The 71723-nt window shown below is 47.6% G+C and overlaps 2 protein-coding genes across 9 annotated transcripts in view; one reads left to right on the top strand and one right to left on the bottom strand.

The window, feature by feature from the left end:
- The window catches only part of gsn (gelsolin), a 40056-nt gene extending 1105 nt beyond the window's left edge, over positions 1-38951 (top strand). The window contains exons 2-19 of one of the 7 annotated variants that reach the window (XM_031890466.1): positions 4294-4447; positions 16621-16825; positions 17864-18018; positions 19157-19318; positions 20984-21133; positions 24335-24424; positions 26564-26696; positions 26789-26877; positions 27351-27566; positions 27686-27819; positions 30694-30784; positions 33923-33937; positions 36496-36666; positions 36846-37020; positions 37177-37298; positions 37400-37477; positions 37687-37747; positions 38607-38951. In XM_031890466.1, the coding sequence (XP_031746326.1) occupies positions 4406-4447; positions 16621-16825; positions 17864-18018; positions 19157-19318; positions 20984-21133; positions 24335-24424; positions 26564-26696; positions 26789-26877; positions 27351-27566; positions 27686-27819; positions 30694-30784; positions 33923-33937; positions 36496-36666; positions 36846-37020; positions 37177-37298; positions 37400-37477; positions 37687-37747; positions 38607-38770 (2253 nt within the window). In that variant the 5' untranslated portion in view covers positions 4294-4405 and the 3' untranslated portion in view covers positions 38771-38951. Of the gene's footprint in view, positions 1-4293; positions 4448-4584; positions 4735-16620; positions 16826-17863; positions 18019-19156; positions 19319-20983; positions 21134-24334; positions 24425-26563; positions 26697-26788; positions 26878-27350; positions 27567-27685; positions 27820-30693; positions 30785-33922; positions 33938-36495; positions 36667-36845; positions 37021-37176; positions 37299-37399; positions 37478-37686; positions 37748-38606 lie in introns of those variants that run through there. The other 6 variants (XM_031890469.1, XM_031890468.1, XM_031890467.1 and 3 more) reach the window with 6 other exon arrangements.
- A 2949-nt stretch (positions 38952-41900) lies between these two features.
- stom (stomatin) lies at positions 41901-65569 on the bottom strand. Of its 2 annotated transcripts, none has more exons than XM_031891483.1 (7): positions 65415-65569; positions 47237-47337; positions 46017-46089; positions 45813-45895; positions 45476-45679; positions 44288-44422; positions 41901-42792 (listed from the first exon to the last, which is right to left on the bottom strand). In XM_031891483.1, exons 1-7 carry the CDS (start codon positions 65536-65538, stop codon positions 42604-42606), a joined length of 909 nt encoding a protein of 302 aa, XP_031747343.1. In that variant the 5' UTR covers positions 65539-65569; the 3' UTR covers positions 41901-42603. The 2 variants fall into 2 exon arrangements, with proteins under 2 accessions (XP_031747343.1, XP_004916682.2); XM_004916625.3 differs by having other exon boundaries at positions 47237-47340; positions 65415-65568.
- Positions 65570-71723: the final 6154 nt, after the last annotated feature.

The following is a 71723-nucleotide window of genomic DNA, read 5'->3' as shown; positions in this document are numbered from 1 at the left end:
AGTTATTCGGAAATGCAATGACTAGCCAATACAGTATCTGCCTGGCTGTTTATATTCCCTACGTTGCTGGTTCCGACTCCAGACACTGTGTAGTTATTCGGAAATGCAATGACTAGTCAATACAGTATCTGCCTGGCTGTTTATATTCCCTACGTTGCAGGTTCCGACTCCAGACACTGTGTAGTTATTCGGAAATGCAATGACTAGTCAATACAGTATCTGCCTGGCTGTTTATATTCTCTACGTTGCAGGTTCCGACTCCAGACACTGTGTAGTTATTCAGAAATGCAATGACTAGCCAATACAGTATCTGCCTGGCTGTTTATATTCCCTACGTTGCTGGTTCCGACTCCAGACACTGTGTAGTTATTCGGAAATGCAATGACTAGTCAATACAGTATCTGCCTGGCTGTTTATATTCTCTACGTTGCTGGTTCCGACTCCAGACACTGTGTAGCAGAAGCCGTAACTTGGTTTTAAAGCTATTCGGAAATGCAATGACTAGTCAATACAGTATCTGCCTGGCTGTTTATATTCTCTACGTTGCTGGTTCCGACTCCAGACACCGTGTAGCAGAAGCCGTAACTTCTGCTACATTATCTGGACGGGGCTTCTGTTCCATTTCAAGCCAAAATAGAACAATTCCATCTGGTCAATGACTCCCCAGAAACAGATTGTGGAGCTGGATCAGCTGCTTGGCATAGATACCGATGCCCGGCAGTGCATTTCCTATATATCTCTATGGTGATTTCCATTGCAAACTACTGATTATTCTGCGTTTCAAACTTCCTGCTTTATTTCCCAGTGTAGAAAGCCAGTTCTTTGTACTGCAGCTGCTAACATAAAGGGAGTTATTTATATAGACTTGGGCAGATTTGCCCCTGGGCAGTAACCCATGGTGACCAATCAGGTAATTGCTCAACCTGCAGCGGGATGAAAAAGGCAAATCCCTGATTGGTTGCTATAGGTTGCTGCCCAGGTGCAAATTTGCCCAGTCTTAATGATAATAATAATTTTATTATATAAAGTGTTTTCTGTTGGGTTATACAGTAGCCCTACAATATGTACTCAGCAGCAACCCTTCCCCATTGGTAAAGCCGGTGAGCCTTAGTTGTTTTGCTTGAGGCCCAGGCGGCTGACATGACTTGCCCAGGGATATTAAATGGGATTTGCTGAAAGCTCAGTGAGTCACGCCTGTGTGCCAGCTGGCTTGCAGCTGCCGCCTATGGTGGTTCGTACTGACGCAGGCGAATAAACAGGGCGACAGTCAGAGAATAATGGGGGCTGCCTGTCACTGTTGACTGGAGTTTGTTGGGTGACATTCGGGAAAGATGATCGTTAGCTCCTCCCATTTAAGTTCGTTTGTGGTGGGTACCCCAAGTGTGGTTGCCCTAAAGTGTCAACCTTATATTCACCCCCTGTTATTGTCCATCTTCCATGGCCCCCAACCCCCCTAAATCCAGCATGAAGCGCTACTGATCCCCGTGCATGCCCCCCCCCTTATTAACCCTTTATACTAACACATCAACACTATTCAGCTGGAAAGGCCAGTTTTTTCGTGCAACAAAACCACACAAAAAAACGGTTTATTTTTGGAAGTCGGAGTGGCTGCATTTCAGCAGAAAAACTAAAAATAAGCAGCCGGAATACACTGCTACGTGGTCTTTTGTTTCAGCCCATTGGCCTGACATATAGGAACCTGACGAAAGGGAAACTAACCCCGTACGCTTTGTGGATATAGGAGTCTGAATTCCTATTCAAGTTGCTGCAGGCTCCCATAGAGAAAAACACACAGCAACACCATAGTCACTAGAACCTAGCGATTTGGGGCATTTGTAAAGGGTTAGTTCCCCTTTAAATTAACTAAGACATTGGTATTGCCCCGATCCTTTGCCCGACTTGCTGCAGAATGAAAGGAAACCTATTCCTTAGTCGGCAGGAAACGTTCGGTTTCCGACGCTCGCCCTAAGCGCCCATCAAACATCACTTTACATAACAAAAAAGCGCAATTTCTGCATTCAGTCTGGCTCAGCGTGGGAACGGAATCAACCAAATAGGAGTTAAAGGTTTAGTTTGCCTTTAGCAGGATATAGGACAGGAATAATCTGAAATACTCAATTTTTGGTAAATTAGGTATGAGTTAGTTTTTTGTTTGGCAGCTCTCCAGTTTGGAATGTCAGCAGCTATCTGGTTGCTAGGGTGCAGTTTACCCTAGCAACCAGGCCGTTGTTAAACTGAGAACCTGGAAGATGAATAATAGGAGAGGACTGAAAATGAAGGCATAACAATTCAATAATAACAATAATAAGTTTTTTTGCCGGGGTCAGTGACCCCCATTTGAAAGCTGATAGGGCTCATTTCTAGCTAGGGTTGCACTCCACTGATCTAGTCGGTAATACACCACCCAAGGCCAGTGCAGGTATTACAAGTTATTATTGCTGGTAAATACGTAGTTAACTGGCCACCCCAATTTCTGCTTCGGACTTTCGGTCCGACTTAACCCCCTACCCCTTTTACATCATTACCACTCCCTGCCGCATAGTCATCCTGCCCCTTTAAGATGTTGGTCCGCCACCATGGTCCAACACCCCACTCCCCCCTTCCAACTGGCCTGAACTCCAGAGTCGGGCCGAGTGGCAATGGCACCCAAGGGCCCCCCGTTTGTTTGCCAGTGAGCTCAAAAGACATAGGTGACAAGTCGGGAGGGGCCGGATAAGAAAACTGGGAGCCACTATCTCAGCCGGCTGCTGCTGGGAGTTCCAAAAGGTCCCCGGGGGTGTCAACAGAAGAGGTACATGCCCAGCCCCCCCCCCCCCATTGCACCCTAGGTACATGCCTCCTTTGAGTGCTGCCCCTGGGCAACCCTATACATGGTACAGAAACAGGGTCATACTGGGGGGTTCAGGGGCCCCTGCACCCCCCAATGGGCCCTCGCCACAGCCTTCACCCCCTCCTCCGCAGGGCCCCCCCACTACCTGTCCAACCCCGACCCCCGAGCATGCGTAAATTAAACCTACCTTCAGTGAGTCGGGTAGCGCGCTGCAGGGATGGGGTCTGGGCCCAGTCCGACCCTGTACAGAAATTCTTTGCCAACTTCAGTACTGTGCAGGGGATGGGGGGGCACCAGAAGAGTGGCACAGAGGTACAATGTACCCCGGGGTCTGAAGTAAACTGGGGGTGCCTAGAAATTCCACAGCACAAGATTCATTCATGGTGGCAATTCAGTGCTCATCACAGTTAGGTACAGTGTCGCCGCATAATAAAATGGGCTGCAGGCTGAAACCCTTGTCGGTACATGCCTTATAAGAATCAATTATCTCCTAATTAAATTCCATCCCGCGATGTAACGTATCACCGTTTGGTAGAAACAGTTATTAATTCATTAAAACAGCTGTAACCCATTGCGACCAATCAGCAGTCAGCTCTAAGCAGTCAGGCACAGGAATGCCAGTGAATGCCTGATTCTAATTGGCTGCTACGGCTGCAGGGACGCCAACGCGGCAGAAGTGAAAGACCATTACGTAACAGTGTTTTGGGGTGGGGGAGGGGCTAACTACATTGTTGAGTCACATGCCTTTAAAGCTAATTAGCATTCTCTCACCATTAATACAATTACATTCATTAACTTTAAAGGGGATGTTCACCTTAACCTTTAGTATAATGTGGAGAGTGACATGCTGAAACAATTTGCACTTGGTCTTCCTTTATTATTATATCTGGTTGCTAGGGTCCAAATGACCTTAGCAACAAAGCAGTGATGTGAGGAAAGGACCCGAATAGCAAGAAAAGTAATCAAATATAACCAGGGTCAGACTGGGGGGGAACAGGGCCCACCGGGGCTCCCGCCGGCCGCGTCTCCTAACCCCTCCCCCGGCAGGGGCCCCGCTAACCCCCCACGACATCCTCCCCTTAGCGCGTAAGTTTAACGCGTCAGGGGAGGAGCGGTCGGGCAGGGGGAGCGCCTGCATGGGTCATGTCTGGACCGCCGGGGGGTCAGTGACCCCCATTTGAAATAGTTGGAAGCAAAAGGTATATCATTCAGAAACTATATCAAATAAAAAAATGAAGACCAATTGCAAAGTTGCTACGAACTGGCCACTCGATAACATACTAATTTGAAGGTGAACCTCCCCTTTAACCTTTCGGTTGACTGCTCTACAGTTTCTCAGAGTTCCCTACAGCTGACGCTCGCCATGGAATTCTGGGATTTGTAGTCCTCCCCCCTCCCAGCAGTTTGACACCCCTGCTTTTGTTTTTCCCCACCCACTTGCTTTTGTTTTGCTGCATGCTCAGGTAGGTTGGCTCCCCAGAGGCTAGTGGGCACGTGGATGGTGGCCGGCTAGCAGCAAGAGCGAGCCACAGATGCAAAGGTCCCCTGGCCACCTGGCATGAGTAGCTGCTAGCCATGGGCAACAGGAACGCTGCCGGAGTTTGCTGTGTACCACCGGTGTGTGTGCTTTTCTATTCTCCTTCTACCCTTACCGGGGCATTTGCATGGAAGCTTCACCCTGGGGTATCTGCACTTTTTGCTACTGGCCACTAGGTGGCTAATTAAAGGGATGACACGCTGATGTCTCTGACCAGGTGAGCTCATTAGTTACCTGCTAAATTGCTCACTCACCTGTGAGACATCTAGGGAGCCGGGGAGGCCTGTGTGTCGGGGCCGAGGGATACAAGAACCATTGCTGCAAGCTCACTATCTATAGCCCAGAGTCCAACTGGCCCTCTGCAAAGGTACAAATCCACTCACTGGAGCACTTGTAGGGCAATGAAAGTTTGTTTTTGCCACTTTTTGTTATTGTGAGTTTGTAGAAATCACAATATATATAATTTCTGGGAGTTATAGTTCAGCGATGCAGTTTATGTTTCAGATGTTACAGCTCATATGGATCAGAGAAAGTATATTATATAATATATATAATATTGAGTATATTAAAGGGGTTGTTCACTTTTGAGGTTAACTGTTAGTATGATGTAGAGATTAATATTCTGGGACAATTTGCAATTGGTCTTCATTTTATTATGATTTGTAGTTTTTAAGTTATTTCATTTTTTGTTTAGGAGCTTGCCAGTTTGGAGTTTCAGCAGCTATTTGGTTGCTAGGGTCCAAGTTACCTTAGCAACCAGGAAGTGGTTGGGATGAGAGACTGGTTAATAATAATAATAATAATATTATACATTTATTTATAAAGTGCCAACATATCCCGCAGCGCTGTACAATAAGTGGGTTACATACATTGGACATACAGAGTAACATATAAAGCAACCAATAACCGATACAGGAGGGGAAGAGAGCCCTGCCCAAAAGAGCTTACACTCTACAAGGAGTAACATATAAAGCAATCAGTAACCGATACAGGAGGGGAAGGGAGCCCTGCCCAAAAGAGCTTACACTCTACAAGGAGTAACATATAAAGCAATCAGTAACCGATACAGGAGGTGAAGGGAGCCCTGCCCAAAAGAGCTTACACTCTACAAGGAGTAACATATAAAGCAATCAGTAACCGATACAGGAGGTGAAGGGAGCCCTGCCCAAAAGAGCTTACACTCTACAAGGAGTAACATATAAAGCAATCAGTAACCGATACAGGAGGGGAAGGGAGCCCTGCCCAAAAGAGCTTACACTCTACAAGGAGAAACATATAAAGCAATCAGTAACCGATACAAGAGGGGAAGAGAGCCCTGCCCAAAAGAGCTTACACTCTACAAGGAGTAACATATAAAGCAATCAGTAACCGATACAAGAGGGGAAGAGAGCCCTGCCCAAAAGAGCTTACACTCTACAAGGAGTAACATATAAAGCAATCAGTAACCGATACAGGAGGGGAAGAGAGCCCTGCCCAAAAGAGCTTACACTCTACAAGGAGTAACATATACAGCAATCAATAACTGATACAGGAGGGGAAGGGAGCCCTGCCCAAAAGAGCTTACACTCTACAAGGAGTAACATATAAAGCAATCAGTAACTGATACAGGAGGGGAAGGGAGCCCTGCCCAAAAGAGCTTACACTCTACAAGGAGTAACATATAAAGCAATCAATAACCGATACAGGAGGGGAAGGGAGCCCTGCCCAAAAGAGCTTACACTCTACAAGGAGTAACATATAAAGCAATCAGTAACCGATACAGGAGGGGAAGGGAGCCCTGCCCAAAAGAGCTTACACTCTACAAGGAGTAACATATAAAGCAATCAATAACCGATACAGGAGGGGAAGGGAGCCCTGCCCAAAAGAGCTTACACTCTACATATATGAATAGGAGAGGGGGTTAATAGAAAAGAAAGTTACCAAAAGTAACCATAAAAGTGCAGCCTCGCAGAGCAATAGTATTTTGGCTGCCGGGGTCAGTGACCCCTGTTTAAAAACTGCAAAGAGTTGGGAAAGGAAGGGAAATAATGAATAATAAAAAATAATGAAGACCAGCTGAAAAGATGTTTAGAATTAGCCATTCTATAACATACTTAAAGGTTAACCTCCCCTTTAACTGTGCCAGCATATAGGTGTATTTATAGGTCTATGGGGACTGCCATATTGTTCCCCTTGGGCTCCCGTTGTCCTTACAAGGCAAGACAAGCAGTATGGCAGCTTCTAATATTAGATATAAATACACGTGGAAGTGACTGCTCCATATAAAGGCGGCCATACGCAGGTCGCCAAACAAGCGGATCTTCTGATATGCTCACCTAAGGCAGGCGTTACTGGGCAAATGAGCCGTTGGGCGGAGGACCGCATCGGCTTGTTGATCCGAAGGGAAAATCAAACCTACCTGATTGAGATCTGCCCAATTTTAGACCAGTTATTAGTTGAGTACGCCTATCGGGCCTAAGGATGCTAATCTGCAGCTGAAATCTGCCCGTGTAAGGCCGCGGTAGGTATCTGGCAGTGTATATGTTACTGTGTTGGATGGATTAGGGGCAAGCTGTTTTGCAGCAGGGAAACTTGCCTTGTTCTCTCATTGTATGGCTGTTGTCAGGGTTGGCCTTAGGCCAATTAGACCTATCGGGCGCTATAGGACCCTGCATCAGGGGGAAAAAACATAAAACTGTTTAGCCCGCCCCCAACCATGATTGGCCGATAATGTTGATATGTGTTCTTGGACATTAAACACAAAGTGGGCACATACTGCTACCCCAGGGTACCCACTGTCTGTCACTGTGTATAGTGTGCCGGGGGGGGGGGGCAATAATCCCTGTCTCATTATGCTTGGTGTGTCAGTACCCTAGGGGGCCACATTGTGCCATGAAATGTTGGGGGCCAATGGAGCAAGAGAGGTGAAAGGGGGGTACTCAGTCAGTCAGAGAGCGAGAGGCAGGGACTATTTGCCCCCCCAGCCCTGGACCCTGTGCCAGCCCTGTGCCATTGGATTGTCGTATAGGTAACCAAGTATTTTAATTGCCTGTGATAAGTCCTGTGTTGTTTTTCTCAGGCCGGGGGAACCACTTCTGCTCTTTGTGCCGGGTTTGTCGGCTGTGGTTTTAGAACTGTACCGCGGAACTGCCACATTTTACACCATGTTGTCAAAACTTCCCTACTGCGACTTGTAATCACTGACACCCTGCCTGCAGGGGAAGTGTGTATGTATCTGTGTGTATTGTGTTACTGGTGCACACAGTGCTGTACATTATAATAATAATACATTCATAGTACAGAATGTTGCTGGCATCCCCCCACACCCCAAATACAGGCAGTTTAACTGGCTTCACTGGGGCAGGGACTGATGGGAATGTGATGGGGACCTTAGATTGTAAGCTCACTGGGGCAGGGGCTGATGGGAATGTGATAGGGACCTTAGATTGTAAGCTCACTGGGGCAGGGGCTGATGGGAATGTGATAGGGACCTTAGATTGTAAGCTCACTGGGGCAGGGGCTGATGGGAATGGGATAGGGACCTTAGATTGTAAGCTCCACTGGGGCAGGGGCTGATGGGAATGTGATAGGGACCTTAGATTGTAAGCTCACTGGGGCAGGGGCTGATGGGAATGGGATAGGGACCTTAGATTGTAAGCTCCACTGGGGCAGGGGCTGATGGGAATGTGATAGGGACCTTAGATTGTAAGCTCACTGGGGCAGGGACTGATGGGAATGTGATGGGGACCTTAGATTGTAAGCTCACTGGGGCAGGGGCTGATGGGAATGTGATAGGGACCTTAGATTGTAAGCTCACTGGGGCAGGGGCTGATGGGAATGTGATAGGGACCTTAGATTGTAAGCTCACTGGGGCAGGGGCTGATGGGAATGGGATAGGGACCTTAGATTGTAAGCTCCACTGGGGCAGGGGCTGATGGGAATGTGATAGGGACCTTAGATTGTAAGCTCACTGGGGCAGGGGCTGATGGGAATGTGATAGGGACCTTAGATTGTAAGCTCCACTGGGGCAGGGGCTGATGGGAATGTGATAGGGACCTTAGATTGTAAGCTCACTGGGGCAGGGGCTGATGGGAATGTGATAGGGACCTTAGATTGTAAGCTCACTGGGGCAGGGACTGATGGGAATGGGATAGGGACCTTAGATTGTAAGCTCACTGGGGCAGGGACTGATGGGAATGTTCAGTACTATCTGCTGGTTTCTCAGGCTGAGGCATAAAGAGACTTCCCCTTGGCAACAGTAACCGGAATAAATGGAATCCCTAACATATGGTCCCTATAAACTGTTATGGGCCCCTCCAGCGAGCGCTCGCGGCTTCCCCTGGGCAGTCGGAGAGAATGAGTCAGAGATTTGGGGGGAGAATTGAGCAAGACCCGTCCTTCCTCTCCTTCTCTAGAAATTCTTCTGTCACGACTCAGCCTCCTTAGTTTCCCTTATTATAGAAACACCGAAAACAAGTGTAAATATAGTTGCACTTCAGTCCTTGGGAAGATGTCCCACCAGGGACCTTGGTCTTCTCAATCTTCTTGGAACGTCCACCAAGTTATTTGCGGCAGTCATGTGACTAATGGCAGATTGGGTCAGTGTAGGACAACTACCGTGCAAAGTGTTATTTTATAATGTTATTACTTGGGCATCTCTTTGGTCAGTTGATGTCTCAAGTCCATTTGATGGACCTCCCAAGCTTCAGGTTTGTTGTGGAACCAGTGGATGTGCCTAAAGGCGGCCATACATGTTCTTCTGCTGAACATTTGGATATCGATCGATCTAAAACTCACATTCAACCGGAAACTGTAGGATCAAGCTCTAAAAATAACCAATGGGAGGAGGTTCTGAACATGAAATAGTTACAGGCACCAATCGTACGAAAGTGACTCCCATTGTAGGTCCCTCAGGGGTATCGTCAGATACACAATACTGCGCCCTAACCTGTCTGAACGACTAAACCATGATCAACATGATACAGGTATGGGACCTGTTATCCAGAATGCTCGGGACCTGGGGTTTTCCGGATAAGGGATCTTTCTGTAATTTGGATCTCCATAACTTAAGTCTGCTAAAAATCATTTATATATTGAATAAACCCAATAGGGCTGTTCTGCCCCCAATAAGGGGTAATTATATCTTAGTTGGGATCAAGTACAGGTACTGTTTTATTATTACAGAGAAAAGGGAATCATTTAACCATTAAATAAACCCAATAGGGCTGTTCTGCCCCAATAAGGGGTAATTATATCTTAGTTGGGATCAAGTACAGGTACTGTTTTATTATTACAGAGAAAATGGAATCATTTAACCATGAAATAAACCCAATAGGGCTGTTCTGCCCCAATAAGGGGTAATTATATCTTAGTTGGGATCAAGTACAGGTACTGTTTTATTATTACAGAGAAAAGGGAATCATTTAACCATGAAATAAACCCAATAGGGCTGTTCTGCCCCCAATAAGGGGTAATTATATCTTAGTTGGGATCAAGTACAGGTACTGTTTTATTATTACAGAGAAAAGGGAATCATTTAACCATTAAATAAACCCAATAGGGCTGTTCTGCCCCAATAAGGGGTAATTATATCTTAGTTGGGATCAAGTACAGGTACTGTTTTATTATTACAGAGAAAATGGAATCATTTAACCATTAAATAAACCCAATAGGGCTGTTCTGCCCCAATAAGGGGTAATTATATCTTAGTTGGGATCAAGTACAGGTACTGTTTTATTATTACAGAGAAAAGGGAATCATTTAACCATGAAATAAACCCAATAGGGCTGTTCTGCCCCCAATAAGGGGTAATTATATCTTAGTTGGGATCAAGTACAGGTACTTTCTGGATAACGGGTTTCCGGATAAGGGATTCCAAACCTGTACAAAAATTATTGGGATAATTTGAAGCCCACACACGGTCTGTGCAATTATATCGGTGTGTGTGGCCAGCTTACTAACAAGTCAATGGTGGTAGAAATTGCCGAGTGATGCCCTCTGCCCCTGTTCATTTTCTCCATGGGGTTGGGACTCTTACTATGGAACGTTTCTATGCCCCGTACTGTCGTTCCTCCCCAATCTCATGCAAGCTCCCACTTAAGGTTGGACAGCTGGATATCTTCCATAGAACAATTGTCATTCCTGAGATAAAGGCCCCCATATCTACCCGGCAGCCCATTAAAGCCCTGGGTTGGCCTATTGCCTGCAGTTCTCACAACCTCCGCAATCTCTAATGGTCAGGGGAGAGACTTGGTGCCCATTTATTCAGTTTACTCCGTAATCTCTGGCTGCTAAGCAGCACCACCCCTACCCTATGAGCCTTGTATGCCCCTCATATGTAGTACGAGGTCAGCTGATGACCCAATGCTTTCCGTAAAATGGGTCATCGTTCGAATCAGGTTTCCATCTTGGCCACTTGTCTGATATCTAAATTCACCCAGTTTTGGGGGTAAGTCTTCTATACAGACATTGGCTATGTCCCCTTCTCTTGGCCTCTTGCTAGGGGACTATATCACAACATATGAATCAAGGGATGAGAGCGAAGGAATTTGGCATGTATGCACACTGGCATGATCATAAAAGCACAAAATAGCCTATAATTTCAGCCTTTGTTGTGAAGCCAAATCCTGCTGTCCCTTCTTGAACTAGAAGATGACTCAGAGAGAGAATATGAAAGCCTTATCAATCCCCACTCGGGGGTGTGCCCCCCCCCCCCCCCCAATTACTGCTGAAATACAGGAGAAATGGCACTGGCACGGAACTATATGGATTATTGGCTTTAATGCCAGTGCCAAGTTACCTGTGGGCAGGAGCAGGCGAGGGAATTAACACTTACCCAGAGGGGGAACGCTGGGTGGGATATCTGAATCTAAACTGCAGTGTAGTTGGTCCCATCTACTATGAAATAGTCACCCAATCCTGGCCCCAGGCTTTTATAATACAGGTATGGGATCCCATATCCGGAAAGCCTGTCTCCCATAGACTCCATTTTAATCAAATAATTCAGAATTTTAAAACGGATTTCCTTTTTCTCTGTAATAATAAAACCAATACCTGTACTTGATCCCAACTAAGATATAATTACCCCTTATTGGGGGCAGAACAGCCCTATTGGGTTTATTTCATGGTTAAATGATTCCCTTTTCTCTGTAATAATAAAACAGTACCTGTACTTGATCCCAACTAAGATATAATTACCCCTTATTGGGGCAGAACAGCCCTATTGGGTTTATTTCATGGTTAAATGATTCCCTTTTCTCTGTAATAATAAAACAGTACCTGTACTTGATCCCAACTAAGATATAATTACCCCTTATTGGGGCAGAACAGCCCTATTGGGTTTATTTCATGGTTAAATGATTCCCTTTTCTCTGTAATAATAAAACAGTACCTGTACTTGATCCCAACTAAGATATAATTACCCCTTATTGGGGGCAGAACAGCCCTATTGGGTTTATTTCATGGTTAAATGATTCCCTTTTCTCTGTAATAATAAAACCAATACCTGTACTTGATCCCAACTAAGATATAATTACCCCTTATTGGGTCAGAACAACCCTATTGGGTTTATTTAATGGTTAAATGATTCCCTTTTCTCTGTAATAATAAAACAGTACCTGTACTTGATCCCAACTAAGATATAATTACCCCTTATTGGGGGCAGAACAGCCCTATTGGGTTTATTTAATGGTTAAATGATTCCCTTTTCTCTGTAATAATAAAACAGTACCTGTACTTGATCCCAACTAAGATATAATTACCCCTTATTGGGGGCAGAACAGCCCTATTGGGTTTATTTCATGGTTAAATGATTCCCTTTTCTCTGTAATAATAAAACAGTACCTGTACTTGATCCCAACTAAGATATAATTACCCCTTATTACCCCTTTTTTGGGCTAAAGTTAGCCACTAGTGAGGCACATACAGAGCACTGTGTGGAAGAAATTGCCACGTGTGCCATTGCCCTTATGTTCTGGCCCATAGGCCACTGTGCAGCTAATACGGCCCATAGGCCACTGTGCAGCTAATACGGCCCATAGGCCACTGTGCAGCTAATACGGCCCATAGGCCACTGTGCAGCTAATACGGCCCATAGGCCACTGTGCAGCTAATACGGCCCATAGGCCACTGTGCAGGGTTCCCATGTAGGGGGGTTATACTGACAGGAGGGCTTTGGGAGGGGATAATGAGGATAAAGTAGCAGGGTGGGAACTCCTACAGCAATGACATAAGGACACAACACAGGGGAAATGAAATAAAGGTGTTATTGTGCCTTTAAGCAAAGCAGATTTGCCAGAACCTGTGTCCCTGCGAGCACAAACAAGGCAAAGTGTTTTTCTGCCCCTCTGGGGCATCTGCATAATTATCTCTGATCCCATATGGGTTTCTGTCTGTGCTCCTCGCTGTGCCGCCTAAATGAACAACAACCCTGCAAAGGATCAGACTCGCTGGGATTCTCACCCCAAACTTCCCAAAAGCTCTTTACTGGACCCCCCCCATATTCTGGGTTTCAGGTCTGATCTCCCCCACATATACACTGTAAGGGGGGCACTTTAGAAGTTCATTGACATTGTCAACATCTTCCTCCCAACCATAGGGGAGCAGGTAGTAACAAGCCGGCTTCTATTCGTACGCTCCCCGCAGGCTTCGCTCTGCGATCCCCAGATATTTGGGTGATTATAACGTTCCTGCCTGGCACAATTGGTGCAGGAGAGTTGTAGTTTAAAGATGGCCGTCGCAACCAGGGACAAATCTGGGCCTTTGTGCGTTTGGAAAGAAGCAGATCTGCCCTTTTTTCCCGTAGCGCCACTTACAGACAGGGCCACAACTAGGGGTAGGCAGAAGAGGCAAGGGTGGGGGCAGTGGGCATTTACCCCCTGATGTCTGCCTACCCCTAGTCCCCCAACTGCCCCCTCCTCTATTAAATCTTGCCCTGTGTTGGGCACCAATGTGGGAAGTGTGAAGCTGTATACCCAAACACAAGCCCCGCCCCCTGTTCCCCCCCCCTAGTCTGGACCTTGGGCCCCCAACTGCCCGCTCATCTATTAAATCTTGCCCTATGATGGGCATCAATGTGGGAAGTGTGAAGCTGTATATCGGATATGCAGCCCTTTATTTCTAGCCATTCCTGCAGCCTTCTGGTGGCCTAAAGGGGAACTCCACCCAAACACAACCTAAGCCACACCCCCACCCCCTTCCCCTAGTCCGGACCTTAGTCCCCCAATTGCCCGCTTATCTATTAAATCTTGCCCTCCGTTGGGCATCAGTGTGGGAAGTGTGAAGATGTATACCGGATATGCAGCCCTTTATTTCTAGCCATTCCTGCAGCCTTCTAGTGGCCTAAAGGGAAACTCCACCCAAACACAAGCTCCGCCCCCTGTTCCCCCCTAGTCTGGACCTTAGAGCCCCCAACTGCCCACTCATCTATTAAATCTTTCCCTCCGTTGGGCATCCGTGTGGGAAGTGGGAAGCTGTATACCGGATATGCAGCCCTTTATTTCTAGCCATACCTGCAGCCTTCTAGTGGCCTAAAGGGGAACTCCACCCAAACACAAGCCCCGCCCCCTGTTCCCACCTAGTCCGGACCTTAGTCCCCCAACTGCCCGCTCCTCTATTAAATCTTGCCCTCCGTTGGACATCAATGTGGGAAGTGTGAAGCTGTATACCGGATATGCAGCCCTTTATTTCAAGCCATACCTGCAGCCTCCTAGTGGCCTAAAGGGGAACTCCACCCAAACACAAGCCCCGCCCCCTGTTCCCCCCCCTAGTCCAGACCTTAGGCCCCCAACTGCCCGCTCCTCTATTAAATCTAAAAACACAACTAAGCCCCGCCCCCTGTTCCCCTGCTGATCTGGCTGACTACTTTGAGACTCAAATAAAATGATTATTATTAACATTTATTTATAAAGCGCCAACATATCCCGCAGCGCTGTACAATAAGTGGGTTACATACATTGGACATACAGAGTAACATATACAGCAAAAAAATGTAACCGTAGTCGCCTCCCCTCAGCCTGCCTCCTCCCTATCCCACAATCCCCTGCTGCACATGTGATGTCAATAAGGAAAGGAACATCCCAGTGCAATGCATTGTGGGTTATGCAGTTCCTGCAGGCTGTCTGCAAGCTGTGGAGAAGTTTTGTAACATCAGTGTTTTAGTCCCTCCTCCCCTGCCAGGATTTCAAATGATGCTGAAAGAGAAGAACTGTTTTGCAGCTGGATTTCGGCATATAAACATGGGATTGATTCCTACTTTCTGGAGATTACAGGGATAGGGGTATTAGGGGTTTCTGTGCTGTGTATGTATATTGGCAAGTTGCTTAGAATGACATAAAGGAAAGCACTTCCCCTTTAAAAGTGGGTGGAGCCCAGGGAGAGTGTGTAACCTTATTTTACTCTTACACATAATGAGATTAGTGTTGAATAAGGTCTGTTAAAGGGCAAGGAGGGTAGAGTTAAATGTATGGAGTAAAGTCAACAAGTGTATTTTCCTTTGTATTCAGGTTGAATAACATTAGCGCAGAGATTAAGCCCCATTACCAAGTGTTGTCTGGTCGAAATGGATCCGGTTCAATGCTGCTCATCAGACTGTTTTATATTGTATTATTCCCTGACAAATGCCCAGGACAATGCCCAGATAATCGCTGCTATTGTTGGGCGCCCAACAGATTTGCTGTACAAGCGCCCGGCCCGCGGTGTAACGTTACTGGTTGTTTTGGCCGCGCTGTTTAACAGCTGGAATGTGAGCAGCGCCTGCTATTGCCATTACTTCTGGACGGCTTTCAGCTATAGTCACGGCATTTAAAGGGAAACTACACCCAAACACTGCTTTTTGGATAAGGGGGGGTAAAAATGTAATTCTAAGCAACTTTTCAATATAAACTCATTAAAAACATCCGATGGGTTTAAAGTTATTTATAAAAGTAATTGCTATTGAAGCCAGTGTCTGTGCAGCCATTTTGCTATTCCTGGCTTTGACTTTTGATACAATGTTGCAAAGTCGGCAGTTGTTACATTGTTTCAATTAGCAAAGGGGCCCTGGCAGGGAATAAAAATGGCCGAACAGACGCTGCCTTCAGTAGCAATTGCATTTACACATAACTCTAAAACAATTGGACGTTTATAATGAATGGATATCGGGGAGATGATTAAAATTATATTCACTTATATTGGGCAAAAAACTCATTTTGGGTGGAGATTCCCTTTAACCTCAGCAGCTTTTGGGGACCCAATTTATCTTAAAGGGACAGTGTTCTGACTAATGATGAGGGTTTTAGAGCAGTAAGGCTAATGGCACACAGGCAGTTTAGGTCACTATGGGGGTTTTTCCCCCTCCCGTGTCTTCTGTTGTGGGAATTGCTTGGTAACTAGGGATGTACCAATTCCCAGATTCAGTTCGGGATTCGGGCCGAGTCCAGCCTTTTTTTGAAGGATTCGGTTTTGGCCGAATCCACCAAACCCAAATAAGCATATTCAGCAGAATCCATCAGGGTGGGTTCAGCCAAACCCAAAAAAGTGGGTTCGGTGCATCCCTCTTGGTAACTCAACTTATATGCCATTGACCTTAATAATAAGATCTGTTTGGTAAAGCCAAAGGCAAGTTGGTCCCTGTTCCCCCAGTAGGGTCTTAAGCTTATCCAGTATGGCAGCTCCCGTTCACATTTGCAATGCATAGCTAAGGTAAAACAACATATACCAATGTCAATGTGAACTTATGTTACAGAGTATACTGTCCCTTTAATGCAGGGGTCCTCAAACTTTTTAAACAGAGGGCTAGTTCACGGTCCCTCAGACTATTGGGGGGCTGGACTATAGTTAGTCCTCAAACTATGGCCCCCGCTGTGTCCTTATCCCGGCTACTACCCGTCTGCCTCAACGTGGTCCTTGGCCCCAGCGCAGCAGGGGAGGGGGCTGGTAAATGACCTTGGGAGGCCCGTAGTTTGGGGACCCCTTCTTTAATGTGTTGCAGCAACCTGTTCCCTCTAGTGGCCTGGTTGGTCCACCATTGAACCCAACTGTTGGCCCTACAAGTTTCCGTATCTTCAAAATAGTGAAGGACCTTTTTAAATTGTAAGCTCAGGGGCTCTGGGACTGTCGTTCCTATGGGGTTTCATGCCTTTCTCGTGTTGCAGGACTACACCTCCCACCATTCTTCATTTCTAATCAAGTTCAAGCATGATGGGAGTTGTAGGCCAACAACATTCCCCAAGGTTAGGAAGTAGGGCGTTAGTAGGACCCCATTTTTAGCGCACGTTCTTTCTTCCTTCCCACCCAGCCTTCAGAAATGGTGGTTGACCATCCCGAGTTCGAGAAAGCCGGAAAGGCCCCGGGGCTCCAAGTATGGAGAGTGGAGAAATTCGATTTGGTGGCCGTTCCTCAGAATCAATATGGATCCTTCTTCACCGGGGATGCCTACCTTGTACTCAGCACCATCAAGACTCGCTCTGGGAACCTACAGTACGATCTTCACTACTGGCTAGGTAAGCACGTTTAACTTCCCCTTTAATTTTCATTTCCCTTTTTTTTTTTTTTTTTTTTTTTATGACAACTGGAGACAGGACAATATTAATAAAATAATTAGATCTTTATTGTAATCAAAAGAGGAAACTTGCCTGGGAAACAAAGAGAAGTGTGATTCCCTGTATATAGGGCATATGGGTATCTACACCCCCTCCTGTGTTACTGGAACTCCAGTAAAGAGCAATTGTATTCATTTGCTTGAATCTCATTGGTAGAGGCTTATCGGCCAATCAGAAACAGGATGGGACCTAAGCCCCCATACACGGGCCGATTCTAGCTGCCGATATGGGTCCCTTAGACTGATTCGGCAGCTAATCGGCCCGTGTATGGGCACTACCGACGGGCCTGCCCGACCGATATCTGGCCTGAAATTGGGCAAATATCGATCGGGCAGGTTAGAAAATTCAGTCGGTATCAGCTAGTTGATGCGGTCCCCAAACCGACTGCCCCATTGCCGCCAATATAAATCATCGTTTGGCCCCAGGTTATCCCCCACCCGTAGGTGGGGATATCGGGTGAAAATCTGCTCGCTTGGCGATCTCACCAAGCGAGTGAATCTCAACGTGTATGGGGACCTTTTAAGGTCCCTTAGACCGATTCAGCAGCTAATTGGCCCGTGTATGGGCACTACCGATGGGCCTGCCCGACCGATATCTGGCCTGAAATCGACCAGATATCGATTGGGCAGGTTAAAAAATCTAATTGGATTGGGGACCGCATTGGCTCGTTGATGTGGTCCCCGGACCAACTTTGTCTGTACCCACCGTTATAATTCGATCGTTTGGCCCCAGGGCCATCTAATTAGCCTGGATTCTCCCGATAGAGCCCACACGTAGTTGGGGATATCGGGAGAAGATCCGCTCGCTTGGCGACATTGCCAAGCGAGCAGATCTGAAGGTGTATGGCCACCTTTAGAAGGCCATCATTGTCTACGTGGCCACCCCATGTTTTGGGTGTCTTTATTTTTACGTTGGTTTGTTCTGTCCCTTTTATCTCAGGGGATGAGTGCACTCAGGATGAAAGTGGATCGGCTGCCATTTTCACAGTGCAAATGGACGACCATCTAGGAGGACAGCCCATCCAGAACCGGGAAGTTCAAGGATATGAGTCCTCCACATTCTTGGGATACTTCAAGCCTGGCATCAAATACAAGGTGGAGAGGAATGCAGAGCTTTAAGAATGGTTGTGCAACCGTATTGCTTCCCTTAGGCAGTACAGAATGTATACTTTTCAACTTGTCCACAGTATGGGGGTACAGCTTATTGTGTGCCCAGAACATTCCCTCTCTGTATATTTGTATTTATACATATGGGTAGGGGGTGCCATAGTGTTTCCCTTAGACAGTACAGTATGGGGGTACAGCTTATTGTGTGCCCAGAACATTCCTTCTCTGTATATTTGTATTTATACATATGGGAGGGAGGTGCCATAGTGTTTCCCTTAGACAGTACAGTATGGGGGTACAGCTTATTGTGTGCCCAGAACATTCCCTCTCTGTATATTTGTATTTATACATATGGGTAGGGGGTGCCATAGTGTTTCCCTTAGACAGTACAGTATGGGGGTACAGCTTATTGTGTGCCCAGAACATTCCTTCTCTGTATATTTGTATTTATACATATGGGAGGGAGGTGCCATAGTGTTTCCCTTAGACAGTACAGTATGGGGGTACAGCTTATTGTGTGCCCAGAACATTCCTTCTCTGTATATTTGTATTTATACATATGGGAGGGAGGTGCCATAGTGTTTCCCTTAGACGGTACAGTATGGGGGTACAGCTTATTGTGTGCCCAGAACATTCCTTCTCTGTATATTTGTATTTATACATATGGGTAGGGGGTGCCATAGTGTTTCCCTTAGACAGTACAGTATGGGGGTACAGCTTATTGTGTGCCCAGAACATTCCTTCTCTGTATATTTGTATTTATACATATGGGAGGGAGGTGCCATAGTGTTTCCCTTAGACAGTACAGTATGAGGGTACAGCTTATTGTGTGCCCAGACCATTCCTTCTCTGTATATTTGTATTTATACATATGGGTAGGGGGTGCCATAGTGTTTCCCTTAGACAGTACAGTATGGGGGTACAGCTTATTGTGTGCCCAGAACATTCCTTCTCTGTATATTTGTATTTATACATATGGGTAGGGGGTGTCATAGTGTTTCCCTTAGACAGTACAGTATGGGGGTACAGCTTATTGTGTGCCCAGAACATTCCTTCTCCGAGTTCTTCTTTCAAGGGAAGTTAGAACCCACCGATAAAACCTTACGCTTCAATCCTTTGATTTAAGGCTGGAGGCGTGGCTTCAGGTTTCACGCACGTGGTACCAAATGAGGTAGACATTAAGCGACTCCTCCAGGTGAAAGGCCGCCGTGTTGTTAGAGCCACCGAGGTTCCCGTGAACTGGGACAGCTTCAATCAAGGAGACTGCTTTATTCTCGACCTTGGGAATGTAAGTGTTTTCTGCAATGAGAAGTGGGCTGTAGGGCTTCTGTGGCTTGAGTCACATGAGTACAGGTACATACCTTAAGTTTACTAAAAAAATCAATAAAACATGAAATAAACCCAATAGGGCTGTTCTGCCCCCAATAAGGGGTAATTATATCTTAGTTGGGATCAAGTACAGGTACTGTTTTATTATTACAGAGAAAAGGGAATCCTTTAACCATTAAATAAACCCAATAGGGCTGTTCTGCCCCAATAAGGGGTAATTATATCTTAGTTGGGATCAAGTACAGGTACTGTTTTATTATTACAGAGAAAAGGGAATCATTTAACCATGAAATAAACCCAATAGGGCTGTTCTGCCCCCAATAAGGGGTAATTATATCTTAGTTGGGATCAAGTACAGGTACTGTTTTATTATTACAGAGAAAAGGAAATCATTTAACCATTAAATAAACCCAATAGGGCTGTTCTGCCCCCAATAAGGGGTAATTATATCTTAGTTGGGATCAAGTACAGGTACTGTTTTATTATTACAGAGAAAAGGAAATCATTTAACCATTAAATAAACCCAATAGGGCTGTTCTGCCCCCAATAAGGGGTAATTATATCTTAGTTGGGATCAAGTACAGGTACTGTTTTATTATTACAGAGAAAAGGAAATCATTTAACCATTAAATAAACCCAATAGGGCTGTTCTGCCCCCAATAAGGGGTAATTATATCTTAGTTGGGATCAAGTACAGGTACTGTTTTATTATTACAGAGAAAAGGGAATCATTTAACCATTAAATAAACCCAATAGGGCTGTTCTGCCCCAATAAGGGGTAATTATATCTTAGTTGGGATCAAGTACAGGTACTGTTTTATTATTACAGAGAAAAGGAAATCATTTAACCATTAAATAAACCCAATAGGGCTGTTCTGCCCCAATAAGGGGTAATTATATCTTAGTTGGGATCAAGTACAGGTACTGTTTTATTATTACAGAGAAAAGGGAATCATTTAACCATGAAATAAACCCAATAGGGCTGTTCTGCCCCCAATAAGGGGTAATTATATCTTAGTTGGGATCAAGTACAGGTACTGTTTTATTATTACAGAGAAAAGGGAATCATTTAACCATTAAATAAACCCAATAGGGCTGTTCTGCCCCAATAAGGGGTAATTATATCTTAGTTGGGATCAAGTACAGGTACTGTTTTATTATTACAGAGAAAAGGGAATCATTTAACCATTAAATAAACCCAATAGGGCTGTTCTGCCCCCAATAAGGGGTAATTATATCTTAGTTGGGATCAAGTACAGGTACTGTTTTATTATTACAGAGAAAAGGAAATCAGTTTTAAAATTCTGTATTATTTGATTAAAATGGAGTCTATGGGAGACAGGCTTTGCGTAATTTGGAGCTTTCTGGATAATGGGTTTCCGGATAAGGAATCGGATACCTGTAACAAGAAGTGGATATTTCTGTGCAAACTTAAAAGGAGTCATGTTTTCAGACTAATATTCCCCCCGCCCCGGCCAAAAGTTACATCTTGATCTGAGGGTCCTATCCCAATATTCCATAATGCCTTTCTGTAGAGTTGGGACAAGGCTGTAGTTTCTGGTGGTCCCTGTTGACGTGTACAATTGGGACGTCCCGGTTTAACTCACATGTGGTTTAATTACAGGAAATCTACCAATGGTTTGGGTCGAAATCCAACCAGTTTGAGAAACTGAGAGCCACGGCAGTTGCCAAGGGCATCCGGGACACGGAAAGGAACGGAAGATCCAAGTTGTATGTGGTGGAAGAAGGGATGGAGAGAGAGAAAATGATTGAGGTGATTGCTTATACCACGGCCTGTCCTATATGGGCCATTAGCCACTGCCACATAAGCGGTTTTAAATGTGATGTTAATCCAAACCCATTGTTCATTGCAGTACCCCCTCCTCCCTGTCCCACCTCCAAAAAGAGCTTAGTTACTTCCAGGGCCGTCATCAGTAATAATGGTGCCCCCATACTACCAAGCTAGCCATGCTCTTCCCAATTATTGCCCTCTGGTCACCTGGGCCCCCTGGTGGGTGGACATCCCACCTACTCTTGCACAAGCCTCACCCCTTTCCAAAACCCACTAATCTCATTTTTCCATCTTGGAGTCTCCTCTGCCAAGGACCCCCCTGACTGCAGGGACCACCTTACCCCCTGATGGCAGCCCTGGTAACTTCCTATAGGGTTGCCAGCACTGACCCAGCATTGCCACCATTGGCCCAGCATTGCCAGCTCCATCTTGCACGGCACCAGTTACTTTTTACCATCTTTGGAGCTCTTTATAAACTGCTTTACAAGCCAGTTTTAGTGCCCAGAGCTGTTAATTAGCCACCGTCAGTAATAATGGTGCCCCCATACTACCAAGTTAGCAGTTCTCCCCCCAATTATTGGCCCTCTGCTCACCTGGGCCCCCTGGTGGGTGAACTCTGCCAACAAGTAAAATTGGACCTGAATGAAAAAAATGCCACCCAGCCACTCCCCATGCTAAACCTCTGCCCACAACCTACCTACTCTTGCACAAGCCTCACAACCCACTAATCTCATTTTTCCATCTTGGGGTCTACTCTGCCCCCTGATGGCAGCCCTGGTAACTTCCTATAGGGTTGCCAGCACTGACCCAGCATTGCCGCCCTTGGCCCAGGATTGCCAGCTCCATCTTGCACGGCACCAATTACTTTTTACCATCTTTGGAGCTCTTTATAAACTGCTTTACAAGCCAGTTTTAGTGCCCAGTTTAATTAAAACTATTATAATCTTATTTATTGCTCTGCCATGGCCCCAGGTCCTGAGTTTGAGCACCACCGTCCCCATCTGTAATCTCCAAATACTGATAAACCTGGAGGTTCTAAAATTCAAGTCCATTGTGCATCTTTTTTTTTTTTGTTTTTTTTACCCAGGCTTCAACATCTTGAACTCATTTTGAGTGTATTTATTTATTTTACTGCTCCGATTATAGAAATAAGAAAAAAAAAGAGACCCCTTCTGGGCCTCGGTGCTGTAAATAGAGACGTGCAGTTGAGGTTTGCATAGTTGGAGAGTTTGGGGTTTCTTTTGGCTCTCTGAGAGCACGTGCCCCACTTTGATTGGCATTTGTGGGGGAAAGAGGAGCTTATGGTGCCCAGCTCTGTTACTGAGAAACCACTGGGGGACGTGGCTCCCCGGAGGGGGGTGGCAACACTATAAATTAAGTGTAGCCAGTAGTCTCGGGAAGGGTGGGGGGGCCTGAGTGCTTGTACCGGCCCAAAGCAATGGCTTCGGGGGGAGACACAGGGTGCCAGTGTAGGGGCCGGTGTTTATCCCCCGGCCCTTGTGCCATTAGCCAAATCCATGTCTTGCACAGATCTGCTTCACCTTGATAGGTAAAGCTGCGACGTCACAATGGGTGCAGCCCTGGCCTGTTCCATTCTGTGCACCCTGTATTCTCTGTCCTCCATGTGGCCCCCTGCCCTTAATTCCAGCTTTCTGTGCCCTACACGGCAGGCAGTAGCTAGAAACCATGCTGAGTGATGCAATTATTTAATAAATCCCTCGCTCACAATGAAGGTGTCAAGCCTCATAACTTTTAATAGCAGATTATCCTTCTGCCATGCAGGGCCCTTGGCCTCGGGGCTGGGAGGAAACTTGGGTATGTCACTTGCAAATATCTGTATATTCAAGGCACTTCCCTCAGCTGGTTGGTGTGCCCCCTGCTGGTGAGTCTTTAGGAATACATCCTAGAATGATATCTACGCAGTTATTGGCTCGTCCATTTACCTGTGCCACTTTCTCTGACTCCAGGCCTGGACTGGCAATCTGTGGGTTCTGGCAAATGCCAGGGGGGCTGCTGTAAGATGCCATAGACACTCACTATTTATTGGGCTGGGGGGGCTGTTTGTGCCTCTGGGTACTGGGAATGCCGGGGGGGCTGTAAGGTGCCACAGACAGTCACTATTTATTGGGCTGGGGGGGCTGTTTGTGCCTCTGGGTACTGGGAATGCCAGGGGGCTGTAAGGTGCCACAGACAGTCACTATTTATTGGGCTGGGGGGGGGCTGTTTGTGCCTCTGGGTACTGGGAATGCCAGGGGGGCTGTAAGGTGCCACAGACAGTCACTATTTATTGGGCTGGGGGGGCTGTTTGTGCCTCTGGGTACTGGGAATGCCAGGGGGGCTGTAAGGTGCCACAGACAGTCACTATTTATTGGGCTGGGGGGCTGTTTGTGCCTCTGGGTACTGGGAATGCCAGGGGGGCTGTAAGGTGCCACAGACAGTCACTATTTATTGGGCTGGGGGGGCTGTTTGTGCCTCTGGGTACTGGGAATGCCAGGGGGGCTGTAAGGTGCCACAGACAGTCACTATTTATTGGGCTGGGGGGCTGTTTGTGCCTCTGGGTACTGGGAATGCCAGGGGGGCTGTAAGGTGCCACAGACAGTCACTATTTATTGGGCTGGGGGGGCTGTTTGTGCCTCTGGGTACTGGGAATGCCAGGGGGGCTGTAAGGTGCCACAGACACTCACTATTTATTGGGGCTGTTTGTGCCTCTGGGTACTGGGAATGCCAGGGGGGCTGTAAGGTGCCACAGACAGTCACTATTTATTGGGCTGGGGGGGCTGTTTGTGCGTCTGGGTACTGGGAATGCCAGGGGGGCTGTAAGGTGCCATAGACACTCACTATTTATTGGGCTGGGGGGCTGTTTGTGCTCTGGGTACTGGGAATGCCAGGGGGGCTGTAAGGTGCCACAGACAGTCACTATTTATTGGGCTGGGGGGTCTGTTTGTGCCTCTGGGTACTGGGAATGCCAGGGGGGCTGTAAGGTGCCACAGACAGTCACTATTTATTGGGGCTGTTTGGGCCTCTGGGTACTTGCAATGCCAGGGCCTATTTGGAATCCCAGTCCAGACCATCATGATGTTTGTATCCCCCCTCTTTTCTCTTTTGGGGTTCTGAGCAATAGAGAGTTTATAAAGCAGCGACACGCTGGCACTGATTCAACTCTCCTGCTGTGATTTCTCCTAGGTTCTGGGACAGAAGCCAGATTTGCCAGAGGGACCAGCGGATGATATTAAAGCCGATGCTTCCAACAGGAAACTTGCAAAGCTTTATAAGGTAAGAGCCCAAGCCAGCGTGTCCCTCAAGCGATCTCACAGGTTACAGAGCGATGGCAATATAAACTGGTATTGTTATTTCTTCCTTTATGAGGAAAGACACTTAAACCATTTAAATGAATAAGTAGATTATGTTCTAACCCAATAGGTCACCTCTGGCTGTAGAGCTGCTTGTACTGGGGCGAAGCCTTCCCCCAACCCACAGGGACACATTTCCTTACAGATGGGCTCATTGTTCTCTAATTGCTTTGTTATTTTTTCATGATATTGGGTCAGCTTTGTTCATTAAAAAACGTGCTGTGGGTTCTGGGGTATTATACATGGAATTGGCACTGTAATACCCCAGAACCCACAGCAGGATAAATACAGAGCCAATTCCATGTATAATACACCAGAACCCACAGCGGGATAAATACAGGGCCAATTCCATGTATAATACCCCAGAACACACAGCAGGATAAATACAGTGCCAATTCCATGTATAATACCCAGAACCCACAGCAGGATAAATACAGCGCCAATTCCATGTATAATACCCCAGAACCCACAGCAGGATAAATACAGCGCCAATTCCATGTATAATACCCCAGAACCCACAGCAGGATAAATACAGTGCCAATTCCATGTATAATACCCCAGAACCCACAGCAGGATAAATACAGTGCCAATTCCATGTATAATACACCAGAACCCACAGCAGGATAAATACAGTGCCAATTCCATGTATAATACACCAGAACCCACAGCGGGATAAATACAGTGCCAATTCCATGTATAATACCCCAGAACTCAAAGCAGGATAAATACAGTGCCAATTCCATGTATAATACCCCAGAACCCACAGCAGGATAAATACAGCGCCAATTCCATGTATAATACCCCAGAACCCACAGCAGGATAAATACAGTGCCAATTCCATGTATAATACCCCAGAACCCACAGCAGGATAAATACAGTGCCAATTCCATGTATAATACCCCAGAACCCACAGCAGGATAAATACAGTGCCAATTCCATGTATAATACACCAGAACCCACAGCAGGATAAATACAGTGCCAATTCCATGTATAATACCCCAGAACCCACAGCAGGATAAATACAGTGCCAATTCCATGTATAATACCCCAGAACCCACAGCAGGATAAATACAGTGCCAATTCCATGTATAATACCCCAGAACCCACAGCAGGATAAATACAGTGCCAATTCCATGTATAATACCCCAGAACCCACAGCAGGATAAATACAGTGCCAATTCCATGTATAATACCCCAGAACCCACAGCAGGATAAATACAGTGCCAATTCCATGTATAATACCCCAGAACCCACAGCAGGATAAATACAGTGCCAATTCCATGTATAATACCCCAGAACCCACAGCAGGATAAATACAGAGCCAATTCCATGTATAATACACCAGAACCCACAGCGGGATAAAAACAGTGCCAATTCCATGTATAATACCCCAGAACTCAAAGCAGGATAAATACAGTGCCAATTCCATGTATAATACCCCAGAACCCACAGCGGGATAAATACAGGGCCAATTCCATGTATAATACCCCAGAACACACAGCAGGATAAATACAGTGCCAATTCCATGTATAATACCCCAGAACCCACAGCAGGATAAATACAGTGCCAATTCCATGTATAATACCCCAGAACCCACAGCAGGATAAATACAGTGCCAATTCCATGTATAATACCCCAGAACCCACAGCGGGATAAATACAGTGCCAATTCCATGTATAATACCCCAGAACCCACAGCAGGATAAATACAGTGCCAATTCCATGTATAATACCCCAGAACCCACAGCAGGATAAATACAGTGCCAATTCTGGGGTATTATGCATATTCTGGAATATTGGTCCTGTATTTATTCTACCGTGTGTTCTGGGGTATTATACATGGAATGGAATGTTCACTATATTTGTTCATCCATGTGGTCTGAAACTTTAAATATACATGTGCCAAAGCTGAAAGAATACATGAGATATATATATAGATTATATATTAGTATTTATTTGTGTTTAGTTGCAAATTGAGGTTAACTGTGTGTGTAGTAGCCTAAAGGGTCTTTGAATGTGAAGCTTTCTCTATGGATTTAACCTCTCCTTTTCCACCTTACAAGGTCTCTGATGGAAAGGGTGCCATGACGGTGTCTCTAGTGGCAGATCAAAACCCCTTCACCCAGGCGGCCCTCAACTCAGATGACTGCTTTGTACTTGATCACGGCTCAGATGGAAAGATCTTTGTATGGAAAGGTTTGTATTCGTGAAGGCATATTGTGGGTGTCTGGGGATTCGGAGTATCTAGACCCACATCAGTGTCCTAACATTTTAACCTATGTCTCTAGGAAGGAATGCCAACATGGAAGAGAAGAAAGCTGCACTAAAGACTGCCACTGAATTCATTTCCAAGATGGGCTACCCAAAGCAAACTCAGGTGGGTCCTGGCATCTCCTGGCTTTGTAATGCCAGGCTCCCAAACCAGCATTGATTTGCATTACTTATATCCATAGCTTTGTTACCAATACCACATGTTGATCCTTTAGGGGACCTCAAACCAAAAAAGGTCCAAGAACTATTGCTGTAGACCAGGTGTCCCCAACCTTTCTTACCCATGAACCACATTCAAGAGTTGGGGAGCAACAAAGGCATGAAAAATGTACCTGGGGGTACCAAATCAGGGCTGTGATTGGTTAACTGGCAGCCCCTATACGGACTGGCAGCCTACAGGAGGCTCTGTTTGTCTTTATACTTGCCTCCTCCATTCAAAAATAAGCGCCTGTCTAGAGGCCACCAGGAGCAACGTTGAAATGATTGAGCCACTGGTTGGTCCAAGCTGCTGTAGACCCTTCTGTTTGGGTTTTCATTGGTTCTTGTGTCAGGGTTACAATATTCTCTATTTTCCCGCAGGTCCAAGTGTTGCCAGAGAATGGCGAGACTCCCCTGTTCAAACAGTTCTTCAAGAATTGGAAAGACAAGGAGGCCACCGAGGGCATGGGTGTTGCCTACGTCCCCCACCACATCGCCAAAATTGAAAATGTGCCTTTCGACGTCAGTGGTCTACACGAATCCCCGGCCATGGCTGCCCAGCACGGCATGGTGGATGATGGATCTGGCCAAAAACAGGTGAGTTTTAATGCCATGATCAGAATCCATTGATTGGTCTTCTTACCTTCAGTCACTAGGGGGCAGTTGGGAATCGTGCACTTCATGACCCACAAGATGATCATTTGTTATTTTACCAGATTTGGCGTATTGAAGACTGCAAGAAAGTTCCTGTTTCTAAATCCCTTTACGGCCAGTTTTATGGTGGAGACAGCTACATCATTCTGTATAATTATAAGCACGGCGGAAAACAAGGCCAGATCATCTACACATGGTAGGGTATTGCATTGTGGGAATCTCTTGACCCTCCATGGTTAATTTGACCATCTCTTTGGGTTCAACATGGGTCTCCAGTATTTCCCACCATCCATTTTTCATTCTGCTTAAGAAGATCATGGCCTCTTCTGTTGAAAAGCAGCCTCACAGCTTGGTGCTACCACCACTATCCTTTACCACAGGTATTAGTGGGAGGTGGGCAGTTGTAGATTTGAACCACACATTGCTTTGAATGTTGGCCAAAAAGCACTTGGTCTCGTCTGACCACCAAACCTTTCCCAGCCCTTGTCCCAGCTGAGGCAATGTCATGCTTTTTTTTGCTATATATACTATAGGGAGCTATATATACTATAGTGGGGTAGCTATAGGGAGCTATATATACTATAGGGGGGCTAAGTATAGGGGGGTATATATACTATAGGGACCTCTATATGCTATAGGGAGTTATATATGATATGGGGGCTAACTATAGGGAGCTATATATATACTATAAGGGGCTTACTATAGGGAGCTATATATATACTATAAGGGGCTTACTATAGGGAGCTATATATATACTATAAGGGGCTTACTATAGGGAGCTATATATATACTATAGGGGGCTAACTATAGGGACCTATATATGCTATAGGGAGCTATATATGCTATGGGGGGGGGGTAAATATAGGGAGCTATATATACTATAGGGGGCTAACTATAGGGACCTCTATATGCTATATAGACCTATATATGCTATAGGGAGCTATATATGCTATGGGGGCTAACTATAGGGAGCTATATATACTATAGGGAGCTATATATACTATAGGGGGCTAACTATAGGGACCTAAATATGCTATAGGGAGCTATATATGCTATGGGGGGGGGGTAACTATAGGGAGCTATATATACTATAGGGGGCTAATTATAGGGACCTCTATATGCTATATGAACCTCTATATGCTATTGGGGCTAACTATAGGGAGCTATATATACTATAGGGAGCTATACTGTGTATACTATAGGAGCCTAACTATAGGGAGCTATACTTATATACTATAGGAGGCTAACTATAGGGAGCTCTATATACTATAGGGAGCTATATATGCTATGGGGGCTAACTATACGGAGCTCTATATACTATACGGAGCTTTATATACTATACGGAGCTATATATACTATAGGGAGCCCAGCCAAGTTAAGCGTGCTGCTGCTGCTGGATCAGATCACAAGACTTTGCTTTTCTCAGGAAATGTATATTCAGCCGCCAGTAGGCATGTGGCCAAAATAACCAGCAGGTGTCATTGTTTAAGCATCATTATATTAGCAGTTGATGGCTGCTATCTTGCATACCAGGGGAAAACTAATCAATGTAAACGTCCCATCCTGGTTGCCAATTGGCTGCCATAGCGGGAAGCAATGCTACTTGACCCCGCTCTAGGTAGCCAATCAGATGTGCCAAGTCTGTGCATTCCAGTTACCCTGGTTAGAGCGGTGTCTGTGCGTAACTGTCACTAGATGGCACCCTCGCATCACTTTTACTTTCTCTTTCCGCCAGCGTGACCAGCAGTTTTTCACTGACTGTGCCCCATAAAGGGGCGGGGGTGTTTCCTGGTAAATAAAGCCAGCTGTTAAAGGGACATGGTTTTGTTTTTAATTCTTTATGCAATTTAGAGTTACTCTCTGTGCATTTATATCTTTTTATCCCAAACTTGCTTTAGCCATCACTATGGGACACCTGGGGTCTGCAGAGCAAGGGCCACTTTTCCCATGAGCCTCTGTTATTGCTCTTTCGTGACTTCTATTCATAGAGGGTGCCCTCCATACCATCTAAATATCTATTGGGCAGTGTGGTCTTATTAGTAACCTTTATAACTCCCTTAAGGGGGTCAGACACTCTTTGGTTTCTAACTGATTGGCCCGCGGCCTCTTCCTATTGATTTCTATTGGCCAGGGGAGTGTATAGAATATTTGCCCTTTAATGACCTGATTATTTAAAGAAGTGGTTAACTTTTAGTATGTTATAGAATGGCCTACTCTTAGCAACTTTTCAATTGGTCTTCATTTTTTATTTTGTATAGTTTTTTAATTATTTGCCGCCTTCTTCTCCTTCTCCTTCTTCTCCTCCTTCTTCTCCTTCTTCTCCTTCTTCTCCTTCTTCTCCTCCTTTTTCTTCTCCTCCTTCTTCTCCTTCTTCTCCTTCTTCTCCTTCTTCTCCTTCTTCTCCTTCTTCTCCTTCTTCTCCTCCTTCTCCTTCTTCTCCTTCTTCTCCTTCTTCTCCTTCTCCTTCTTCTCCTTCTTCTCCTTCTTCTCCTTCTTCTCCTTCTTCTCCTTCTTCTCCTCCTTCTCCTCCTTCTCCTCTGACCCCGGCGACCAATAAACTGTTCCTCTGTGAAGCTACAGTTTTATTTTTTTATTACTTATCCTTCTATTTTGTCCGTCTTCTATCAATATACCTGTCTCTCTTTCAAACCACTGCTTGGTTTCTAGGTTAAACTGGAGCCTAGCAACCAGATAGCTGCTCAAAATCTACACTGGAGAGCTGCTAATTCAAATACCGCAAATAATAAATAATGAAGACCAATTGCAACTTGCCTCAGAATAGAACTGTCTACATCATAATAATAGTTAATTTAAAGTTGAATAACCCCCTTTAAGAACTTCAGTAGTCACACACTAGCGGCATTCCATTCCATTACACCGGTTTAGCCGGGAATCCAAGCTCATGAGTCACACTGAGGCCGGTTATGAAAGCAGTTTGTAGTCACATGGTAATGGCCGACCTTTGCTTCAAGGAGTGCACTGTCTGTATCCGACTGTTGCATCACTGTTTCCTTTGTGATGGGAAATTATGACTCCATAATGGCGGTGATTAATGGCTGTTCCATTGCAGGCAAGGGGACGAGTCGTCAAAGGATGAAGTTACCGCCTCGGCCATCCTGAGCGCCCAGCTGGACGAGGAGCTTGGCGGGACCCCAGTACAGGTGACTTATAAATGGCACTAAATTCATATTTCCATAGAATACATGGCATGTATTATTATTAACATTTATTTATAAAGCGCCAACATATCCCACAGCGCTGTACAATAAGTGGGTTACATACATTGGACATACAGAGTAACATATAAAGCAATCAGTAACCAATACAGGAGGGGAAGGGAGCCCTGCCCAAAAGAGCTTACACTCTACAAGGAGTAACATATAAAGCAATCAGTAACCGATACAGGAGGGGAAGGGAGCCCTGCCCAAAAGAGCTTACACTCTACAAGGAGTAACATATAAAGCAATCAGTAACCGATACAGGAGGGGAAGGGAGCCCTGCCCAAAAGAGCTTACACTCTACAAGGAGTAACATATAAAGCAATCAGTAACCAATACAGGAGGGGAAGGGAGCCCTGCCCAAAAGAGCTTACACTCTACAAGGAGTAACATATAAAGCAATCAGTAACCGATACAGGAGGGGAAGGGAGCCCTGCCCAAAAGAGCTTACACTCTACAAGGAGTAACATATAAAGCAATCAGTAACCGATACAGGAGGGGAAGGGAGCCCTGCCCAAAAGAGCTTACACTCTACAAGGAGTAACATATAAAGCAATCAATAACCGATACAGGAGGGGAAGGGAGCCCTGCCCAAAAGAGCTTACAATCTACAAGGAGTAACATATAAAGCAATCAGTAACCGATACAGGAGGGGAAGAGGGCCCTGCCCAAAAGAGCTTACACTCTACAAGGAGTAACATATAAAGCAATCAGTAACCGATACAGGAGGGGAAGAGAGCCCTGCCCAAAAGAGCTTACACTCTACAAGGAGTAACATATAAAGCAATCAGTAACCGATACAGGAGGGGAAGGGAGCCCTGCCCAAAAGAGCTTACAATCTACAAGGAGTAACATATAAAGCAATCAATAACCGATACAGGAGGGGAAGGGAGCCCTGCCCAAAAGAGCTTACACTCTACAAGGAGTAACATATAAAGCAATCAGTAACCGATACAGGAGGGGAAGGGAGCCCTGCCCAAAAGAGCTTACAATCTACAAGGAGTAACATATAAAGCAATCAGTAACCGATACAGGAGGGGAAGAGAGCCCTGCCCAAAAGAGCTTACACTCTACAAGGAGTAACATATAAAGCAATCAGTAACCGATACAGGAGGGGAAGAGAGCCCTGCCCAAAAGAGCTTACACTCTACAAGGAGTAACATATAAAGCAATCAGTAACCGATACAGGAGGGGAAGGGAGCCCTGCCCAAAAGAGCTTACAATCTACAAGGAGTAACATATAAAGCAATCAGTAACCGATACAGGAGGGGAAGGGAGCCCTGCCCAAAAGAGCTTACAATCTACAAGGAGTAACATATAAAGCAATCAGTAACCGATACAGGAGGGGAAGGGAGCCCTGCCCAAAAGAGCTTACAATCTACAAGGAGTAACATATAAAGCAATCAATAACCGTTACAGGAGGGGAAGGGAGCCCTGCCCAAAAGTGCTTTATATGTTACTCCTTGTAGAGTGTAAGCTCTTTTGGGCAGGGCTCTCTTCCCCTCCTGTATCGGTTATTGATTGCTTTATATGTTACTCCTTGTAGAGTGTAAGCTATCAATAACCGATACAGGAGGGGAAGGGAGCCCTGCCCAAAAGAGCTTACACTCTACAAGGAGTAACATATAAAGCTATCAATAACCGATACAGGAGGGGAAGGGAGCCCTGCCCAAAAGAGCTTACACTCTACAAGGAGAAAGGTTTGAGACACAAGGTGTGAACGTACCTACAGTATATCTAGAAGCCTTGCAGGGCTGTGACATGGTAGCCACTGTCCCATTTTATGGTTGGTTGCTGACTCCATAGGCAACGCAATATGGGTGTCTTTGGTCAGATTGGGCCCCTGTATTGGGGAAAAATTCCATAATAAAGCATAAATAATGATATACAACATCCATTGCTGAATGTTGAGAGAGAGAGAGAGAGAGGTCATTGGTCATTGGTCGGGCAGGCACCATGTTGGCCAGTACATAAAGTGAAAAGGAGCTGCAGTTCATTGGGGCCTTCTGGTGGAACAATAGAAAGGTGGCCATATGGTATCCGTCCATACGGTCTGCAAGCTGATTGGTTGGGCTACTGTTACCCCCTCTCTTACAGAATAAGTACTGGAGCCCCGTTAGTAAGAATAAAATAAGGATAAGACCCTTTATATTTATAATAGAAATATTCTAGAGCACATATTATGACCGGCAATCGGATCACGAGGCTCGGAGTCTTATGACAAGAACCCATGACTCTATATTGCCTGGGAAGGGATGGAAAGCTTTTAGTGGCTGTCGGTTATTGGCGAGATAACCTATCATATGGCTTTATTACACGTGATTAGTGGATTCATGAAGATGCTGACGCCCAGGTTGAAGTGAACATTGGACTCCTGATAAAGGTATAGCCATCTGTATGAGACAAGAGGTGTCCTACTTCTACTCTACGGCTGTCCTACGGCACATTGGCACTGCTATGGCTCAATATCTCTCCCTATACATTTGGCTGCCAGCTCCGGCACCTCTGCCCCGGGTAGCACCCAACAGAAAAGCCCACCCCAGTCCGTGTCTCCATTGGCCAAACTGTAGAACCCTGAAGACTGTGTTGGGCTGTCTGGGAACTGCCCAAAGGCCCAATGTGGCCCTGAGTTAATAGAGTTGGGTTTTACAATCTGAGCAAGGTGAGTGATCACTCAAGGGCTTGAGATTGTTAGCTCAAGTGCCAAATGATAGCTCAGCCCTGATTTGGCCAATCCATTCAAGGGTTCTTCTCGTTTGGCAAGCTTGCCAAAGCAATAGGGGTGTATGTGGCCACCTTGGCCCATCTGCTGCATGCAGCACCACTTTCTTAAGGGTCCAAGGGTGTCATTGCCCCCATTCTTACTACAAACACTATTACTTCTGGGCTCAGGGGCCTTGTCGGCATCATGGCAGATCTCCCAGCAGGCCCTGGGGTTGTCCTACTAGTTACGCCAATGGCATGCAATGAGCCTCAGCCCCCCGTGCTATGTAATAACACATATATTGTGGTAAGTCTGAGTGCAATAAATGTGCTTTGAGTGGGTGTCCTTACCCCTGTGCCCCTCTCTTTCCCCTGCAGGGCGCAAGGTCGCAGGTATAGTGCATGTGTGTGTGCGGCACGGATCTGCTTGTGTGGCACTAACACCACTAGCCGTGTGGGTTTTGCTGTGGATTCTCACTTTGTGCAGCACTTTGTACTGATAAATGGAAATCTCCCTCGTTAAGTGTCCTCGCTATCTCCCTATAGCCGGGACTCTGACCCGGAGCTGCCTGTAATGTCTTCCAATGCAAACCCTTTCCCTTCCTAATCAGTAGCTTTATTTATAGGGTCCATGGAAAGTGTGTGTGTGTGTGTCTGTGTATCTGTGTGTGTGGGGCTATATTTCCATTATTTTCTGGTTACTAGCATTAATAACACATTAATTAGAATTGGTTGTTTGGTACATGCAGAACCTCAACTGTGTGCCCCTCCCCTTCCCCTCTGTCTGGGCAGGGTCCCTCTGTGTCTCCCCATTCTGTATGTGCCCCTCGCCTTCCCCTCTGTCTGGGCAGGGTCCCTCTGTGTCTCCCCATTCTGTATGTGCCCCTCGCCTTCCCCTCTGTCTGGGCAGGGTCCCTCTGTGTCTCTCCATTCTGTATGTGCCCCTCACCTTCCCCTCTGTCTGGGCAGGGTCCCTCTGTGTCTCCCCATTCTGTATGTGCCCCTCACCTTCCCCTCTGTCTGGGCAGGGTCCCTCTGTGTCTCCCCATTCTGTATGTGCCCCTCACCTTCCCCTCTGCCTGGGCAGGGTCCCTCTGTGTCTCCCCATTCTGTATGTGCCCCTCGCCTTCCCCTCTGTCTGGGCAGGGTCCCTCTGTGTCTCCCCATTCTGTATGTGCCCCCCCCTCTGTCTGGGCAGGGTCCCTCTGTGTCTCCCCATTCTGTATGTGCCCCTCACCTTCCCCTCTGTCTGGGCAGGGTCCCTCTGTGTCTCCCCATTCTGTATGTGCCCCTCACCTTCCCCTCTGTCTGGGCAGGGTCCCTCTGTGTCTCCCCATTCTGTATGTGCCCCTCGCCTTCCCCTCTGTCTGGGCAGGGTCCCTCTGTGTCTCCCCATTCTGTATGTACCCCTCACCTTGCCCTCTGTCTGGGCAGGGTCCCTCTGTGTCTCCCCATTCTGTATGTGCCCCTCCCTCTGTCTGGGCAGGGTCCCTCTGTGTCTCCCCATTCTGTATGTGCCCCCCCCTCTGTCTGGGCAGGGTACCTCTGTGTCTCCCCATTCTGTATGTGCCCCCCCCCCTCTGTCTGGGCAGGGTCCCTCTGTGTCTCCCCATTCTGTATGTGCCCCTCACCTTCCCCTCTGTCTGGGCAGGGTCCCTCTGTGTCTCCCCATTCTGTATGTGCCCCCCCCCCCTCTGTCTGGGCAGGGTCCCTCTGTGTCTCCCCAGTCTATATGTGCCCCTCACCTTCCCCTCTGTCTGGGCAGGGTCCCTCTGTGTCTCCCCATTCTGTATGTGCCCCTCACCTTCCCCTCTGTCTGGGCAGGGTCCCTCTGTGTCTCCCCATTCTGTATGTGCCCCTCACCTTCCCCTCTGTCTGGGCAGGGTCCCTCTGTGTCTCCCCATTCTGTATGTGCCCCTCACCTTCCCCTCTGTCTGGGCAGGGTCCCTCTGTGTCTCCCCATTCTGTATGTGCCCCCCCTCTGTCTGGGCAGGGTCCATCTGTGTCTCCCCATTCTGTATGTGCCCCTCACCTTCCCCTCTGTCTGGGCAGGGTCCCTCTGTGTCTCCCCATTCTGTATGTGCCCCTCGCCTTCCCCTCTGTCTGGGCAGGGTCCCTCTGTGTCTCCCCATTCTGTATGTGCCCCTCACCTTCCCCTCTGTCTGGGCAGGGTCCCTCTGTGTCTCCCCATTCTGTATGTGCCCCTCGCCTTCCCCTCTGTCTGGGCAGGGTCCCTCTGTGTCTCCCCATTCTGTATGTGCCCCTCACCTTCCCCTCTGTCTGGGCAGGGTCCCTCTGTGTCTCCCCATTCTGTATGTGCCCCTCACCTTCCCCTCTGTCTGATCCAATTCAGTGAAAAAACATCTCTCACTTTTTATCACATGAAAACTATCGAATTCTATGGGTAAAAACAAAACTAAAGAGTTCTCGCCTTAACTTGAATTTCACCCATTGGTTTTCACGTGAAAAACCATAAAATAACGTTTTCCTTATAGTTCTGACCCCGGCTCCTTCCTCATCTGTAAAAACGAAACTATAGTATCTCCCAAGCAGGAAGCCAAGGGTTGCGGTTGGCTGTGCTACAGTTCTCTGAGGTGTTTTGTGCATATAATATCCAACGTGTAGCTGCTTCCCCGGCTTCTCTGCACTATGGCAGCTCCTACCTGCCCCCCCTATTAATTCTAAGCACTGTATTTCCCCAGTTACCCCTACTGGGAGGCCACTCTGTGCACCTCCCTTCATTTATTTTCTATCTGTTTATGTGCCTAGTGTGCTGAATTCCCAATGTAATAACTTACTGCTAATAAAAATCAGATTAGCTGCAGTACCGCATCTCTCCATTTGGCGGAGCTGGTATTTTTCTCTCCCATTGAGACTACAGTTGGGGTTTTGTGCCCCAACAGAAGACCTGGTCTCCTCCGAATGTAACTCCCCTGTTTCTGTACCTTCAGGTGCGGGTCGTGCAGGGCAAGGAACCGGCCCATCTAATGAGCCTGTTTGGTGGGAAGCCCATGATTGTCAACAAAGGTGGAACTTCAAGAGAAGGCGGTCAGACCAAGGACGCGGACGTCCGCCTGTTCCAAGTCCGTGCTTCCTCCTCTGGGTTCAGCAGAGCAGTAGAGGTGAGGAATGGTCTCTATGAGCTTGGCCATAGGCCACTCGGCCATAGTTGCCCAGCTATTTCATTCTGAAGGCCCTATGAAGGTCATGGAGCTCTCAAGTGTCCCAACATGACTATTCTTGGTTACCTGAGTATGTTCAGTATATAAGGGGTAGTAACACCACTATATGTCTGTCCCAGGTGGATTCTACAGCCAGCAATCTGAACTCCAACGATGCCTTTGTGCTGAAGACCCCCTCTGCCGCCTACCAGTGGGTTGGCCAAGGTTCCACCGATGCTGAAAAGAAGGGAGCCCAAGAGCTATTGGCGGTGTTGGGAGTCTCTGCGTCTGAGATACTGGAAGGCCAGGAAACTGGTACGTGAGCGTTGGGTTCCTCCTTGTCCGATACGTATAAATAGAGGGGTTTGTTTATACAGAGCTCATCTGTGCTTCAATACAATATATTAATGTCCTTCCACTTGCTACGACCTTTATTTTTTTGGTGATCTGTTGCTGCTTATTTGCTTACAGATGACTTCTGGGCGGCGCTAGGCGGTAAAGCAGATTACCGTACCTCGGCAAGACTAAAGGACAAGTTGAACACCCACCCCCCTCGTCTGTTTGCCTGTTCCAACAAGACCGGCCGCTTCATTGTACGTTGAATTAGAGAAATGATGATGGGAGGGAATTGTGAAGCTTAAGGTTCTGTAGAACCATCGGAACACTGGTTCATCCCATAACTCTTATTTTCTAGATTGAGGAGGTTCCAGGAGAAATATCTCAGGATGATCTCGCTACCGACGACGTCATGCTGTTGGACACTTGGGATCAGGTGATTGCTTGGGAGCGGGAACTGCCAGCCTTCCTATGGATCCTTAGCCTAATCTATCAAGGGGTCTTAATATAATATTATATTTAGCCCCACCAATTGCATGTAGTGGCCTTGGGGCACATAGTTTATACCCACTAGCAGGGTAATAACTACCAGTTTGTATCACTGTTAGTATCGCTTTATATAAACCATACCTTCATTTTGCTCAGGTCTTTGTCTGGGTGGGAAAAGAAGCCCAGGAAGACGAGAAGAAAGAGGCTATAGCATCGGGTGAGTAACAATGGATATCTGTTATATTAGAACCATAGTGTTTCCCTTAGACAGTACAGTATGGGGGTACAGCTTATTGTGTGCCCAGAGCATTCCTTCTCTGTATATTTGTATTTATACATATGGGAGGGAGGTGCCATAGTGTTTCCCTTAGACAGTACAGTATGGGGGTACAGCTTATTGTGTGCCCAGAACATTCCTTCTCTGTATATTTGTATTTATACATATGGGAGGGAGGTGCCATAGTGTTTCCCTTAGACAGTACAGTATGAGGGTACAGCTTATTGTGTGCCCAGAACATTCCTTCTCTGTATATTTGTATTTATACATATGGGTAGGAGGTGCCATAGTGTTTCCCTTAGACAGTACAGTATGGGGGTACAGCTTATTGTGTGCCCAGAACATTCCTTCTCTGTATATTTGTATTTATACATATGGGTAGGGGGTGCCATAGTGTTTCCCTTAGACAGTACAGTATGGGGGTACAGCTTATTGTGTGCCCAGAACATTCCTTCTCTGTATATTTGTATTTATACATATGGGTAGGGGGTGCCATAGTGTTTCCCTTAGACAGTACAGTATGGGGGTACAGCTTATTGTGTGCCCAGAACACTCCTTCTCTGTATATTTGTATTTATACATATGGGAGGGAGGTGCCATAGTGTTTCCCTTAGACAGTACAGTATGGGGGTACAGCTTATTGTGTGCCCAGAACATTCCTTCTCTGTATATTTGTATTTATACATATGGGTAGGAGGTGCCATAGTGTTTCCCTTAGACAGTACAGTATGGGGGTACAGCTTATTGTGTGCCCAGATCATTCCTTCCGTTCCATTGATTCTATTTGTTTCCCTTGCAGCCTACAAGTATATTGAGAGTGACCCAGCTAATAGGGACAAGAGGACCCCAGTTGCCATCATCAAGCAAGGATTTGAGCCCCCCACATTCACAGGCTGGTTCCTGGGTTGGGAGACAGATTACTGGGATATCAGCCCCCTGGAGAGAGCGCTGGCAGACCTTTAATGAGACGGGCCCTTCCCGTGGGTCTCTCTGTGCCTTTACCGACTAGGAGACGCGCTCAGCCAGAGACTGTTCCTAGCCCCACGTAGCTGTGCAATAACCAAAGTACCCCCCCAGTTTGTACCTCGCCCCCTCTTGTACTATTGGAATATTTAAAAGCAATAAAGCAAACACATGTTCTACACCCGGGGGCCGGGGGCTTTTTCTTTCCCAGGGGTAAAATGATAGTGATAATAAAGGCAAAGTGTGTGGCATTGCCCAATAGCCAGAGGGCTTCTCTCCGTGCCCGGCCAGCACTTTAGTTTATATCCCCTAGGCATTACAGCAGGGATCCCCAACCAGTGGCTCAGGGGCAATATGTTGCTCACCAACCCCTTGGATGTTGCTCTCAGTGCCCCCAAACCAGGGAGTTATTTTTGAATTCCTGACTTGGGGGCAAGTTTTGGTTGAATAAAAACCAGGTGTACTGCCAAACGGAGCCTCCCATAGGCTGTCGGGCTACATAGGGGCTGCCAATCACAGCCCTTATTTGGTACCCCAGGTACATTTTTCATTTGAATCTGGTTTATGGGTACAGAAGGCTCGGGGAAGGCTGCGTTACAGTGTTGCTGTTGTGTCTTTCATACAAATCACAAGTCATGACAAAGGCAAGATTCCCAGAAGGTATTGGCTCCACCCGTGTTGTCACTATCCTGTTGTATGTGATGCAACCCCTGCAGTGTGTGCCCTCTACTCCTACTCCTTGTACCTACTGTGTGCCCTCTACTCCTACTCCTTGTACCTACTGTGTGCCCTCTACTCCTTGTACCTACTGTGTGCCCTCTACTCCTACTCCTTGTACCTACTGTGTGCCCTCTACTCCTACTCCTTGTACCTACTGTGTGCCCTCTACCCCTCCTCCTTGTACCTAGTGTGTGCCCTCTACCCCTCCTCCTTGTACCTACAGTGTGCCCCTACCCCTCCTCCTTGTACCTAGTGTGTGCCCTCTACCCCTCCTCCTTGTACCTACAGTGTGCCCCCTACCCCTCCTCCTTGTACCTACTGTGTGCCCTCTACCCCTCCTCCTTGTACCTACAGTGTGCCCCCTACCCCTCCTCCTTGTACCTACTGTGTGCCCTCTACCCCTCCTCCTTGTACCTACTGTGTGCCCCCTACCCCTCCTCCTTGTACCTACAGTGTGCCCTCTGCCCTCTCCTCCTTGTACCTACAGTGTGCCCTCTGCCCTCTCCTCCTTGTACCTACTGTGTGCCCTCTCCTCCTTGTACCTACTGTGTGCCCTCTCCTCCTTGTACCTACTGTGTGCCCTCTCCTCCTTGTACCTACTGTGTGCCCTCTCCATCTCCTTAATGTGCCTACTCCACTCAATGTACCATTTCTATCTACCCCAGTCTGTCTCCTTTCCTGCTTCTCCCTGCGCCTGCCCCAGTCCCTCTGCCCTTTCAACCTCCTCATTCCACCTACGAGTCTGTGCCCTCTCCACTGCCTCCCTGTGCCTACCCCATTCTCTGTGCCCTCTCCACCTAACCCAGTCTGTGCCCTCTCCACTGCCTCCCTGTGCCTACCCCATTCTCTGTGCCCTCTCCACCTACTCATTGTGCCCTTTTCTAGTCTCTGTGCCCTCTCCACTGCCTCCCTGTGCCTACCCCATTCTCTGTGCCCTCTCCACCTAACCCAGTCTGTGCCCTCTGCACTGCCTCCCTGTGCCTACCCCATTCTCTGTGCCCTCTCCACCTAACCCAGTCTGTGCCCTCTGCACTGCCTCCCTGTGCCTACCCCATTCTCTGTACCCTCTCCACTGCCTCCCTGTGCCTACCCCATTCTCTGTGCCCTCTCCACCTAACCCAGTCTGTGCCCTCTGCACTGCCTCCCTGTGCCTACCCCATTCTCTGTGCCCTCTCCACCTAACCCAGTCTGTGCCCTCTGCACTGCCTCCCTGTGCCTACCCCATTCTCTGTACCCTCTCCACTGCCTCCCTGTGCCTACCCCATTCTCTGTGCCCTCTCCACCTACCCATTGTGCCCTTTTATAGTCTCTGTGCCCTCTCCACCTACTCATTGTGCCCTTTTCTAGTCTCTGTGCCCTCTCCACCTCCTCCCTGTGCCTACCCCATTCTCTGTGCCCTCTCCACCTAAGCCAGTATCTGCACCCTTTCCAGCTTCTCCCTGTGCCCTCCCAACCTCCTCATTCCAGTTACCCCAGTCTCTGTGCCCTCTCCACCTCCTCCATTCTCTGTGCCCTGTCCACCTTAGCCAGTCTGTGCCATTTCCACTTCCTCCCTGTGCTGACCCCAGTCTCTGTGCCCTTTCTACCTTTTCCCTATGCCCATACCCAGTTGCTATGCCACCTATTAGTCTCTGTGCCCTTTCCACTGCCTCCCTGTGCCTACTCCATTCTGTGCCCTCTCCACCTAGCCCAGTCTGTGCCCTCTCCACTGCCTCCCTGTGCCTACCCCAGTCTCTGTGCCCTCTCCACTGCCTCCCTGTGCCTACCCCATTCTCTGTGCCCTCTCCACCTACCCATTGTGCCCTTTTCTAGTCTGTGCCCTCTCCACCTACTCATTGTGCCCTTTTCTAGTCTCTGTGCCCTCTCCACCTCCTCCCTGTGCCTACCCCATTCTCTGTGCCCTCTCCACCTAAGCCAGTATCTGCACCCTTTCCAGCTTCTCCCTGTGCCCTCCCAACCTCCTCATTGCAGCTACCCCAGTCTCTGTGCCCTCTCCACCTCCTCCATTCTCTGTGCCCTCTCCACCTAAGCCAGTCTCTGTGCCATTTCCACCTCCTCCCTGCGCTGACCCCAGTCTCTGTGCCCTTTCTACCTTTTCCCTATGCCCATACCCAGTTGCTATGCCACCTATTAGTCTCTGTGCCCTTTCCACTGCCTCCCTGTGCCTACTCCATTCTGTGCCCTCTCCACCTAACCCAGTCTGTGCCCTCTCCATCTCCTCCCTGTGCCTACTCCATTCTGTGCCTCTCCATCTCCTCCCTGTGCCTACTCCATTCTGTGCCCTCTCACCCCTTTCTACTGTACAGAGTGGAAGGGAAGCCATGCTGGTAGCCTATCAGTATTGGTCTGAGGTGCAGATCCCTCCCTTTACCCGGCGGGGCGCGCGTAGAACAGACTGGCTGGCTCGGGGCACAGTTAAAGCGAGTATTTATTTGGTACAATGGTACAAAAAATAACACAAAACAGTTCCCTAAGGGGAAACACACGGTGCCGACTGAGTGCAACATCGAACTTTGGCGACTGTAAGTTACTGGGCACAGACCCACAGCGAGGCTTATTTTTATCAATCTACCTATAAACATTCACACTTGCTATGATATGAATATGGTTTGTATACCCTTTAATTATCATTTCTCCCCACCCCCCTCCACTGCCATTGGTCCTGCCTATACACACTATACTAGCATATTATTATCTTAACAATAATAACGTTCTGCTTTTGCACTGATCTTTACACTAACTGGGTCCCTCCATAGTACTGGGGGGCACCCTACTTGCCCCCCTAAACAGCTTAGTGCCCCCCCTTGGGGTGAGTAACAGAATAATGGGATAAAGTTTGTCGGCTGCCAGACACGATCAGTGTTACATTTATTATATTCATTGATTTACAAACAATTCCCCAAACAACATTCGATAGACGGTTTTTGGCTTTTTAACGGGTTAAGGGATCGTCAATAAAAAATTAAACTTATTTGATATCATTTTGGGACCCGGAACCTGGTTTGGGAGACCTGGAACCCGGTTTGGGAGACCTGGAACCCAACCAGGAACCCCTACCAGGAAGTGATCACTCTGAATTACAGTCGTTACCCCTCGGCCTAACGAGGGCGGGTCTATTTCTGCATGAAGCCCTTCAGCAGGTCGAGGGGCAGAGGGAAGACGATGGTGGAGTTCTTCTCGGAGGCGATGGTGGTCAGAGTCTGCAGGTAGCGCAGCTGCAGGGCGGCCGGGGACTCCGAGATCACTATGGAAGCCTCTTTCAGGGCCCGGGAGGCGTTCATCTCCCCCTCGGCTGCTATGACCTGCGGGGAATTAAACAAAAAAAATGTCATTTAGCCGTAAATTGGGATCCTATTGCTTGCTTAAAGGGGAACTAAACCCAAACTGATGGTGCTGGTGAATTAGCCCACATCCACTTTCATATCCCGCCATCAAACCAGACTGTTCACAACTCCTCCCCCCCGGCGCTGAGTCCTACCTGTAGCAGTTCCCCCAGTCCGTCCTTCATCTCGGCCCCCCTGTGCCGCTCCCCGCTGAGTCCTCTGTCTCCACTGCCAGGTGGGAGGACGCAGCGGGGGCCGGGTAAATTCCACTGGGGGGCCGCTGATGTAGAGAGTGCTAAACTGAGACAATTTGTAATTGGTCTTCATTTTTTTTTTTATTATTGGTGTTTGAATTATTTACCTTTTTTCTTCATTTTGGAATTTAAGCAGCTATCTGGTTGCTAGGGTCCAATTTAACCTGGTAACCAGGCAGTGGGTTTGAAAGAGAGACAGGAATTGGAATAGAGGAGGGGCTAAATAGAAAGATAAGTAATAAAAAGTAACAGTAACAATAAAACTGGAGCCTCACAGAGCAGTAGTTTGGCTGCCGGGGTCAGTGACCCCCAGTTGAAAGCTGGAAAGAGTCAGAAGAAGAAGGCAAATTTTAGAAACTAGAAAAAGAAAAATGAAGACCGACTGCAAAGTTGCTAAGAACAGGCCGTTCTATAACATACTAAAAATTAAACTGAAGGTGAACTACCCCTTTCATTTTCAGTTTTTAGTGGTTTGTGAGATGTTTGCAGTTTTAGACTGCTAATAAGAGATTTTGGGCTCAGCAGTGTTGCACAGGGACCCTATATATTACTGTGTAGGGCCTGGTACAGAGCTCTCTGGCCTGGTATGGGGCCAAAACCATGGCCAATATGTGGCTAGGAGTCTTCTGGGTTTGGTCATTTGGTCTACATTAGACTCCAACTCATACATATCTCTCAGACGTCATTTATTGGTGGTGTAACTTGAAGGGACTGGGGCCCCCCAGCAAAAAATCTTGCTACCCAGCAATCTGTACCTGCCTATTCCCTGCCCCCCGGGCACAGGTAGCAGAGTAGCTGGGGAGGGGGGGGGGGGATTTCTATCAATATAGAGGAAGCAGTCCCATGTGATTTGCACCCAAATATATTTGAAACCCCCCAAAATCAGCTTTAATGTGCAAGTGGATCAGTAGAATTAGTGCAGTTCCACGTCCCACCCTACAGGGGGCAGCAGCAGGAACCTACAATCTGAGAAGCGCTGTTTATATTAAGGCATAAATAGACCCAGGGAGGGGGTCACATTCAGCAACAGGAGGAAAATGTCAATGGCAAATTGCTGGTCAGCGCGTCCAGGTTTCACCCCCTCCCCAGTATAATAAGGAGTTATGTAATCTACTCCATTAGGAAATAACATTTCCCGGCTCATTTGATTCATTTCCTGTAGAATGGGAGTCGTCACGGTGCCATATGGGTGCAGCACCCGCACATTGCTTTCTGGTTACCTTGGCGCGGGCCTCCCTGGCAGCCTCGGCTTCTGCCGCCATCGCTCTCTGCAACTGGACGGGCAGCTTCACGTCCTTAATCTCCACCCGCTCCACCTTGATACCCCAGTCGTCTGTCGCCACATCCAGGGTGGACTGGAAATGGGGGCGAGAAAAAAGAAATTTAGAGGTAGAAGAGATGTATTTGGTGTACCCCCTACTGTAAATGATAAGGATATTAGCAGTCACTGAGGGGTTCTGTGCCCATATAAAGGCACAAGGCTGCAGGCTGAGTTATACAGGGAACTCTGAGTATCACTCATGTATTATAAGGGATAATGTACCCCCTACTGTAAATGATAAGGATATTAGCAGTCACTGAGGGGTTCTGTGCCCATATAAAGGCACAAGGCTGCAGGCTGAGTTATACAGGGAACTCTGAGTATCACTCATGTATTATAAGGGATACTGTACCCCCTACTGTAAATGATAAGGATATTAGCAGTCACTGAGGGGTTCTGTGCCCATATAAAGGCACAAGGCTGCAGGCTGAGTTATACAGGGAACTCTGAGTATCACTCATGTATTATAAGGGATAATGTACCCCCTACTGTAAATGATAAGGATATTAGCAGTCACTGAGGAGTTCTGTGCCCATATAAAGGCACAAGGCTGCAGGCTGAGTTATACAGGGAACTCTGAGTATCACTCATGTATTATAAGGGATAATGTACCCCCTACTGTAAATGATAAGGATATTAGCAGTCACTGAGGGGTTCTGTGCCCATATAAAGGCACAAGGCTGCAGGCTGAGTTATACAGGGAACTCTGAGTATCACTCATGTATTATAAGGGATAATGTACCCCCTACTGTAAATGATAAGGATATTAGCAGTCACTGAGGGGTTCTGTGCCCATATAAAGGCACAAGGCTGCAGGCTGAGTTATACAGGGAACTCTGAGTATCACTCATGTATTATAAGGGATAATGTACCCCCTACTGTAAATGATAAGGATATTAGCAGTCACTGAGGGGTTCTGTGCCCCCCATATAAAGGCACAAGGCTGCAGGCTGAGTTATACAGGGAACTCTGAGTATCACTCATGTATTATAAGGGATAATGTACCCCCTACTGTAAGGATAAGGATATTAGCAGTCACAGATGGTACGTTCCATATTTCTCAGTACCACTGGGCCGCGCCACTTACCTGCATGTTATGGGCAATCTCTTCTCTATCAGAGAGGATCTGGGACAGGTTCTTGGTCCCCAGGACGTTTCTCAGGGTGGTCTGGGCCAGGAGCCGGGTGGCTGAGTCTGCGTTGGTGATATTGGCCACTGCCAGGGTAGCGTTATTGACCCGATAGTAGACAACGCCATCCACACTAACGGTGACCGAGTCCTTTGTCAGAATCTAAAGGGTTAAACAAATTACACGTTGCTTATATTTTTTAGGGCACTCTGCCCCCCGTATACTTTGCATGGACGCTATAGGCCGCCCTGGTGAGGTGGGTGGGGCTTGGGGCACAGTGACACAGGGACGTTACCTCTTGGGGGGGGATGTCGAATGAAATGGTTCTCATATCCACATTGATGAAGCTGTCGGTGCAGGGGAGAACGAAGAACAGACCTGGGGAACAGGGAGAATTAGATGGGTAAACCCAAACCAATCAGCCGTTAGCTTATAGATGTCTAGTTCTGCTGGAATAATAAAAGCACGCATCTAATTGGCCAAAGTAAGGAAAACTGACCTGGTCCCTTTGCTCCACCGCGCAGGATACGCCCCAGTCTGAAAATGATTGCGCGCTCATATTCCTTCACAATCTGTAATGATCAAGTACCCCGGTTAGTCTCTGCTTTACCCCCATACTGCCCCCCAATGTATCTTACCCCTACCCCCATACTGCCCCCCATTGTATCTTATCCCCACCCCCATACTGCCCCCCCAATGTATCTTATCCCCACCCCCATACTGCCCCCCATTGTATCTTACCCCTACCCCCATACTGCCCCCCCAATGTATCTTATCCCCACCCCCATACTGCCCCCCATTGTATCTTATCCCCACCCCCATACTGACCCCCATTGTATCTTATCCCCACCCCCATACTGCCCCCCATTGTATCTTATCCCCACCCCCATACTGCCCCCCCAATGTATCTTATCCCCACCCCATACTGCCCCCCCAATGTATCTTACCCCTACCCCCATACTGCCCCCCATTGTATCTTATCCCCACCCCCATACTGCCCCCCATTGTATCTTATCCCCACCCCCATACTGCCCCCCATTGTATCTTATCCCCACCCCCATACTGCCCCCCATTGTATCTTATCCCCACCCCCATACTGCCCCCCATTTGTATCTTATCCCCACCCCCATACTGCCCCCCCATTGTATCTAATCCCCACCCCCATACTGCCCCCCATTGTATCTTATCCCCACCCCCATACTGCCCCCCATTGTATCTTATCCCCACCCCCATACTGCCCCCCATTGTATCTTATCCCCACCCCCATACTGCCCCCCATTGTATCTTATCCCCACCCCCATACTGCCCCCCCATTGTATCTAATCCCCAACCCCATACTGCCCCCCATTGTATCTTATCCCCACCCCCATACTGCCCCCCATTGTATCTTATCCCCACCCCCATACTGCCCCCCCATTGTATCTTATCCCCACCCCCATACTGCCCCCCCAATGTATCTTACCCCCACCCCCATACTGCCCCCCATTGTATCTTATCCCCACCCCCATACTGCCCCCCATTGTATCTTATCCCCACCCCCATACTGCCCCCCATTGTATCTTATCCCCCCCTACATCGAAAAGTTCTGCACTGACAGCCTGTGGGCTACACCACTAATAGCGACCACCACCAGGGGTGCTGTTAATAGACTTTCTATGGAAGACACCTGTGCCAACCAGTATGGCAGCGCCAATGCTGCGAGGGTTAATGCCGCCTTACCTTTATGCACATCCATACGGATATGGGGAAGGTGAGGAGCGTGAAGAAGAAGGACAAAATCACCAAAAACCAACCGCAGCATCCAAGCCCGCCGTCTGACTCTTCTGAAATAAATACCCCAGTTGTAGTTACAGGTTAAAAATCACCCCCCCATTGGGCTAAACCATAGCGAGTCAGCCATTGGCTAGAAATAAGTCCCCCCTATCTCTATAAACATATCAGTTCCCAATTGGGTCTGGTCCCATCCGATTCTGCTGAAATAAATACCCCTGTTGTAGTTACCGGGTAAAAATCATCCCCCCCCCACATAGGGCTAAACCATAGTGAGTCAGCCATTGGCTAGAATCAAGTCCCCCCCTATCTCTGTAAACATATAAGTTCCCAATTGGGTCCAGTCCCTTCCGATTCTGCTGAAATAAATACCCCTGTTGTAGTTACCGGGCAAAAATCACCCCCCCCCCCATAGGGCTAAACCATAGCGAGTCAGCCATTGGCTTGAATCAAGTCCCCCCTATCTCTATAAACATATCAGTTCCCAATTGGGTCTGATCCCATTCGATTCTGCTGAAATAAATACCCCAGTTCTAGTTACCGGGTAAAAATCATCCTCTCCCCATAGGGCTAAACCATAGTGAGTCAGCCATTGGCTAGAATCAAGTCCCCCCTATCTCTATAAACATATCAGTTCCCAATTGGGTCTGATTCTGTCCAATTCTGCTGAAATAAATACCTCAGTTGTAGTTACCGGGTAAAAATCATCCTCCCCCCCCATAGGGCTAAACCATAGCTTTTATGCTAATTGATACGCCCCAGGGCATCATGGGTGAAGGGGCCTTTTATAATGGATTCGCTTAATCGCGCTAAAAGCCCCAGATCTGGTCCCCGCCCCCTTTATACATCTCCAGCGGGAAGGTTTCATGGATGAGAACTGTTTATTTAACGCTCCATTTGCTGATTCCTTCTGAATAGCATTGTGGGAATCCAGCAGGGAAGGGCAGAAACTGATTGGTTAATTCTCAGCCACCAATCAAAATATTGCCTCCATGGCAGAACATCATTGGACCTTTCTGTGACTGGGTGAGGCTTTGGTGCTACCCCCTAACACAAGTACAAGAGCACCCAATGATAGCAGCAGTGCCAGCGGCCCAGGGGGCTCATTAAATATGCAGGCAGCTTCTCCAATGAGAAATCAGGCTTTCTATAGCTCATTCTATCCCTTCTGGGTACAGTTCTAAAGGGGTCAGGGACCCTCCCTACCAACTGCCTTGACTTGTGTTAGTCTGAAGGGCAAACCCACACCATAGTTACCCCCCTCCTCTTACCCACTGTGTACTGGCAACGTCACAACATGGTGACTAAGGAAGCACAAGCTACAATAAGGGAGTCCCCACAATACAACGTGAGGCAATAACCTGTTTTGTTTGGCGGAAACCTGCATTTAGGATTATCTGACACAAGATATATTTAAAGGGGAAATATGACCTTGCACTTTTTTGTCTTCTTTCAACATGGTGTGTTTATTTATACACATGGGGGAGTGGCCAAACGTACATTATTATTGTGTATGCAAAACAACCCCTCTCTGTACAATAGGATTACTGGATAGCCTGTAGGAGACTCTGGGGCCCTCCTGCTGGAAGCACTGAATGCTGGGAGTTACTAAGGAATGCTGGGAGTTACTAAGGAATGCTGGGAGTTACTAAGGAATGCTGGGAGTTACTAAGGAATGCTGGGAGCTACTAAGGAGTGCTGAGAGTTACTAAGAAGTGCTGGGAGTTACTAAAGAGTGCTGAGAGTTACTAAGGAATGCTGGGAGTTACTAAGGAGTGCTGGGAGTTACTAAGGAATGCTGGGAGCTACTAAGGAGTGCTGAGAGTTACTAAGGAGTGCTGGGAGTTACTAAAGAGTGCTGAGAGTTACTAAGGAATGCTGGGAGTTACTAAGGAATGCTGGGAGTTACTAAGGAATGCTGGGAGTTACTAAAGAGTGCTGAGAGTTACTAAGGAGTGCTGGGAGTTACTAAGGAGTGCTGGGAGTTACTAAGGAATGCTGGGAGCTACTAAGGAATGCTGGGAGTTACTAAGGAATGCTGGGAGTTACTAAGGAATGCTGGGAGTTACTATGGAATGCTGGGAGCTACTAAGGAATGCTGGGAGTTACTAAGGAATGCTGGGAGTTACTAAGGAATGCTGGGAGCTACTAAGGAGTGCTGGGAGTTACTATGGAATGCTGGGAGTTACTAAGGAGTGCTGGGAGTTACTAAGGAATGCTGGGAGTTACTATGGAATGCTGGGAGTTACTAAGGAATGCTGGGAGTTACTAAGGAATGCTGGGAGTTACTAAAGAGTGCTGAGAGTTACTAAGGAGTGCTGGGAGTTACTAAGGAGTGCTGGGAGTTACTAAGGAATGCTGGGAGCTACTAAGGAATGCTGGGAGTTACTAAGGAATGCTGGGAGTTACTAAGGAATGCTGGGAGTTACTATGGAATGCTGGGAGCTACTAAGGAATGCTGGGAGTTACTAAGGAATGCTGGGAGTTACTAAGGAATGCTGGGAGCTACTAAGGAGTGCTGGGAGTTACTAAGGAATGCTGGGAGTTACTAAGGAATGCTGGGAGTTACTAAGGAGTGCTGGGAGTTACTAAGGAATGCTGGGAGTTACTAAGGAATGCTGGGAGTTACTAAGGAGTGCTGAGAGTTACTAAGGAATGCTGGGAGTTACTAAGGAATGCTGGGAGTTACTAAGGAATGCTGGGAGTTACTAAGGAATGCTGGGAGCTACTAAGGAATGCTGGGAGTTACTAAGGAATGCTGGGAGTTACTATGGAATGCTGGGAGTTACTAAGGAATTCTGGGAGCTACTAAGGAATGCTGGGAGTTACTAAGGAATGCTGGGAGTTACTAAGGAATGCTGGGAGTTACTAAGGAGTGCTGGGAGTTACTAAGGAATGCTGGGAGTTACTAAGGAGTGCTGGGAGTTACTAAGGAATGCTGAGAGTTACTAAGGAGTGCTGGGAGTTACTAAGGAATGCTGGGAGCTACTAAGGAATGCTGGGAGCTACTAAGGAATGCTGGGAGTTACTAAGGAATGCTGGGAGTTACTATGGAATGCTGGGAGTTACTAAGGAATTCTGGGAGTTACTAAGGAATGCTGGGAGTTACTATGGAATGCTGGGAGTTACTAAGGAGTGCTGGGAGTTACTAAGGAATGCTGGGAGCTACTAAGGAATGCTGGGAGTTACTAAGGAGTGCTGGGAGTTACTAAGGAATGCTGGGAGTTACTAAGGAGTGCTGGGAGTTACTAAGGAATGCTGAGAGTTACTAAGGAGTGCTGGGAGTTACTAAGGAATACTGGGAGTTACTAAGGAATGCTGGGAGTCACTAAGGAATGCTGGGAGCTACTAAGGAATGCTGGGAGTTACTAATGAATGCTGGGAGTTACTAAGGAATGCTGGGAGCTACAGTGCCCAGTGAAGGACAAAAGGCTGAACCTGATGAACGCGCTCCTTATGTACTATGCAGCTACGATATAGAAATGTTATCTCAGGCTGGAAACCTGCTTATCGGGTTGTTTGCCCCGGCTAGGGGCAATTACGTGCAGTTGCTGCGCTTCCGTCCAATCACATCCCAGCACGGCACATGACACTAACGTGCGGCTCTTCCCTACGCCTGGGGCCGCTGGGTGCTAAGGATCACTCCCAAAGTCCCAGCTCTCATTATCCCTCAGCACTGACACCGAGCCCTGTCCCCAAGAGCTTACTATCTAATTGGTGGCCGAGGGAGATTTAATGACTTTAAAGGGGCAGTTCACCTTTAGTATGATGTAGAGAGTAATATTCTGGGACAGTTTGGACATGGAAGGCAAATAATTCAAAACCTATAAAAAAATAAAGACCAATTGAAAAGATGCTAAGAATAGACGTATAAAAACTACCCTGAAGGTGAACTGCCCCTTTAAATCAATGGCTTAAACCTTAGTTCTTGGGCTTTTCTAGCGGATACCCCCTCACTTTGGGGTCCAAAAGGTAGCGAGCCCCCCCCCTAGCTATAACACAGTACCCCCCATGGTCCTGGGGACATCTAGAACTGCCCCTAAACACTTATGGGGTTATGTAATAAAAGGCATTTACAAATGCAGGGCAACTTTGCACCTGGGCAGTAACTAATGGCAACCAATCAGCTGATTGCTTTCAATTAGGGATGCACCAAACACTTATGGGGTTATATAATAAAAGGCACTGGGGGTCATTTATAAATGCAGGGCAAATTTGCACCTGGGCAGTAACCCATGGCAACCAATCAGCTGATTGCTTTCAATTAGGGATGCACCAAATCCTGGATTTGGGCCTATCCAGCCTTTTTTTGATGGATTCAGTTTCGGCCGAGCCAATTCTAATTAGCAGGGGGGGGGGGGGGATTTTCACACCAACTTTTAACCCTTTGGGTTCGGGATTCGGCAGAATCCATCAGGGTGGGTTCGGGGGGTTCGGCCAAACCCAAAAAAAGTGGGTTCAGTGCACCCCTACTTTCAATGTTCAACCTGCCTCTGGCTGAAAAAAAACAAAAAACGAATGCCTGATTGGTTGCTATGGGTTACTGCCTAGGTGCAACTTTGCCCAGTGTTTAGAAATGAGGCCTACTAAGTTTGCCCAGGAGCAGCAACCCATAGCAACCAATTAGGAGGTAGAATTTACTGAAAGCAAACATTTTATTGGTTGATATAAGTTAGTGCTAATGGGCAAACTTAGTGCCTTTTATTACATAGGGGTATGTACATTAGGTGCTAACTGACCTCCTTGGAGGCTCCTTACAACCCAGAGTAGAGGGTCTTTGTTCCGTTGCCCCCCAAGAAGGGCGACAGCTGAGAATTTTAAAGGCCACATTGTATGTATTATCTTGTTACATGTGTTTCAGGCACAGCGGGATGATAAATCAGCAGCCTGGGTTACAGAGCAGGGTAATTGGATAAAGCACTGGCGTTATTACATTAGAGCTAAGCTAATTACATCATATATCTCCCAGAATTCTATGGGGCATTCAGACCCCCCCCCCATGTACTGGGTATTATTCTTGCACTCTCAATACATCACTGTGACCTTATAGGGGTTAAACTTGGAATTAACTTTTTGTATAATGTAAACAGCGGAAAACTGGTTGCTATGGTCCCAATTTAACCTAGCAACCAGGCAGTGGTTTGAAAAAGAGACTGGAATATGAATAGAGGAGGGGTCTGAATAGAAAGATAAGGAAAAAAAAAAGTACCAATAACATTTGTAGCCTTGCAGAGCAAATGTTTAGTGGTTGCCGGGGTCAGTGACCCCCTGAAGAAGGAAGGCATGTAACGTAAAAACTATAAGAAAAACATAAGAAATGAAGACCAATTGAAAAGTTGCTAAGAATATTCCATTCTAAAACATACTAACCCCCATATGTAACTAAGTTTGCCCAGGAGCAGTAACCCATAGCAACCAATAAGATATTTGCTTTTAATCAGGTGAGCAATAAATGCTACCTGCCGATTGGTTGCTATGGGTTACTACTGCTGGGCAAACGTAGCGCCTTTTATTACATTACCCAATAAAAGTTAACCTGAAGGAGACCACCCCTTACACCAGGGGGTGGGCAAACTACGGCCCGCGGGCCACATCCGGCTTTTTAATCCGACTCCGCAATTCTCATCACGCGAGACTCGGGGGGAGATTTACTAATCCACAAACGGTCCAAAGGCGTCCAAATGCGTATTTTCGTAATGATCGGTATTTTTGCGACTTTTTCGACGCCGTCGCGACTTTTTCATATGTCCCGCGATTTTTTCTTCGACGTCGCAACTTTTTTAGTATGTCCCGCGATTTTTTCTTTGCCGTTGCGACTTTTTCGTATGTCCCGCAAATTTTTCTTCGCCATCGCGACTTTTTTGTATATTTTCCGCGACTTTTTCTTGGCCGTCGCAACATTTTCATATGTCCCGCGATTTTTTCTTCGCCGTTGCGACTTTTTTAGTATGTCACGCGTTTTTTTCTTCGCCGTCGCAACTTTTTTCGTATGTCCCGTGAATTTTTCTTCGCCATCGCGACTTTTTTGTATATTTTCCGCGACTTTTTCTTGGCTGTCGCAACTTTTTCATATGTCCCGCGATTTTTTCTTCGCCGTTGTGACTTTTTTAGTATGTCACGCGTTTTTTTCTTCGCCGTCGCGACTTTTTCGGATGTCCCGCAAATTTTTCTTCGCCATCGCGACTTTTTCGTATATTTTCCGCGACTTTTTCTTGCCCGTCACAACTTTTTCAAATGTCCCGCAATTTTTTCTTCGCCGTCGCGACTTTTTCGTATGTCCTGCGATTTTTTCGCCGCCGTCGCGTCGTTTTCGGTTACTTCCCGCGACTTTTTCATCGCCGTCGCGAAAAAATCGGATTGGTTTTTCCGCTGTTTGCTATCGCTCAATACGGAAAAATCGCGTCGGCGACGAAAAAGTCGTGCACAATACGATAAAGTCGCACAATTTTCGTTTCCAATACGATTTTTTTCCCTTTCGGATTCGTGGATTAGTAAATTGGCCCCTTGGACTGATGAGTAACGTTGGCCCGGCCCGTCTCTCGGCCCCTGAGCCAAAAAGTTTGCCCACCCCTGTCTTAAACGGATCATAATGGGTTAAAATTTGGTATGGGTTGGGGGTGGTTTATAGAGAATAAAAGAAATAAAATTGGGGGGGGGGGTAAATGGTTTCTTCCTCATAACTAGCAACATGTTTGTATATAAATATTGCCCTTTAAAGGGAAACTCCACCCCTGCAAGATGGTATATTATGGTACGTAATATATATATAATATAACTGCAGGGTACAGGGTGCAGACAGGAGTACTAAACTGCCGCCCATTGCTTGGCTAATGTCCAATAAAATGGCAATTGCACCATAAAGCTGCACTGCTGCGGCGGCAGAGAGGCGGGGACCTTCCTCCCGAGGGAATGGCTGTGTTTGTCGGGTTAGAAAGCAACATCAGAGAAAGCAACGGCAACTCGTGTTGTTGACAGGAACAAAAAACTCATTAAGGAGAAAGTTCGTTTATAGAATGAGCCCCCAGGGGGCAGCGCTAATGAGAAGCCATGTGACTCCTGGCACCGGGTTCCGGCCTCATTCCGTCACGGGCACAAGCTATATAGGAAACTAGCTCGGGGAAAAACTGGCTTCTGCTACTTTGTTTCAGGAGTCAGAACCAGAGAACAGAAAGGGATACTTTTGTTTTAAAGCAAGTTGGGTGGAGTTCCCCTTTAATTTCTTCTATGACCTTCCCTAAGGTACACAGAGTAGGAACCGGGCAAACACAGCGCAGATAAGCACAGATAGCCCATATATATATTATTCTTTATTGCTTCTACCGAGTCCAAACGGCAGAGGCAGGGAAGGCAAATATTTACCCACGTACCCATCTGTTACTCTCGGATATACCCCCATCTACTCTTTGTAGGAGCAAATTGGCAAATGGTCAAAATGTCATTGGCTTCATACAGTAGGTGCCAGGAGAACTGAGATTTTCCCTCCCTCCCATATGTATAAATACAAATATACAGAGAAGGAATGTTCTGGGCACACAATAAGCTGTACCCCCATACTGTACTGTCTAAGGGAAACACTATGGCACCCCCTACCCATATGTATAAATACAAATATACAGAGAAGGAATGTTCTGGGCACACAATAAGCTGTACCCCCATACTGTACTGTCTAAGGGAAACACTATGGCACCTCCCTCCCATATGTATAAATACAAATATACAGAGAAGGAATGTTCTGGGCACACAATAAGCTGTACCCCCATACTGTACTGTCTAAGGGAAACACTATGGCACCCCCTACCCATATGTATAAATACAAATATACAGAGAAGGAATGTTCTGGGCACACAATAAGCTGTACCCCCATACTGTACTGTCTAAGGGAAACACTATGGCACCTCCCTCCCATATGTATAAATACAAATATACAGAGAAGGAATGTTCTGGGCACACAATAAGCTGTACCCCCATACTGTACTGTCTAAGGGAAACACTATGGCACCTCCCTCCCATATGTATAAATACAAATATACAGAGAAGGAATGTTCTGGGCACACAATAAGCTGTACCCCCATACTGTACTGTCTAAGGGAAACACTATGGCACCCCCTACCCATATGTATAAATACAAATATACAGAGAAGGAATGTTCTGGGCACACAATAAGCTGTACCCCCATACTGTACTGTCTAAGGGAAACACTATGGCACCCCCTACCCATATGTATAAATACAAATATACAGAGAAGGAATGTTCTGGGCACACAATAAGCTGTACCCCCATACTGTACTGTCTAAGGGAAACACTATGGCACCTCCCTCCCATATGTATAAATACAAATATACAGAGAAGGAATGTTCTGGGCACACAATAAGCTGTACCCCCATACTGTACTGTCTAAGGGAAACACTATGGCACCTCCCTCCCATATGTATAAATACAAATATACAGAGAAGGAATGTTCTGGGCACACAATAAGCTGTACCCCCATACTGTACTGTCTAAGGGAAACACTATGGCACCCCCTACCCATATGTATAAATACAAATATACAGAGAAGGAATGTTCTGGGCACACAATAAGCTGTACCCCCATACTGTACTGTCTAAGGGAAACACTATGGCACCTCCCTCCCATATGTATAAATACAAATATACAGAGAAGGAATGTTCTGGGCACACAATAAGCTGTACCCCCATACTGTACTGTCTAAGGGAAACACTATGGCACCCCCTACCCATATGTATAAATACAAATATACAGAGAAGGAATGTTCTGGGCACAAATGTTTAGTGTAACAGGAGAGTAACAGCAGGAAGGATGTGGGTTGCAAAAAGAGTAAATCTTGCAGCAATTTTGCAGGCCTTTAAAGGGGATGGAAACACTAAAAAGAAAATGTTTCATAATGAAAGAGAATGTAATTTTGAGGAATTCCCATTTAAAAATCATCCCTCATTCTCACTGGGTTTATAGTTATGTGTAACTGTCACTGTGTCTGTCCCTTTCCCTTCCCTGCACTGCTGGTTCTGACTCCTGATACAACTCCCCAATATCCATTCATTCCTCATTCTCACTGGGTTTATAGTTATGTGTAACTGTCACTGTGTCTGTCCCTTTCCCTTCCCTGCACTGCTGGTTCTGACTCCTGATACAACTCCCCAATACCCATTCATTCCTCATTCTCACTGGGTTTATAGTTATGTGTAACTGTCACTGTGTCTGTCCCTTTCCCTTCCCTGCACTGCTGGTTCTGACTCCTGATACAACTCCCCAATATCCATTCATTCCTCATTCTCACTGGGTTTATAGTTATGTGTAACTGTCACTGTGTCTGTCCCTTTCCCTTCTCTGCACTGCTGGTTCTGACTCCTGATACAACTCCCCAATATCCATTCATTCCTCATTCTCACTGGGTTTATAGTTATGTGTAACTGTCACTGTGTCTGTCCCTTTCCCTTCCCTGCACTGCTGGTTCTGACTCCTGATACAACTCCCCAATATCCATTCATTCCTCATTCTCACTGGGTTTATAGTTATGTGTAACTGTCACTGTGTCTGTCCCTTTCCCTTCCCTGCACTGCTGGTTCTGACTCCTGATACAACTCCCCAATATCCATTCATTCCTCATTCTCACTGGGTTTATAGTTATGTGTAACTGTCACTGTGTCTGTCCCTTTCCCTTCCCTGCACTGCTGGTTCTGACTCCTGATACAACTCCCCAATATCCATTCATTCCTCATTCTCACTGGGTTTATAGTTATGTGTAACTGTCACTGTGTCTGTCCCTTTCCCTTCCCTGCACTGCTGGTTCTGACTCCTGATACAACTCCCCAATATCCATTCATCCCTCATTCTCACTGGGTTTATAGTTATGTGTAACTGTCACTGTGTCTGTCCCTTTCCCTTCCCTGCACTGCTGGTTCTGACTCCTGATACAACTCCCCAATATCCATTCATTCCTCATTCTCACTGGGTTTATAGTTATGTGTAACTGTCACTGTGTCTGTCCCTTTCCCTTCCCTGCACTGCTGGTTCTGACTCCTGATACAACAAGCTGCAGGATCTGCTTCCCCTTTAGTCCCAGCCCTGCTGGCAGTGTATGGAGAAGTGACAGTTAAACTCTCCAGCCGGCAGATACTGTAGATCAGTAACAAACAAGATAATTATAATTACACAGCCAGGCAGTGAGTGAAACCAGAGGAGGGCCGGGGGCCTGGGAGGCAATAAGGGATCTGCTGCCGGTTGGTAACGCTGCCATAGAGCTTGAGTCACAATAAATACAATATATAGGGGGTTCCTACCCGCTGCTACAGACTGGAGGGAATTTGAACATAAATAGAGGTGAATGCTACTAAGTACTGGTTCCCAGTTGGCTGTCTATAGTAGTAGTGGTCAAGGATAATAGGGGACCATAACTAATATAAATAAGACTATCTGGCTTATGGGATTTGGTGGGTTCTGGGCCTCAGTCAACAACTACTGATGTGCTAATAAATCACTATGATGTACTGTTAACTCCATCTTGCCCTACTGTCTCCATCTTGCCCTTACTGTCTCCATCTTGCCCTACTGTCTCCATCTTGCCCTTACTGTCTCCATCTTGCCCTACTGTCTCCATCTTGCCCTACTGTTCCCATCTTGCCCTACTGTCTCCATCTTGCCCTACTGTCTCCATCTTGCCCTACTGTCCCCATCTTGCCCTACTGTCTCCATCTTGCCCTTACTGTCTCCATCTTGCCCTACTGTCTCCCTCTCCTTCTACTGTCTCCATCTTCTTCTACTGTCCCCATCTTGCTTTACTGTCTCCATCTTGCCCTACTGTCTCCATCTTGCCCTACCGTCTCCCATCTTGTCCTACTGTCTCCCATCTTGTCCTACTGTCTCCATCTTGCCCTACTGTCTCCATCTTCTTCTACTGTCTCCATCTTGCCCTTACTGTCTCCATCTTCTTCTACTGTCTCCATCTTGCCCTACTGTCTCCATCTTCTTCTACTGTCTCCATCTTGCCCTACTGTCTCCATCTTCTTCTACTGTCTCCATCTTCTTCTACTGTCTCCATCTTGCCCTTACTGTCTCCATCTTCTTCTACTGTCTCCATCTTGCCCTACTGTCTCCATCTTCTTCTACTGTCTCCATCTTTCCCTACTGTCTCCATCTTCTTCTACTGTCTCCATCTTGCCCTACTGTCTCCATCTTCTTCTACTGTCTCCATCTTGCCCTTACTGTCTCCATCTTCTTCTACTGTCTCCATCTTGCCCTTACTGTCTCCATCTTCTTCTACTGTCTCCATCTTGCCCTACTGTCTCCATCTTCTTCTACTGTCTCCATCTTGCCCTACTGTCTCCATCTTCTTCTACTGTCTCCATCTTGCCCTACTGTCTCCATCTTCTTCTACTGTCTCCATCTTGCCCTTACTGTCTCCATCTTCTTCTACTGTCTCCATCTTGCCCTACTGTCTCCATCTTCTTCTACTGTCTCCATCTTGCCCTACTGTCTCCATCTTCTTCTACTGTCTCCATCTTGCCCTACTGTCTCCATCTTCTTCTACTGTCTCCATCTTGCCCTTACTGTCTCAATCTTCTTCTACTGTCTCCATCTTGCCCTTACTGTCTCCATCTTGCCCTACTGTCTCAATCTTGCCCTACTGTCTCCATCTTCTTCTACTGTCTCCATCTTGCCCTTACTGTCTCAATCTTGTCCTTACTGTCTCCATCTTCTCCTACTGTCTCCATCTTGCCCTACAGTATCCATCTTGCCCTACTGTTTCCATCTTGCCCTACTTTCTCCATCTTGCCCTACTGTTTCCATCTTGCCCTACTGTCTCCATCTTGCCCTACTGTCTCCATCTTGCCCTACTGACTCCATCTTGCCCTACTGTCTCCATCTTGCCCTACTGTCTCCATCTTGCCCTACTGTTTCCATCTTGCCCTACTGTCTCCATCTTGCCCTACTGTCTCCATCTTGCCCTACTGTTTACATCTTGCCCTACTGTCTCCATCTTGCCCTACTGACTCCATCTTGCCCTACTGTCTCCATCTTGCCCTACTGTCTCCATCTTGCCCTACTGTCTCAATCTTGCCCTACTGTCTCCACCTTGCCCTACTGTCTCCATCTTGCCCTACTGACTCCATCTTGACCTACTGTCTCCATCTTGCCCTACTGTCTCCATCTTGCCCTACTGTCTCCATCTTGCCCTACTGTCTCCATCTTGCCCTACTGTCTCCATCTTGCCCTACTGTCTCCATCTTGCCCTACTGTCTCCATCTTGCTCTACTGTCTCCATCTTGCCCTACTGTCTCCATCTTGCCCTACTGTCTCCATCTTGCCCTACTGTCTCCATCTTGTCCTACTGTCTCCATCTTGCCATACTGTCTCCATGTTTTAAAGGGTGCCAATATTGTGGAGTTGGAGGAAACTGGGGCAGAATTGGGGCAGTACTGGTACCGTCACTATATTTATATAGCAGCACAATACAGGGAATGGCTGACCCCCCCGCTGATATACAAGAGACACACTATCTCGGCAGCTATAGATATAAATAGGGCTCAGCCTGATAGAACAAACATTATTGCACAAAGAGTAGTAACAACCCGACAACTGCCCCTTCTGTCAGCTGTGAGGCTCAAGTTACAGACCAAAGGGTGAGGGGTCTTTATCAGTCACTATGAGCTAAACATAGCAACAGCCCATCTTCCCTCCACTCCCCGCGGACTTTGTTCTCTGCAATACTTACAACTCCCAGCATCCTTACTATACCTGCTATCCCACAGCCCCAGTCCCTTCCCAGAGGCTATTATCCCACTGCTACTATAGGCACCATCTCTCCCTACTATACCTGCTATCCCACAGCCCCAGTCCCTTCCCAGAGGCTATTATCCCCCCACTGCTACTATAGGCACCATCTCTCCCTACTATACCTGCTATCCCACAGCCCCAGTCCCTTCCCAGAGGCTATTATCCCCCCACTGCTACTATAGGCACCATCTCTCCCTACTATACCTGCTATCCCACAGCCCCAGTCCCTTCCCAGAGGCTATTATCCCCCCACTGCTACTATAGGCACCATCTCTCCCTACTATACCTGCTATCCCACAGCCCCAGTCCCTTCCCAGAGGCTATTATCCCCCCCACTGCTACTATAGGCACCATCTCTCCCTACTATACCTGCTATCCCACAGCCCCAGTCCCTTCCCAGAGGCTATTATCCCCCCACTGCTACTATAGGCACCATCTCTCCCTACTATACCTGCTATCCCACAGCCCCAGTCCCTTCCCAGAGGCTATTATCCCACTGCTACTATAGGCACCATCTCTCCCTACTATACCTGCTATCCCACAGCCCCAGTCCCTTCCCAGAGGTTATTATCCCCCCACTGCTACTATAGGCACCATCTCTCCCTACTATACCTGCTATCCCACAGCCCCAGTCCCTTCCCAGAGGCTATTATCCCACTGCTACTATAGGCACCATCTCTCCCTACTATACCTGCTATCCCACAGCCCCAGTCCCTTCCCAGAGGCTATTATCCCCCCACTGCTACTATAGGCACCATCTCTCCCTACTATACCTGCTATCCCACAGCCCCAGTCCCTTCCCAGAGGCTATTATCCCACTGCTACTATAGGCACCATCTCTCCCTACTATACCTGCTATCCCACAGCCCCAGTCCCTTCCCAGAAGCTATTATCCCACTGCTACTATAGGCACCATCTCTCCCTACTATACCTGCTATCCCACAGCCCCAGTCCCTTCCCAGAGGCTATTATCCCACTGCTACTATAGGCACCATCTCTCCCTACTATACCTGCTATCCCACAGCCACAGTCCCTTCCCAGAGGCTATTATCCCCCCACTGCTACTATAGGCACCATCTCTCCCTACTATACCTGCTATCCCACAGCCCCAGTCCCTTCCCAGAGGCTATTATCCCACTGCTACTATAGGCACCATCTCTCCCTACTATACCTGCTATCCCACAGCCCCAGTCCCTTCCCAGAGGCTATTATCCCCCCACTGCTACTATAGGCACCATCTCCTCCTACTATACCTGCTATCCCACAGCCCCAGTCCCTTCCCAGAGGCTATTATCCCCCCACTGCTACTATAGGCACCATCTCTCCCTACTATACCTGCTATCCCACAGCCCCAGTCCCTTCCCAGAGGCTATTATCCCCCCACTGCTACTATAGGCACCATCTCTCCCTACTATACCTGCTATCCCACAGCCCCAGTCCCTTCCCAGAGGCTATTATCCCACTGCTACTATAGGCACCATCTCTCCCTACTATACCTGCTATCCCACAGCCCCAGTCCCTTCCCAGAGGCTATTATCCCCCCACTGCTACTATAGGCACCATCTCTCCCTACTATACCTGCTATCCCACAGACCCAGTCCCTTCCAAGAGACTATTATCCCACTGCTACTATAGGCACCATCTCTCCCTACTATACCTGCTATCCCACAGCCCCAGTCCCTTCCCAGAGGCTATTATCCCCCCACTGCTACTATAGGCACCATCTCTCCCTACTATACCTGCTATCCCACAGCCCCAGTCCCTTCCCAGAGGCTATTATCCCCCCACTGCTACTATAGGCACCATCTCTCCCTACTATACCTGCTATCCCACAGCCCCAATCCCTTCCCAGAGGCTATTATCCCACTGCTACTATAGGCACCATCTCTCCCTACTATACCTGCTATCCCACAGCCCCAGTCCCTTCCCAGAGGCTATTATCCCCCCACTGCTACTATAGGCACCATCTCTCCCTACTATACCTGCTATCCCACAGCCACAGTCCCTTCCCAGAGGCTATTATCCCCCCACTGCTACTATAGGCACCATCTCTCCCTACTATACCTGCTATCCCACAGACCCAGTCCCTTCCAAGAGACTATTATCCCACTGCTACTATAGGCACCATCTCTCCCTACTATACCTGCTATCCCACAGCCCCAGTCCCTTCCCAGAGGCTATTATCCCCCCACTGCTACTACAGGCACCATCTCTCCCTACTATACCTGCTATCCCACAGCCCCAGTCCCTTCCCAGAGGCTATTATCCCCCCACTGCTACTATAGGCACCATATCTCCCTACTATACCTGCTATCCCACAGCCCCAGTCCCTTCCCAGAGGCTATTATCCCCCCACTGCTACTATAGGCACCATCTCTCCCTACTATACCTGCTATCCCACAGCCCCAGTCCCTTCCCAGAGGCTATTATCCCCCCACTGCTACTATAGGCACCATCTCTCCCTACTATACCTGCTATCCCACAGCCCCAGTCACTTCCCAGAGGCTATTATCCACCCACTGCTACTATAGGCACCATCTCTCCCTACTATACCTGCTATCCCACAGCCCCAGTCACTTCCCAGAGGCTATTATCCCCCACTGCTACTATAGGCACCATCTCTCCCTACTATACCTGCTATCCCACAGCCCCAGTCCCTTCCCAGAGGCTATTATCCCACTGCTACTATAGGCACCATCTCTCCCTACTATACCTGCTATCCCACAGCCCCAGTCCCTTCCCAGAGGCTATTATCCCCCCACTGCTACTATAGGCACCATCTCTCCCTACTATACCTGCTATCCCACAGCCCCAGTCCCTTCCCAGAGGCTATTATCCCCCCACTGCTACTATAGGCACCATCTCTCCCTACTATACCTGCTATCCCACAGCCCCAGTCCCTTCCCAGAGGCTATTATCCCCCCACTGCTACTACAGGCACCATCTCTCCCTACTATACCTGCTATCCCACAGCCCCAGTCCCTTCCCAGAGGCTATTATCCCCCCACTGCTACTATAGGCACCATCTCTCCCTACTATACCTGCTATCCCACAGCCCCAGTCCCTTCCCAGAGGCTATTATCCCCCCACTGCTACAATAGGCACCATCTCTCCCTACTATACCTGCTATCCCACAGCCCCAGTCACTTCCCAGAGGCTATTATCCCCCCACTGTTACTATAGGCACCATCTCTCCCTACTATACCTGCTATCCCACAGCCCCAGTCCCTTCCCAGAGGCTATTATCCCCCCCACTGCTACTATAGGCCACCATCTCTCCCTACTATACCTGCTATCCCACAGCCCCAGTCCCTTCCCAGAGGCTATTATCCCCCCACTGCTACTATAGGCACCATCTCTCCCTACTATACCTGCTATCCCACAGCCACAGTCCCTTCCCAGAGGCTATTATCCCCCACTGCTACTATAGGCACCATCTCTCCCTACTATACCTGCTATCCCACAGCCCCAGTCCCTTCCCAGAGGCTATTATCCCCCCACTGCTACTATAGGCACCATCTCTCCCTACTATACCTGCTATCCCACAGCCCCAGTCCCTTCCCAGAGGCTATTATCCCCCCACTGCTACTATAGGCACCATCTCTCCCTACTATACCTGCTATCCCACAGCCCCAGTCACTTCCCAGAGGCTATTATCCCCCCACTGTTACTATAGGCACCATCTCTCCCTACTATACCTGCTATCCCACAGCCCCAGTCCCTTCCCAGAGGCTATTATCCCCCCACTGCTACTATAGGCACCATCTCTCCCTACTATACCTGCTATCCCACAGCCCCAGTCCCTTCCCAGAGGCTATTATCCCCCCACTGCTACTATAGGCACCATCTCTCCCTACTATACCTGCTATCCCACAGCCACAGTCCCTTCCCAGAGGCTATTATCCCCCACTGCTACTATAGGCACCATCTCTCCCTACTATACCTGCTATCCCACAGCCCCAGTCCCTTCCCAGAGGCTATTATCCCCCACTGCTACTATAGGCACCATCTCTCCCTACTATACCTGCTATCCCACAGCCCCAGTCCCTTCCCAGAGGCTATTATCCCCCCACTGTTACTATAGGCACCATCTCTCCCTACTATACCTGCTATCCCACAGCCCCAGTCCCTTCCCAGAGGCTATTATCCCCCCACTGCTACTATAGGCACCATCTCTCCCTACTATACCTGCTATACCACAGCCCCAGTCCCTTCCCAGAGGCTATTATCCCCCCACTGCTACTATAGGCACCATCTCTCCCTACTATACCTGCTATCCCACAGCCCCAGTCCCTTCCCAGAGGCTATTATCCCCCCACTGCTACTATAGGCACCATCTCTCCCTACTATACCTGCTATCCCACAGCCCCAGTCCCTTCCCAGAGGCTATTATCCCACTGCTACTATAGGCACCATCTCTCCCTACTATACCTGCTATCCCACAGCCCCAGTCCCTTCCCAGAGGCTATTATCCCCCCACTGCTACTATAGGCACCATCTCTCCCTACTATACCTGCTATCCCCACAGCCCCAGTCCCTTCCCAGAGGCTATTATCCCCCCACTGCCCCCCATAATCAGACACTGGGGCCCCCCAGCACTGCAGCCTGTAAGGAAACACTGATATAAACAGGAAGTGGGAGGGCAGCCAAATTCCCATGCCCCCTGACCCAGAAGGAATTCTTTGGAGGGGGGACACCTCTGGGCCCAAGGCCCCACTGACACATTTGGATGATAGGAAGCACTGAAGGAGTTAGGTTACCATGGATGTAAGTACTCAACATTCCTAAGAGTCCAAGAGTCCATTCCTAAGTGTCTCCTAGCCCCACCATTGAGACTTGCAGCAAAACCCTGGTATCAATAAAGATCCCTGTCCCCAAGAGCTTACCATCTAACACTACACACACCCATATTAATATATACACACAATCCTCAGACCTGTTGCTATTAGTTTTCTGGCAGCAATTCCTGGTGCCCATTCCCAGAATAGAAATACCCCCCCCCTCCACCATTTTCTCTCTCGACTTTTTAACCCTTCTGGTGCCAGTGTAATTAGCCGCCCATGGCTACTAAATAAAGACGTAGGACAGTGGGGACCTGATGAGGATTACAGGAGGGGAGGAAGTTTACCCCTCGGTCTAGCCCCTCCTCCCTGAAGTGTTGGGCTCCCTGCATGGATTGCAAGCTCTCTGGGCCAGGGACTTGGTGTATTTATATGCTGCTGCAGGGGTAGCGCTATATACAGGACATACAGTATATGGACAGTGGCAAGGCTGGTATGTAATAGGATTTACCCCCCCCCCCCCCCCAGGCCCCTCTCTATGGATAATAACTTACCTATATTCCTGTCCTCCTGATTGGCCCTCCTGGACTTAAGCTCGGTGTCGGCCATGTCCCTGTCACTTGGATCCACTAACAATCCCTGTGCCCCAGCGGAGTTTGAGTCCCCGACTCTGTTCATAACAATCACCAGTCCCTCCCAGTTATATGTCTCCCTCCCAGTTCCTCCCAGTCCCTTATCTCCAGCAGCAGCCCTCCTCCCTCCTCCCTCCTCCTCCTCTCTCCTCCTCCTCCCTCCTCCTCCCTCCTCCTCCTCTCTCCTCCTCCTCCCTCCTCCCTCCTCCCTCCTCTCTCCTCCTCCTCTCTCCTCCTCCTCCCTCCTCCTCCTCCCTCCTCCTCTCTCCTCCTCCCTCCTCCCTCCTTCTCCCTCTCCCTCTCCTCCCAGTCCCTCCCAGTTCAGTCACAGGATCCCAATGCCTGGGTCATGGAAAAACCCTTTGGGGGAATTCCCTATCCAATCAAATATCTTTTTTTTTTTTTTATTCCACTCTTGGAATGTTCTATCCTTCCCAATCTGCAGCAATGGACAGACAGAATGCTTCTTACATAGTTACATAGGGTTGAAAAAAGACCAGAGTCCATCAAGTTAGACCCTTAGCTAAAAAAAAATAAATAAAAATAAAGGGGAAGTAAAGCCTGACATAAAGTTCTAGTTGTGGGAAGTAGGGAAGGAAAGTCTGCTGCGCCACTGTGGGAAAGGCTTGAATCCCCACCATGTTCAGGTTGGTTCCACACCCCTGGGGCGGGGGGGGGGGGTCACTAAAGCCATAGAGAAAACAGAGGCCGGTTGGGGCCCCCCTGTGACTGCGGGGTCTGCTTCCCCCATAGTTACACCACTGCCCCCATGTACCCTGTTCTTCTCCTTTGCAGTTGCTATGGGGGGGGGGGGCAGGGGGAGTGGCCAAAGGTTCAGTATCAGTGAGCCTAGGCTGGCCCTGTTGGCATCAATGGCAGCACTTGAGCACAATGCAGAAGTGTAAGGGTCATGTGATCTGTTTAGTGGTAGAATGAATGGGGGCATTATAGGATCAGGAATTTACAGCGAGTGTATTTTTAAACCATCAGTGTTTTTTTTTTCCCTCAGCTTTCTTACTTCTCCCATCTGTCACAGGCATCTCTAGACAGCAGTGCTGTACATTCAAAGGGTAAATGATCATAGAAATGGATGGATGGAGACAGTAGGGCAAGATGGAGACAGTAGGGCAAAATGAAGACAGTAGGGCAAGATGGAGACAGTAGGGCAAGATGGAGGCCGTAGGGCAAGATGGAGACAGTAGGGCAAGATGGGGACAGTAGGGCAAGATGGAGACAGTAGGGCAAGATGGGGACAGTAGGGCAAGATGGGGACAGTAGGGCAAGATGGAGACAGTAGGGCAAGATGGGGACAGTAGGGCAAGATGGGGACAGTAGGGCAAGATGGAGACTGTAGGGCAAGATGGAGACTGTAGGGCAAGATGGAGACAGTAGGGCAAGATGGGGACAGTAGGGCAAGATGGAGACAGTAGGGCAAGATGGAGACAGTAGGGCAAGATGGAGACAGTAGGGCAAGATGGGGACAGTAGGGTAAGATGGAGACAGTAGGACAAGATGGAGACAGTAGGGCAAGATGGAGACAGTAGGGCAAGATGGGGACAGTAGGGCAAGATGGAGACAGTAGGGCAAGATGGGACAGTAGGGCAAGATGGGGACAGTAGGGCAAGATGGAGACAGTAGGGCAAGATGGAGACAGTAGGGTAAGAGGGAGACAGTGGGACTTTTTGGAGACAGTAGGGCGAGATGGAGACAGTAGGGCAAGATGGAGACAGTAGGGTAAGAGGGAGACAGTGGGACTTTTTGAAGACAGTAGGGCAAGATGGGGACAGTAGGGCAAGATGGAGACAGTAGGGCAAGATGGAGACAGTAGGGCAAGATGGAGACAGTGGGACTTTTTGGAGACAGTAGGGCAAGATTGAGACAGTAGGGCAAGATGGAGACAGTAGGGCAAGATGGAGACAGTGGGACTTTTTGGAGACAGTAGGGCAAGATGGAGACAGTAGGGCAAGATGGAGACAGTGGGACTTTTTGGAGACAGTAGGGCAAGATTGAGACTGTAGGGCAAGATGGAGACAGTAGGGCAAGATGGAGACAGTAGGACAAGATGGAGACAGTGGGACTTTTTGGAGACAGTAGGGCAAGATGGAGACAGTAGGGCAAGATGGAGACAGTGGGACTTTTTGGAGACAGTAGGGCAAGATTGAGACTGTAGGGCAAGATGGAGACAGTAGGGCAAGATTGAGACAGTGGGACTTTTTGGAGACAGTAGGGCAATTTTATCAGTTCAATATGAGCATTAAGGCAACAAGTTGGACATTTCTACATTGCAGAACACAATACAGGTCCCGGGGCCCCATTGGCCCTAAAGACAGATATGACTTTAACCTTTAATCGCTAGAGAAATCCCCAGAAGAAAGAGCTCCGGGGTCAAAGGTCTTTGCTGCTGAGCGATGAATGGAAACACAAAGACACGGGGGCAACGGTCGGGCCATATACTCTCCTAGTCACAAGGGAAACAATGACTGTACATATAGTGATATTGATTTATATATTGCCAGCCCCGCCCTTACTGTTCTTTCTATCTCTCTCCTCCCATCAGCCAATGGGAGCTCAGAAATCCACGAGATTCTGTCATTCCATAGAGACCCACCCTGAACTCTCTCAGTACCCATCAAACCCCCTTGCACGGTATATGGAGATGTCTCTGTGTGTTTGTAGCCTGGGGCTGCTGTTTGCTCTGTAGCATACAATGGCGTATGAGAGGATCCAATGTTGGTGTATTGACTCAACTCCCATTGTCCCTGTTAAGTGGTTTATTATCTCCCAGGACTGGGGCCATTATCACGCACACAGAGGCACCCAGGCTCCAGTCCGTCTCTACACTGCACCCCCAGAGGGACCCCCCTGATTATATGAACCCCCTGCAAAACAAACAAAAGAAAGAGCAAGTGGAAGGGGGCATATGGGTGCAGTTAGATAGTAGTCTGAACAAGCAGTGAATGGGGATACTCTCGTCCTCAACTACAACTCCCAGCAGCCTCCCAAATGTGAATAATATCACCCCCCTTAACACTTGTATCTTGCTCTGACTTTAAACCATGGGTGGTCACAGCCTTTGTCTAAACCAGCTGGGGGTTAGAACCTGTAGCCCCTGCCATCCAGTAATATGTTAACTGTTGAATGATTCTAAAGGTTGTGGCGCCCTCTGGTGGCAATTCAGCTAATTTCAGCTGCAGACAGTGTAGCTGGATGAAACTACATTGGACAAGATCTCTAGAATTCCATTCAACTTGTGAATCACTCTCCACCAGTATAAGGTCCCTCTAATCTCCTTTGTAAAGAACATTGACAAATTAATTTATAATTAGCCATTAACCATCAGTAATGTGGGACTGCTATGGGCACAGTTTTGGTGCCCGCTCAAGATATTCTCTTTTATTGGTTGGCTGATAAACCATCAACACTGAGGGATATGGGACTGCTATGGGGACACCTTTGGTGCTTGCTCAAGATATCCTCTCTATGGTTTGACCTGATAAACAAATATCCATCTTTAGAGATGTGGTACTGCTACGGGCACAACTTGCCTGCTCAAGATTTCCTCATTATGGGTAATAAACCAGATAGACCATCAATCTTTAGAGATGTGGGACTGCAATAGGCAATTTGGTACCTGCTTAAGTTATCCTCTCTCTATGGTTTGACCTGATAAGTAATTAACCATCTTTAGAGATGTGGGACTGCTATGGCACAACTTTGATGCCTGCTTAAGACTTCCTCCTTATGGGTAATAAACCACCATTTTTTAGAGATGTGGGACTGCTATGGGCACAGCTTTGGTGCCCCCTCAAGATATCCTCTTTTATGGGTTGGCCTGATAAACAATTATTCATCTTTAGAGATGATTAGGGCAAGATGGAGACAGTAGGACAAGATGGAGACAGTAGGGTAAGATGGAGACAGTAGGGTAAGATGGAGAACGTAGGGCAAGATGGAGACAGTAGGGCAAGATGGAGACAGTGGGACGAGTTGGAGACAGTAGGGCAAGATGGAGACAGTAGGGTAAGATGGAGACAGTGGGACGAGTTGGAGACAGTAGCGCAAGATGGAGACAGTAGAACAAGATGGAGACAGTAGGACAAGCTGACAGTAGGGCAAGATGGAGACAGTAGAAGAAGATGGAGACAGTAGGGCAAGATGGAGACAGTAGAAGAAGATGGAGACAGTAGGGTAAGATGGAGACAGTAGAAGAAGATGGAGACAGTAGGACAAGATGGAGACAGTAGGGCAAGATGGAGACAGTAGGACAAGATGGAGACAGTAGGGCAAGATGGAGACAGTAGGACAAGATGGAGACAGTAGGACAAGATGGAGACAGTAGGACAAGAGGGAGACAGTAGGGCAAGATGGAGACAGTAGGGCAAGATGGAGACAGTAGGGCAATTTTTTCAGTTCAGTATGAGCATTAAAGCAACAAGTTGGACATTTCTACATTGCAGAACATAATACAGGTCCCGGGGCCCCATTGGCCCTAAAGACAGATATGACTTTAATCTCGAGAGAAATCCCCAAAGGAAAGAGCTCCGGGGTCAAAGGTCTTTGCTGCTGAGCGATGAATGGAAACACAAAGACACGGGGGCAACGGTCGGGCCATATACTCTCCTAGTCACAAGGGAAACAATGACTATAGATATAGTGATATTGATTTATATATTGCCAGCCCCGCCCTTACTGTTCTTACTATCTCTCCTCCCATCAGCCAATGGGAGCTCAGAAATCCACGAGATTCTGTCATTCCATAGAGACCCACCCTGAACTCTCTCAGTACCCATCAAACCCCCTTGCACGGTATATGGAGAGGTCTCTGTGTGTTTGTAGCCTGGGGCTGCTGTTTGCTCTGTAGCATACAATGGCGTATGAGAGGATCCAATGTTGGTGTATTGACTCAACTCCCATTGTCCCTGTTAAGTGGTTTATTATCTCCCAGGACTGGGGTCATTATCACGCACACAGAGGCACCCAGGCTCCAGTCCGTCTCTACACTGCACCCCCAGAGGGACCCCCCTGATTATAGGAGCCCCCTGCAAAACAAACAAAAGAAAGAGCAAGTGGAAGGGGGCATATGGGTGCAGTTAGATAGTAGTCTGAACAAGCAGTGAATGGGGATACTCTCGTCCTCAACTACAACTCCCAGCAGCCTCCCAAATGTGAATAATATCACCCCCCTTAACACTTATATCCTGCTCTAATTTTAAACCATAGGTGGTCACAGCCTTTGCCTAAACCAGCTGGGGGTTAGAACCTGTACCCTGGTACCATGCAGTAATATGTTTACTGTTGAATGATTCTAAAGGTTGCGGCGCCCTCTGGTGGCAATTCAGCTAATTTCAGCTGCAGACAGTGTAGCTGGATGAAACTACATTAGCACATTGGATAAGATCTCCAGAATTCCATTTAACCCACCCGCACCTCAAGCATTGGCATTTCCTCTCTCCCAGTTTAAGGTCCCCCTAATCTCCTTTGTAAAGAACATTGACAAATTTCTTCCAGTTCGTTGGCTTATTGGCCTTTCTTCTTATGGATGTTCCTTGCGTTCATCTACAGTACATAGTAGTGCTCCATCTACAATAGTGAACATTCCCCATTTCATTTCACTTTATAATTAGCCATTAACCATCAGCGATGTGGGACTGCAATGGGCACAACTTGGCGCCACTCAAGATATTCTCTTTTATTGGTTGACCTGACAAACCATTAACTTTTAGAGATGTGGGACTGTTATGGGCACAGCTTTGGTGCCCACTCAAGATGACCTCTTTATGGGTAATAAACCAGATAAACCATCAATCTTTAGAGATGTAAGACTGCTATGGGCACAACCTTGGTGCCCCCCTTAAGATATCCTCTTTTATGGGTTGACCTAATAAACTATCAATAGAGATGCGGGACTGCTATGGCCATAACCTTGGTGCCCCCTCAAAATATCCTCTTTTATGGGTTGACCTGATATATATTTAACCATATTTAGAGATGTGGTACTGCTATGGGCACAACTTTGATGCCTGCTCAAGACATCCTCTCTATGGTTTGACCTGATAAGTAGTTAACCATCTTTAGAGATGTGGGACTGCTATGGGCACAACCTTGATGCTTTCTCAAGATATCCTCTCTATGGTTTGACCTGATAAATAGTTAACCATCTTTAGAGATGTGGGACCGCTATTGGCATAGGCACAACTTGCCTGCTCATTATGGTTAATAAACCTGATAAAC

The sequence above is a fragment of the Xenopus tropicalis genome, chromosome 8, assembly GCF_000004195.4.
Source record: "Xenopus tropicalis strain Nigerian chromosome 8, UCB_Xtro_10.0, whole genome shotgun sequence".
Classification (NCBI taxonomy): domain Eukaryota; kingdom Metazoa; phylum Chordata; class Amphibia; order Anura; family Pipidae; genus Xenopus; species Xenopus tropicalis.
Note: the sequence above shows the minus strand (reverse complement) of the source record. Positions and strands in the feature narration are given on the sequence as shown.

Excerpts from the sequence above, each read along its gene's own strand:
- stom (XM_004916625.3), bottom strand. The coding sequence starts at position 65,538 with ATGAACAGAGTCGGGGACTCAAACTCCGCTGGGGCACAGGGATTGTTA. Across the intron at positions 47,341-65,414 it reads TCAGGAGGACAGGAATATAG|AAGAGTCAGACGGCGGGCTT; the intron begins GTAAGTTATTAT and ends TATTTATTTCAG. Across the intron at positions 45,896-46,016 it reads CGGTGGAGCAAAGGGACCAG|GTCTGTTCTTCGTTCTCCCC; the intron begins GTCAGTTTTCCT and ends CCTGTTCCCCAG.